Source organism: Nerophis ophidion, linkage group LG25 (genome assembly GCF_033978795.1).
Source record: "Nerophis ophidion isolate RoL-2023_Sa linkage group LG25, RoL_Noph_v1.0, whole genome shotgun sequence".
Taxonomy (NCBI): domain Eukaryota; kingdom Metazoa; phylum Chordata; class Actinopteri; order Syngnathiformes; family Syngnathidae; genus Nerophis; species Nerophis ophidion.
In genome coordinates this window covers 25,351,247-25,423,335 of record NC_084635.1, presented here as the reverse complement: position 1 = coordinate 25,423,335, position 72,089 = coordinate 25,351,247, and the positions used below count along the sequence as shown (strand labels likewise).

Below are 72,089 nucleotides of genomic sequence, written 5' to 3'. Positions count from 1 at the left end.
TCTGGAATTGTGTTCAGTACCTTTAAATAGGTGATGTTGTTACATCATAAACTGAGAAAACATACAAGCAGTATTCACATCAGACAAAAAAATATATATATACATATATGATTGAAATACAAAAAAACCTCATTGTACAGCATACAGAGTGTTACTCACAGGACACACGTGATAATTGACATAAAGGTATGAGGGGCCGTTGTTGGACATTATTCAGAATTACCTCCTACATACACTACTGAAATGCTCTCACATGAACAATTGAAATGTTTTTCTCTCACACACACTACTGAAACACTCTTATACACACTACTCTTATACGCACTATTGAAACACGTCCGACCGGTAGGAGGCCACGGGGAAGACCCAGGACACGTTGGGAAGACTATCTCTCCCGGCTGGCCTGGGAACGCCTCGGGATCCCCCGGGAGGAGCTGGACGAAGGGAAGTCTGGGCTTCCCTGGTTAGGCTGCTGCCCCCGCGACCCGACCTCGGATAAGTGGAAGAAGATTGATGGATGGATGGATGGACAATCGCTTTGTGCTCGCAGCTATCTGGTGTTCTTCCTGTTTCTAAGCTGTTGTGCCAGCATCCGTCCTTTACCAAGATGTATGGGCTGACTGGACAAACACATGCACTATTAATATCACATCATGCACGTTTCCACGATTATTAGGATGAGCAGCAGCAGAGAAAAGAACATATCAACCGACTGGCAGGAAACGTAACTTGACCCTTGTAGTTCTCTGAGTTCTACACAAGGAACTGGGCTCGAAGGCATTGCAAACTTTTTCCAAATAGCAAAAAATAATGAACCAATCAGGATCGCTGGGCTGGATTTCATAGACGTGACGAGACGGCACGCAGCGAGGCGTCGCATGCTGACATTGATTCTATTATTGTAACTGTTTTGTCGAATCTATCGACTATTAATTATTCAAAAGACAAACAGAGAATGGTTTAAAAGGCATTCATTGGTGGCAAGAATGTTTTGGCTATTCTTCTGACCGGGTTTGGATTTCCTAGGATCGCTCTCATCAGCGTCAGGGGTTGATTTCGATGTTAGTTGTTGACGTAGCACCTCATTCAAGATAACAGGCAAGATAACAGGCATTTTCTATCGCTTATTCCCTTCAGGGTCGCAGGGGATCGCTGAAGCCTATCTCAGCTGCATTCCGACGGAAGGCATTCACACACTAGGGCCACTTTAGTGTTGCCAATCAACCTATCATGTCTTTGGAGGTGGGAGGAAGCCGGAGTACCTGGAGGGAACCCACGCAGTCACAGGGAGAACATGCAAACTCCACACAGAAAGATCCCAAGCCCGGGATTGAACTCAGGACTGCTCAGGACTTTCCTATTGTGAGGCGAGAGTCAGGTTACAGGAATCACATCAACATGAGCAGTGTCTTCATGGTGAGAGCTATGCTTCTGATCTTCAGAGGTCTTCAGGTTTAGGTCATCTTCTCTGGCTTCCTTTTATGCTGAGGATCATTTGTCGTTGATTTTTTTTTGGTTCTGTTTGTTTCTTCCTCTTCTTTTTCAATGCCTTCTGCTTTCCATCTACCAAGAACATGTATTCTGATGAGAACCGTACAAAGAAGATAATGGAGGTTCCTGTTGTTGCTACTTTAGATGACAAGATGTTCCTGGAAAGGAATCAGAAACAAGCTTGTTAACTTTTTTCTCGGCACAGTAGGGAAAAAAACAACGCAGCCGAGAGAGAGACAGAGTACACAATTGCTAGACGAGGCTGAGCTGTTTGTGATTGGCAGCTATGAACACCAATCATTGCATTCCACCCATAAAATCGGAGGGCCCTGATTGGGTGGGTCCCCTGAGTGCCGGCCCAGGTAAGCACGAGCATTTAGGCACCCTAGTGGTGCTCAAGCACTTGCCCCTTGTCATGTTTTCTGATCATGTTTTGTTTAGTTATGTTCTGTTTGGTTAAAACTCCATGAGTTTCCTGTTTTTACGCATCCTTGTTTGTTTTGTCACCATGACGACATTTAGTTTCACCTGTCTCACGTTTTGGACTATTGCACCTGTTTTTAATCATCACATGACTATTTAAGTCTGTAGTTGCCAGGTAGTCGGCTGGCGTCATCACTCGTTCTATGCTCATTCCATGCCATAGTTCCATGCTCGTTCCATGCTTTTCCAAGTAAGTTTTTGTTTATTCATGGAACGTTTAGCGAGTCTGTTGTTTCTTGCCCATAGTCTACGCTAAGTGTAAGTTTTGCTCCTTAGCTAAGTTTTTTGTCTCCGCCTTTTGCGCGCCTTTTGTTTACACTTTTTATAGTAATAATTAAATCATGTATTTACCTTCACGCAATGTCTGGCCCAGTTCTGTTGCATCTCGGAAAAACAATCCACGCAGTAAACCGCATCCGAGTCCACACCCTGACACCCGTTTGCTCTGCGTGAGAAACATGCCCATTCTGCCAGAGCCCCTCACATTCTTCATCCATTTAGGGCTATATAAGTAAACATTGATTGACTGATTGATTGATTGATTTCAGAATGACAATTACTCTCTGTAATTATTTACCCTGTTGTGATATCTGACAAAGCACATATTTGAGTTCTTGTGAAAATGTCTACCCGAACTGTTCAACGGCTGTCCAAAGCCGTCTCGGCATAAGAGTGAGAAAGCCAATATGGAGCATCTCCACCTAGCAGGTTTAACATATGTTTGATAAGACATGTTTTTCTTTATTTTTCTCAAGCCACAGCACCTGAATTATCGTAGTCATGACACACTTTAAAAAGCCTACTGTCGGGATTCAAATGTGTCTTTCAGTCAGCCCTGGGCAAATATTTTGACTCGGGGGCCAAATTTAAAGAAAACAAATGTGTCTGGGGGCCAGTATATCTATTTTTAGAAACTCTATTACAAAACCTCACAATAATGTTTGATTGGATGCTAAAAACTTTATGACATGAGTTGACCACTAATTTACAACTATTTTGAAGAGGTCAAAAATACACTCAAAATTCACACAATATTCTTTCTCTTTGGTCTGAAAACAATGTCTGACTTACAGCAGAGGTCTTAGACACACGGTGCGCGGGCCAATTGCGGCCCGCGAGACATTATTTAGCGGCCCGCACCTTGATATGAAAATTTAATGTTAGTGTGGCCCGTAAGATTTATATGAATGAATTCCTTAAAAACAGAATGGAATTTTTTTTTTTTTTTTTACTGAATGAGTCACCAAGACTGTAAATGAACATAAAGAATGTGGGATTGACAATATCAACTATGAACGATAAAACATGGAATATTGACAACATATGAACATCACAAACCCTCTCGATCAACATATTTTACAATCAAGCAAAATCTTACAAAATTGCAACAAACACAGCAAAATATGAATGTGAAAGGTAAATTAAAAAACTACTTACATTCTGATATATCTGATAAAGGGCTATATAAGTAGACATTGATTGATTGATTGATATATCAGTAAGCTTTAGAACTTTGTTGTAAAAGTCCCCTTCCGTGTCTGTCCCTGACACCATTTCAGGCTGGCCGCTCTGGAAACACTCTGTGGAAACGCTCCCCACCCACACTGCTTGGTGCCTCGTCTGAGCTGCTGTGACTTGCATTACCATAGTACTCATTTGATGACCATAGTAACTAATTAGATTACCATAGCAACTAGTATATTATACTAAAGTGCAGATTCCAAAAATTGAAATACAAACCCTCTTTCCATAAGTTTGGAAATTGTGTTAGATGTAAATATAAACGGAATACAATGATTTGCAAATAATTTTCAACCCATAGGTACATACAGGTTTTGGAACAACATATTTTGCCATCCAAGCGCCGTCTTCTTCACTGACGCCTCTGCTTAGTTCTGCAAGACAATGCCAGCCACATTCAGCACGTTTTAGAACAGCGTGGCTTTGTAAAAAAAAGAGTGCGGGTACTTTCCTGACCCGCCTGCAGTCCAGACCTGTCACCCATCGAAAATGTGTGGCACATTATGAAGCGTAAAATACGACAGCAGAGACCCCGGACTGTTGAACGACTGAAGCTCTACATAAAACAATATTGGGAAATAATTATACTTTCAAAGCTTCAACAATTAGTTTCCTCAGTTCCCAAACGTTTATTGAGTGTTGTTAAAAGAAAAGGTGATGTAAAACAGTGGTGAACATGCCCTTTCCCAACTACTTTGGCACGTGTTGGAGCCATGAAATTGTAAGTTAATTATTATTTGCAAAAGAAAATTGTCACGCCTGTGAATCTGGTTTCATGTTTGATCATGTTTTGTTTTGTTTTTGGACTCTTGCTTCACGTTTTGCATTTCCTGGTTTTGTTTGTTTCCATGCCAACCCATTGATTTTCACCTTGCCATCCTAGTCACGCCCCGTCCCTCAGCTCTCACACCTGTTTCTCATTACCACTGTTACTATTTAAGGATTTTACTTTCTGTCCATCAGTCTGGGATTTTTGCATTCTCCTTCATGCGTTCACGCACCCTCACTTACCTTGCAATCCATGCCCCTTGTACATGTCACAGTAAGTTTTTTTGTGTTAGTTATTCATAGTTTTGCCACAGTGCAAGTTTAAGTTTAGTTCATTGTCTTTCATGCCATCGAGCAGTTGTTTTGTTTTCCTGATTGTATTTTTGTAGCCAAGTTTTATACCTCTTTGTGAGCGCCCTTAGTTTGTTTATTTTTGTATTTAGAATTCCAAATAAACAACATGTACCTTAATTCACGCCTGACTCGTCCTGTAATCCCTCTGCGTCGAAGGAGCACAAATAATCCATGTCCGGGTGTGACAAAAATAAAGTTTATGAGTTTGAACATCAAATATCTTGTCTTTGTAGTGCATTGAATTTAATTTGGGTTGAGTAGGATTTGCAAATCATTGTATTCCGTTTATATTTACATCCAACACAATTTACCAACTCATATGGAAACGGGGTTAGTACATGCAAGAGGATCCCTCTGCTGACCTAGGAGGTCTGCAGAGACTGTTACTTTAGTAAACTTGCCTACTTGGCATAATTTGCAACAGTCTCCCAGAAGGGGGGGGTTCCCCAGATCTGCAGTCCCTCCCAAGGTTTCTCATTGTTCCCATTGGGTTGAGGTCTTTCTTGCCTGGATGTGGAATCGGAATAGAGGATGTCGTTGTGGTATGTGAAGCTCTTTGACACATTTGTGATTAAGGGTTAAATAAATAAACTCTGATTTAATGTTGTTAGCCCAACAAGCAGAGGTGGAGGCCCTTTTTTCAATAAATACAGGGTTTAAGTGTTCTTTGTAACCGACATTTTGTATCGTTGTACATTCATCATCATCAAAGTTACAGAAATATGTCACACTTGTCTTGGTGTTCCTCATTTCTTTCTCAGAATTTAACACTCAAGTGGAAATATGTTAATCAAAGGGTTGCTGAGTCAACAGCCACACGGATGTGAAAAGAGGAAAAGAAAACGACAGTGTGTGACACTTTATTTGCAACACAACACAACATCTATCTCAGTACATCCATCCATCCATTTTCTACGGCTAGTCCCTTTCGGAGTCGTGGGGGGTTCTGGAGCCTATCCCAGCTGCGGGGTAGACACTAGACAAGTCGCCACATCATCGCAGGGCCAACACTGATAGACAACATTCACACAGTACAAGATTACCATTTCACACAATTGTTTTTATTCAATAAAAAGCAGGTTAAAGTTTGTAACTACAATGTCTATGGTAATAGTTTTTGCCAGTCTCAACTTTGGTTTCCTGCAGCTCATTTTTATTACTTTTAAGCATGCCTCAATTACATTGATTTATACTTTATTCCACTTTCTTTTAAGTTTCCTCAAACCGAGTAGTAATGTCGCAATTGTCAGGAAATGGTGGTGACGAACCCCAAGATGCAGTGATGTCAGGCTTTGGTGCAGGAAAACATGATTTTAATGTCCATAAAAATGCAAGGAAAACCAAGAAATAGGCAAACTTGAGACAGCAAACAGGAACCTGGAAACAGGAAGAACTGGAGACAGCAAACAGTCTAAAGCATTCAACATAAAAGAACAGCTCACAGACCACAGCATACAGCTAGTAATACTCCAGCACTGACTGAAGAGAGAGGCAGGTATAAATAGGGGACACTGATTCTGAATCTGGCACACCTAAATGGCAATTTCCACCAGGTGTGCCAGACTGCCAATCAGGTACAGGTGAGGGAAAAATCGGGAGGGTTGTCAAGCATGACGCTGTCATGCGCCATTCACATAAATCTTACGGGTCACACTAACATTAAATTTTCATATCAAGATGCGGGCCGCAAAATAATGTCTCGCGGGCCGCAATTGGCCCGCGGACCGTGTGTCTAAGACCCCTGCTGTAAGTCAGACATTGTTTTCAGACCAAAGAGATAGAATATTGTGTGAATTTTGAGTGTATTTTTGACCTTACCCGCCTCTTCAAAATAGTTGTAAAATAGTGGTCAACTCATGGCATTGTGTCTTCACGACCGTGATGGGCTGCTTCACTGACGAGTAAGCAAATAGTCAGATGTGGCTACCCTGGGTCGTCGCCTAAAAGAGCACCGGGTAGGAGGCTTTTGGTAAACATACGATGAAATCAGCGGTTGGAGGCCATTTGTAAAAAGTACAATAAAGATTCCAGGGTTGCGAGATCCTTGTGGCATTAACGTGCACACTAAAACTAATAATGAGAGACACAATGGACGGGAAGGTTGACAAAGATATATGGTATGGTGGGTGAGGTGTAAATGTGACGACTGGAGACCATTCAACGAAAGGAAGTGGGAAGTGTGAGGCAAAATGTGTGTCTGTATGCAAGTGTGTGTGTGCGTGCGTGCGTGCGTGTGTGTGTGCGTGGCGAGACTGTGATATGCACCTGTGAGATGTCTTTATGCACTGCAGAGCTTCATTGACCGGAATTTCTTTTGTTTTTTACCATGTTAAAAAAAAAAAATGAAGTGTGTATGCATAGTTTGTCTTTTTTCAGAGTCGGGACGCGGGGTGGACCGCTCGCCTGTGCATCAGTTGGGGACATCTCTGCGCGGCTGACCCGTCTCCGCTTGGGATGGTCTGCTGCTGGCCCCACTATGGACTGGACTCTCACTATTATGTTAGATCCACTATGGACTGGACTCTCACTACTATGTTAGATCCACTATGGACTGGACTCTCACTATTATGTTACATCCACTACGGACTGGAGTCTCACACTACTATTTTAGATCCACTATGGACTGGACTCTCACTATTTCAAACCCTGTTTCCATATGAGTTGGGAAATTGTGTTAAATGTAAATACTAACGGAATAAAATGATTTGCAAATCATTTTCAACCCATATTCAGTTGAATATGCTACAAGGACAACGTATTTGATGTTCAAACTGATAACCACTTTTTTGGGGGGGAAATAATCATTAACTTTAGAATTTGATGCCAGCAACACGTGACAAAAAAGTTGGGAAAGGTGGCAATAAATACTAATAAAGTTGAGAAATTCTCACCAAACACTTATTTGGAACATCCCACAGGTGTGGAGGCTAATTGGAAACAGGTGGGTGCCATGATTGGGTATAAAAACAGCTTCCATGAAATGCGAAGTACTTCACAAACAAGGATGGAGTGCGGGTCACCAATTTGTAAGCAAATTGTAGAACAGTTTTAGAACAACATTCCTCAACGAGCTATTGCAAGGAATTTAGGGATTTTACCATCTACGTTCCGTAAAATCATCAAAAGGTTCAGAGAATCTGGAGAAATCACTGCACGTAAGCGATGATATTACGGACCATTGATCCCTCAGGCGGTACTGCATCAAAAACCGACATCAGTGTGTAAAGGATATCACCACATGGGCTCAGGAACACTTCTTAAAACCACTGTCAGTAACTACAGTTGGTTGCTACATATGTAAGTGCAAGTTAAAACTCCGCTATGCAAAGCAAAACCCATTTATCAACAACATCAAGGAACACCAAAAATCGGGAGGGTTGTCAAGCATGACGCTGTCATGCGCCGGTGAGGTAGTTCGAAATCCAGGCAACCAGGCAGGGGTCCACTTGCATTTTGTAGAGCTTGTCCTGAAGGAGGCGGGGCTGGATGGTATTAAAGGCACTCGAGAAGTCCAGGAACAGGATCCTCACAGTGCCATTTCCCTTATCCAGGTGTGAGTGGGCTCGATGCAGCAGGTAAAGGATAGCATCCTCCACACCAACACCTTCCTGGTACGCAAACTGCAGGCTGTCCTGGGCATGTTGCACCTGTGGTCTGAGGAGGCTGAGAAATAGCCACTCCAATGTCTTCATTAGATGAGAGGTGAGCGCCACTGGTCTGTAGTCGTTCAGCTCACTGGGGCAGTTCTTTTTGGGAACTGGAACGATGCATGACGTCTTCTAGAGGGTGGGCACTCTTCCCAGCTGCAGGCTGAGGTTGAAGATCCTTTGAAGTGGTTCACCCAGTTCTGCAGCACAGGTCTTCAGGAGTCGGGGGCACAGCTTGTCTGGGCCTGCTGCTTTCCTTGGCTGTAGCTTCCTCAGTTGACCTTTGACCTGGTCCGCAGAGATGACTAATGTCTGCGTAGAGGTGGTGGAGGGGGGTGCTGCCATGGCTGGGGGGGAGGTGCGTTGAGGGGAGCAGAAGAGGCGTTGGCTGTGATGGGAAGTGGGGGACGGAGAGGACACGGGCTGGTTAAACCGGTTAAAGAAGTTATTCATCTCATTGGCCCTCTCTATTGTCCCCACAACAGCTCTGGTCTTTGTCTTGTGGCCTGTGATGGTTTTCACACCTTCCCAGACCTCCCTCATGTTGTTCTGCTGCAGCTTCTGCTCCAGCTTCTTCCTGTAGCTGTCCTTAGCCTCCCTCACGCGTCGTTTCACCTCACGCTGTGCTGCTCTCATTGCCTCCCTGTCTCCACTCCTGAAGGCAGCTTTCTTCTTGTTGAGGACAGCTTTAACTTCTTGTGTTACCCAGGGTTTGTTATTAGGGTAGCACCGAACAGTCTTAGCAGGGCAGATCACGTCCACGCAGAAGTTGAGGTAATCAATGCAGAATGATCAGTTGAAACAGGATGCCCCTGAGCTCACATTGGAGCTTCATGGCAGAGGCTGTGAATACTTATGTACATGTTATTTCTTAGTATTTATAATAAATGTGCACACATTTGTAAAGAAAATAAAAACATTTCCACATTTTATAACGGGGTATTGTTTGTAGAATTTTGAGGACAAAAATGAATGTTTATCATTTTAGAATAAGGCTGTGAATACTTTCCGGATGTACTGCATCTATGTTTCAAATTCAGAAGTACAGTAATTACTTGATGAGTTTTTGGACTGGTAAATTTGCCCATAAATATATTTAAAAAAGCAGTGCAATGTTTTTAAAAGAAAATAAAACATTCCGCTGATAGCGCTATTCAAACATTTTGCATTTACCAACATCAGGTCCACTTAAAATATCACATATGTCTTAGTAGTAGTAATGGAATACCTAAACGAGTTGCAAAAGTCTATTGTCATTGTGGGGGCAGTGTGGCCCAGATGGTAGAGCGATCATCCTGCTGCAGGACACATTCCAAAAAAGAAAAAATATGATATAGTACTTACAATTTTCTTCATCACACAAATTGTTAATACAAAACCATTGTTTTTACTTGAAACTGTAATTTGTGTAGAAAAAAATGTCTCTTTTTGAAGTCTTCAATGTCTCTTTTATTCCAGAAGTTGTTCATCCATCCATCTTCTTCTGCTTACCCGAGGTCGGGTCGCGGGGGCAGCAGCCTAAGCAGGGAAGCCCAGACTTTCCTCTCCCCAGCCACTTCGTCCAGCTCTTCCCGGGGAATCTCGAGGCGTTCCCATGCCAGCCGGGAGACATAGTCATAATAAAGTAGGGCACATAACTTATGTCACTGACATAAATTGTTTCTTTATGTTTTTGTAATTGGTCAATCCACAAAGTGATTGGAAGTCATACATTTACTCAATAACAAATACAAGAATGTTGAGATAACTATACCTCTGCATTGCACTCAACATTCTTAGTTATCTAGTTGAGTCTATTAGTCAAAACAAAGACATCACTAAGGTTGAGTTTAATTGCAATTTCAAGGCAGCTGGCGAACTTACCATTGTGGGTTGAGCAGACTAATATAAATGTGTTTTACTGTGTATGCACAAGCTATGAAATATAACATTTAACATATATTGGATCCCACTTTGCGGAAATTCATTTACCACGGTCAAGCCTAGACTTAATTGCCATCGATAAGTGAATGTTTACTGTATTTAACATTTGTTTATTTTACTGAATAAAAACTGCTGATATAATTCCAGACTTGACGTGTTTTCTATTTTACAGTGTAGTATTTGTCACGGCTCGGGCGCATTGTAATGCGCATTCATCTGAGCCCAACTGCACGCGCCACTCCAGCAGCAGCTGCACCGGTGCAATCAATCAGCTGTCACCTGCAGCTGTTGAGACGCCGGGCGTCTTAAGCCAGAGCAACCTACGTTAGGGGTCAGAACGTAGCGACCTGTTCCAGTACAGTAAGCCGACCTATCTAGCTCTATGCGCACTCTCTCTCTCTGTGTTTCTGCCCCTCCGTGTTCATTTGTTTTGTGTCCTTTGTCGCCATCGAGCAGCCTTCCTCCGTTTCCTCGTCACGAGCAGTGTGTCTCGTCCCCCCGTATTCCCCTCTGGTTCCCTGGCTGCCTCTTTTGGATCTGGACCTCCCGCCTGGACACAGACTTTTGACGCCTCGCTCTTGCCCCTCACCTCCTGCCTGTCTCTGGACCTTCGAGCCTGCCTTGCACTTTCTGGACTTCCGTCTCTCACTCAACACGCACTTTCAACATCCCCTGGTAACAATCCTCATTTACTTCCAACACATAGTCACTCCATACTTCTTTGGTTTAGTTACATACTTCATTTCATATAGTATAACATAATAAATAGAGCTAACATACGTCCTGCATTCTGTGCAGTCTTCTTCCCTCTATACCGTAACAGTATCGACACATAAATCAACTTACACAAAGATCTTGAAAAGAACAAGCACCTGGATTTAATTTGAATATATTTATTGGTTAGGTCATCCAGCTACCTTACCTTAAATTAAAATATTACAATTCTCATAAATATTTTCAAATAAGAAGTCATTCACACATACAAGCAGTAGGGAAGCTATTTCAAATCAATATAGCGGAGAAAATGAATGAAAGCAAACACAGCTAAATCTAAAAATCACTAGTGCGAAGTGGGTCAGCAGATACGTTTTCTTCAGCCTGGTAAGCGGTTAGTCCATCATTCTGTGGTGTTTACACGGGGGGTTTCCCACGGCCGCGTGAGGGCTATGATTAGATGGCAGCAGATAATGTGGGTCACTATCATGGCTTCTTGGTTCCGTTACAAGCCGAAGGTGTTTTCGCCGCTGTAAGCCACGTATAAAAAGCCATCTTCGTCTTTCTCATTGTCGTACAGCTGTCCCATCGTGATGCTGAAACATGAACCAGATACTAGATTAGCGACTTCAGCACCTGTTACATTCCCTGCATTTTCCACTCATGTGATTATTTCAAACAGTGACAACGGCTTTTCCTTCTCAATACACATTTTACAAAGTAGAGTTTCATTTGCAAAATGTATATGCAGATTAGAAATGTACATACTCATGTGTTTGAATGTTTCAGGTGGCTGTCAATGATTTTTTTTTAATGGTAGTTTGCCAGAGTGAAATAATTTTCCTGAAAGAACTCTCCTGAAGGAATCAATAAAGTACTATCTATCTATCTATCTATGACATATACACCTTTAAACAAAAATTGGCTAATGATTTTGATTATGGAATTTATTTAGGATTTTCTGTAATTTTCCACCATCAAAATGTGGTAAAATTTAAGTTCAAGTGCTTTAGTGACATCTGGTGGAAAAATGATGTATAGCAAATGTATTGCTAGGCATGGGTCTTGCGCTTGAAAATTGCAATATATTTTGACATGCAAGTTTAAAGGGAACTGCAAGTTTTTTTTGCAATTGTGCCTATCGCTCCCAATCATTATAAAAGATATGGTGACGGATGGATTTTTTAAAATGCATTCTAAATATTAAATAAATGCGATGAAAAGTCAACTTGCAATGTAGCCTAAGGGAGGCCTTCAATTCTGCCTATATAGCCTCTAATAAAGCATCCATACATCATAGAAAGTTAAAAAAAAACAACACTGATAGTCACACACACACACACACACACACACACACACACACACACACACACACACACACACACACACACACACACACACACACACACACACACACACACACAACATACAAACAAACAAACAAACACACACACAATTTGTGGTGAAATTACCCTCTGCATTTTGACCCATCCCCCTGGGAGGTAAGGGGAGCAGTGAGCAGCAGCAGCGGTAGCCAGGCTCAGGAATCATTTTGGTGATTTACCCCCCAATTCCAATCCTTGATATTTAGTGCCAAGCAGGTATGACTCGGCCGGGGTTTGAACTCACAATCTACCAATCTCAGGGCGGACACTCTAACCCAGGCCTGGGCAATTATTTAGACTCGGGGGCCACATTTAGAGAAAAAAAATGTGTCGGGGGGCCGGTATATCTATTTTTAGGAACACAAATACAAAACCTCACAATAATGTCTGATTGAATGCTAAAAACGTTATGACAGACCTCCTTAAAAAACGCAATGGAATTTAAAATTTTTTCTATGAACGATAAAACACTGAATATTGACAAAATATGAATGTCACACCCGCTTTCAATCTACATATTTAACAATCAAGTGAAACGCAACAAAAATGCAACAAACAGTGAAATATGAACGCGAAGGATACCAAATAAACCCACCTACAATCTCATATATCTGATATTTGCTGAATTCCCCCCAGGGATCAATAGTACTAAAAAAAAAGTACAAAAGTACTTTCTACCTACTCGGTGGCCTAGTGGTTAGAGTGTCCGCCCTGAGATCGGTAGGTTGGGAGTTCAAATCCCGGCCGAGTCATACCAAAGACTATATAAAAATGGGACCCATTGCCTCCCTGCTTGGCACAGCATCAAGGGTTGGAATTGGAAGTTGAATCACCATAAATGATTCCCGGGCACGGCACCGCTGCTGCCCACTGCTCCCTTCACTTCCCAGAGGGTGATCAAGGGGATAGGTCAAATGCAGAGGACAAATTTCACCACACTTAGTGTGTGTGTGACAATCATTGGTGCTTTAACTTTAACTTTATTCTATACATCACTAAGCTTTAGAACTTTGTTGAGAAAATCTCCTTCCGCGTCTCTGGAAACGCTTCCTGCCCACACTGCTTGGTGCCTCGTCTGAGCCGCTGTGATATAGATGACCATAGTAACTAATTAGATTACCATAGTAACTGGTATATCATCCATAAGCGCGGATTCCAAACATTGAAATACTTTGTATAGTTGAAGACTTACGGTCATTAGAAAACATGACTGCACATCTTTATGGCAACTACACTTTCCATCTTAAAGAGCTAAAAAAAATATTTGGGAATGTCCGGCGGGCCAGATTGAAATACTTATCGGACCGCATGTGGCCCCCGGGCCTTAATTTGCCCAGGTCAGCTCTAACCACAAGGCCACATTATGAACTGTAAGTATTTATGTAATGTAGTAACTAACACATTTAATATTTATGTATTTTGATCATTTTAAGCATACATTAATTTAAAAATTAATTAATTAATAATTAATACATTAATTTAAAAAACTTTCATGTTTGCTTTTTTTTTTTAATCACCGATTTCTGCTCACTGCAGATATTATGAGAGCCCATCCATCCATCCTTACATTTTCTACCGCTTATTCCCTTTCGGGGTCGCGGGGGGCGCCAACAAACATAAATAACATCACTTACTGTGCAAGGTCTGCTGTCACTAGGAAGCAGACTGCTGGGATGTTCAAATATTGCCATTTAGATGAAAAATGCGTTCTCGCCAGTTCCAAGTTCTATATGGCTGTAAGAGTGTCCCAACTTGTTGCATTACCTACCGAGACGCCTCATGTCCAGGTGAGATGCATGATAAAGTAGCAGAGCACTCGATGATGTAAACATAGGGAGACATGGAAGTGATCTTCGGCGACCGAGGTGAATCATGGCGCCGCTATGAATAGTTTGTCCGAGTTAGCGCTTATAAGAACAATATCGCTAATACTTGGTCAATATTTAAGTCACAAAATCTCAATTGAATATTGTTGGAGCTTTTTGAATGGTTATTTATCAGATTTTATGGTCGTAATATTGGTGCTCCCGAAGGCTCTGCTGTACGCAAACTTTTATTTCCATTGATTTAATATTTAGAATGCATTAAAGAAAAAAATCATAACGGTTATGAATGACAGGCAAAATTCCCCAAAAAGTGAAGTTCCCCTTAAAATATGACCTGCAATATTTTAAACAAACCTTGCTCGGTCCAAGTTACTTTCTATCGAGTAGATCTATCACATATCCTGTTCTGACCTGGACTGTGGGACGGTCTTGTCCACAAACAGGAAGATGGCCTTTTCTGAGGGCAGCTGAATGCGTTTCCTGATGATCCACATGAACTGAGCCACCGTGATGTCAGAGGGAACCAGGTACTTCCTTTTGTCGATGTCCACTATCTGAGATCCGGAGACTTTCTCAACAATCACCTAACACATTCAACCCAAAACACACAGTAGCAGCACAATCAGGAATAAGGTCGTTTTTGTATCCACCAGAAGTGACGGATTTTACTCACCGGGACCCTGTCAGGGTACTTGTTGCGGATTTTGGCCGATTCTATAAATCGATGTTCTACAAGACATCAAGAAAAATGTGTTTCAATGGGAAGGCATTTACAACAATAAAGTTGCTCCATAAAAAAATAATTAGACAAAATAGGACATTCATTAAAGGGAGGGCTATGATTACATACAGTCATCGAGGACGACATTGGGGACGGCGTGGCACATTTGGGAGAGTGGATGTGCCAGCAACCTGAGGGTTCCTGGTTCAATCCCCACCTTCTACCATCCTAACCTATCTCAGGTACAATCGGGCGGAAGGCGGGGTACACCCTGGACTAGTCGCCAATTCATCGCAGAATAATTAAATCACAGATTGATAAACTTTTGATCTAACTGAGTTGGGTCTTTGTTTTTGTAATTCATCACTTGTTTTTGTAGCAATCTATTCCATGTCGTAAATAAATCCATCCATCTATCCATCTTCTTCCGCTTATCCGAGGTCAGGTCGCGGGGGCAGCAGCCAAAGCAGGAAAACCCAGACTTTCCTCTCCCCAGCCACTTCGTCCAGCAACTCCCAGGGGATCCCGAGGCGTTCCGAGGCCAGCCGGGAGACATAGTCTTATAGACATAGACATATGTCCTGGGTCTACCCAGTCGCCTCCTACCGGTCGGACGTGCCCGAAACGGAGGCGTTCGGGTGGCATCCAGACTAGATGCCCGAACCACCTCATCTGGCTCCTCTCCATGTGGAGGAGCAGCGGCTTTACTCTGAGTTCCCCCCGGATGGCAGAGCTTCTCACCCTATGTCTAAAGGAGAGCCCCGCCACCTTCGGAGGAATCTCATTTCGGTCGCTTGTACCCATAATCTTGTCCTTTAGGTCATGACCCAAAGCTCATGACCATAGGTGAGAATAGGAACGTAGATCGACCGGTAAATTGAGAGCTTTGCCTGCCGAATCAGCTCCTTCACCACAACGGATTGATACAGGGTCCGCATTACTGAAGACGACGCACCCCTCCGCCTGTCGATCTCACGATCCACTCTTGCCTCACTCGTGAACAAGTTTGCGAGGTACTTGGACTCCTCCACTTGGGGCAGGGTCTCCTCCCCAACCCAGAGATGGCACTCCACCCTTTTCCGGGGAGAACCATGGACTCGGACTTGGAGGTGCTGATTCTCATACCAGTCGCTTGACACTCGGCTGCCAACCGATCCAGTGAGAGCTGAAGATCTTCGCCAGATTAAGCCATCAGGACCATATCATCTGCAAATAACAGAGACCTAATCCTGCAGCCACCAAACCAGATACCCTCAACGCCCTGACTGCGCCTAGAAATTCTGTCCATAAAAGTTATGAACAGAATCGGTGACACAGGGCAGCCTTCGCGGAGTCCAACCCTGACTGGAAACTGGTCCGACTTACTACCGGCAATGCGGACCAAGCTCTGACACTGATTATACAGGGAGCGGACCGCCACAATGAGACAGTCCGTTACCCCATACTCTCTGAGCACTCCCCACAGGACTTCCCGAGGGACACGGTCGAATGCCTTCTCCAAGTCCATAAAGCACATGTAGACCAGTTGAGCGAACTCCTATGCACCCTCAAGGACACTGCCAAGAGTATAGAGCTGGTCCACAGTTCCACGACCAGGATGAAAACCACACTGTTCCTCCTGAATCCGAGGTTCGACTATCCGGCGTAGCCTTTTCTCCAGTACACCTAAACAGATCTTACCGAGAAGGCTGAGGAGTGTGACCCCACGATAGTTGGAACACACCCTTTGGTTCCCCTTCTTAAAGAGAGGAACCACCACCCCGGTCTGCCAATCCAGAGGTACTGCCCCCGATGTCCACGCGATGAGTCTTGTCAACCAAGACAGCCCCACAGCATCCAGAGCCTTAAGGAACTCCTTGCCACCGAGGAGCTTTTTATCTACCTCGGAAACCTCAGCCCCAGAAATAGAAGAGCCCACCACAGATTCCCCAGGCACTGCTTCCTCATAGGAAGACGTGCTGGTAGGATTGAGGAGGTCTTCGAAGTATTCCCTCCACCGATCCACAACATCCGCAGTCAAGGTCAGCAGAACACCATCCCCACCAAACACGGCGTTGACATTGCACTGCTTCCCTTTCCTGAGGCGGCGGATGGTGGTCCAGAATTGCTTCAAAGCTGTCCGGAAGTCGTTTTTCATGGCTTCTTCCCAAATTCTTTTTGGACATGTTGTAAAGAGAAATGAAAACATGTAAAATATGTGATAATCATATTGAAACTGTATGCATGTTTGAATTCAAAATAAACTTTGACTTACAAACCAACCAACCAACATTTTAGGGTTCCTCACAAGGAAACGGTACAATGTGTTAACATCCATGGACTGCTATAAAAGTGATTCGCTTGCAAGTTATTGTGATGTAGAAAAATGCCAATTTTACCAATTTTTAGCAGATTTTCCATATTTTGAAATGCAAATGTTGATGCTTCCTTAAGCACATAAACTAAAGGTGATTGTGATATCCCCCGATGTTTTATGCTGCTAAATTAACGACAACAATAGCACCGCATAACAAATTATGTCGGTACTGGTCCGACGTGCCCCCCCAAAAATTGAAAAAAAACACCAACACTTAAAGCCATGTCCAACTGTTTACCGACATACACTATTCTTGTTTAACCAACATTTATTGCAAATTAATATCAGCTCTCGACCTCATTGACTACTAATAATGGGTATCGGCCTAAAAAAAACATGTCGTTCGATCTCTAGTAAGGACTCAAGATTTGATCCCAATTTGTTTTCCCACTCAAACCGCAAAAGTAGTTATTATGAATTTACACATTTCTGAAAAATAACAGAAACAATAACAACCAAAAACGAATCCCTCTTTTAAGTTTATTCAAACTCCTGTTACTTACTATTAGTACAATTTAGTTGTTAAGTTGTTGGCTTTCAAAAGAGCTTAAAGCCCTGCCTCTTGTCTAGGGCTGGGCGATATATAGTTTGTAAGATATATCCAGGGTTTCCCAATTTCCCACTCAAACCGCAAAAGTAGTTATTATGAATTTACACATTTCTGAAAAATAACAGAAACAATAACAACCAAAAACGAATCCCTCTTTTAAGTTTATTCAAACTCCTGTTACTTACTATTAGTACAACTTAGTTGTTAAGTTGTTGGCTTTCAAAAGAGCTTAAAGCCCTGCCTCTTGTCTAGGGCTGGGCGATATATAGTTTGTAAGATATATCCAGGGTTTCCCAAAGCGCTTTGTTGCTAAGGCGGCCGACTTTACAACAAAGAGCCTAAGCTAACGTCTTAACAAGCGGGTTCCGCTTCGTTCTGCCTCTGTCAGTGTACGTCTATGCAGCACCTAGCATTGTCCCACCCACACAACCATATGATTGGTTATACGCAGAGTGGTAACAGCCAATCAGCAGTGTGTATTCAGATCGGTAACAGCCAATCAGCGTAGCGTATTCAGAGCGCATGTATTCAGTTCCCCAGCGTCTTGATGAGCAGATAGGTGTTTAGCAGGTAAGGATCAGGCAGTGGACTCTCCCTAAATTATAATAAACACCTCCCAGTCAACTAATAGTAACATCACTATGATCCCGTTGACGTTCTAGAAACAAACTGCAGTTCACCTCGCTCGCAGTCCTTGAAGTGAAGGCTAATTAGCATTGAGCGAAACGTTAGCTCATTTTGCAGTGTGTGTGTGTGTGTGTGTGTGTGCGTGTGTTAAGCACAACAAAGCTCTGTCCATCTGTTATTTCACTTTACCTTTTTCTGTGTTGATTGCACTGTCCCCAAGCAGCAAAAAACGACATGTTAAATGAAGAGTTTCCTGAAGCTGTCTCTGATAGTTGATGTAATAATGTAAGTGAATCACAAAGCCTTAATGTACTCCATGGTGTTCAGGGATGAATAGTCTCTCTTATTGCTGTTGTACTATTTTTTCAGCTTTAGTTAAATTAACCATTAGTAATGCAGCAGCCTAGTTTTGAATGGCAGGGTCCCTGCTATCACATATTGATAAAAATATAACATTTACATAATAAAAATCAACTACAGGCTTCCCAAATGCTGTAATAAATTAAGCATGATGAGTTGAACATATGTTAGCATGTGGCATAATAATGACATACTTAGTATCTCAGGTAACTATGACTGTTTTGTTTTTACTTTATGGAAAAAATTTCGATATGTATATCGCATATCGTCATTCAGCAAATTGAGCGGAAAACACCACCAAAAATTGTAGGCTTCTTGAGGCGACGAAGCAAGCCTACTTTACCGCATTCTGTAGTCTATTGCCCCCCAGGCTGTGGTGGGAGCGACGAGGTGGAGACGTGATGGCGACAGGCCGAGTTACAGTGATCCTAACACCCACCTACCCCCAATGGAGAGACACCACCTTAACTAACACATTTTCTGGGGGAAACACTGATATCGATATATTTTTAAACATGAAACAAGAAAATATCGTAATACCGATATTATTTATTTCACGTTAAAATGACCAAACACCGCTTATTTGTTGAATTCCTTGCTCCCCCTCTATGGGCTACTAAACCCCTCCCCTTTCTCTTGCACGTATAAGAACAATCAATCAATTCCTTTATTGTGACAATAACACTCAAGTCATACATGTCAACAACATTTTGTTTGAGCTTCATTTAGCGGCATAGACACTGCATTAATGTGCAGGTTGCCAATAGTTTACATTTTAGCATTGTCAAGAAAATGGCGAATAGAGGGGCGTGTGGGTGGGAACAGTCAGATGTCTGATGGGTGTTGATGTTGCAGCAATGCAATGTCCAGATAGGGCTGGGCGATATATCGATATGGGCGATATATTGCAGGTTTGTCTCTGTGCGATATAGAAAATTACTATATCGTGATATTCGAGTATAAGTTCTCACACAGTTGCTTTTAGCTGTGGGCATTAAACTACAGGCTCTTCCCACTCCTTTTGTCTCCCTCTCACAGACAACAAGCACACATTCTTACATAAGTCACATGTTGTCACGTCATACGTCACATACGTATGTGCCCTCGCGGAGCAAAGAGGTAGCAGCGTGGGTAACGTTAGCTGTGATACCGGCAAAGCCGTGCGAATGATAATACGAGAGAAAGAAGGTGCGGATCTGGTAAGAAATGAAGGAAGAATTAATTCCCAAGAAAAACAGCAGAGGGTCCGTCGTCTGGCGGTGGTTCGGCTTCAAGCAGGAATATGACGAATAGACAACTTTAAATTGTCAATTGTGGGGCACAAGCGTTGCTACCAAAAGTAGCATTACTGCTAATATGTAGCATCATTTAAAAAGTCACCTGCTAAAAACTGTTTAATAAATACAGTTTTGGTCAATTGACTTAGTTGTGATTTCCTTCTATGTATGAAAATTTAAAATTAGTATATATTAATGCAGTATGAACAAGAATGTTTTAATGTAGACACATAGAATCATGATACTGTTTTGATTATATGTATCAAGTGTTAATTCAAGGACATGGCAAAATATCGACATATATATTGTGTATCGTGATATGGCCTAAAAATATTGAGATATTAAAAAAAGGCCATATCGCCCAGCCCTATGTCCAGAACACAATTATTGAGGTGGTGAAGAGTGAGGTAATCAGATGGTCGGGGGCAGTTAAGGGACAGGCTGTTCATTCAGCAATCTCTAAGCCTGGGGATACCGACTATGAGACATTCTGCTGGTCCTAGCGTGAATCGATCTATACCTCCTTCCAGAAGAAAGCAGGTTGAAGAGGCCATGTGCTGGGTGGCATCTGTCCTTCAGGATGTTGAGTACTTGCTCTAGGCCGCGAGCTGTGTGCATGGCACTCATCTCTGGGAGCATTGTCCTTGTCATTTCCTGCGCCGCTTTAACTATTCGCTGGAGGGCCTGTTGGTTTGCTTAAGTCAGGGATGTCCAAAGTGCGGCCTGGGGGCCATTTGCGGCCCGCAGGGAATTTTTTAACGACCCAACGGCACATTCTAAAAATACGATTAAAAAAATACAAAATATAAACAGTGGTATAATAGAGCAAACAGGTGAAAATTAACAAGAACATGTTGCAATTTTGACTCTCATAACACAAAGATGCCATGCAGGCTGTTTCTTTCTTTAAAAAAAATAATGAATCAAAATCCAGGTCCTTATGAATTATTGACCTATTCAAGGCTCCAATTACGTCACATTAAATATTCCACTTAGAGATATTTTTGTGTAAATTGTTGCATATTTTGTGTTTCTCACACGTTTTTGTTTTAAAACGAACAAACAAAAAACACAAACAACAATAAAACTTATAATTGACAGATAGATCTGAAATTGATCTTGAGATTATTGTGTTAAAAGTAAACAAAATAATTATAATTTATTTTTTAACACTGTAATGAGTAGGATCCTTTTGGATCCCCAATAATTTCAGTGTGATTTTTTTTTAAGTGTCATTGCTCAAAAAATAATAATGAATTAAAATCAATGTTGTTATGACTTATTGACCTTTTTAAAGCTACACTTATTATATAATCTAAAATATTCCACTTAAAAATGTTATTGGGTGAAAATATTGCATATTTTGTGGGGGGGGGGGGGGGGTTCTATAAAAAAATGGTTTTCTTTGACAAAAAGAACATACAACTTAATTTTTTTAAATGTTATATTGATCTAGAGATTTAAGCCTATTATTATAATAATAATAATACTAAATAATGACGCATTTTTAATATTTTTTGACCAAAACCCTGAGTGGAGGCATAAATGTATATTTTTTACAAATATATTGTAATGGTTTTTAAAATAAAAAATATCAAAATGGCCCCAGCTTGCTTTGATTTTTTCAGTGTGCGGCCCTCTGTGGAAAAAGTTTGGACACCCCTGGCTTAAGTGCAGCTAGCAAACCACACTAAAAAGCCGTAAGTTAGGACACTGCTGATGGCACAATTGTAAAAGTTTACCATTGATCTCAACATCCATGATTGGTTGTTTGTTTACAATGATGAGTCACGATTGGTTAGGGACAGGCCAATCAGAGGCAAGATAGGGCGGGTCATCAAACCAAGAAGGGAAATCACAAAGTGCCTGTCTGCAAATGAATGTTTTTATATTATTTGCACAGCTGTGTTATTTATTTATTTTACATAGAAATAATATATTTCTAAATTTTATTCATGTTATTTAATTCTGTATTACTTATACAGTTTATTTTCTGTGCTATTAATACCCATCTTGACCAAGTGGGTTGATAAAATTACCACTAATTGTTTACAGAACAGTTGTCATCTACTTCAATTTCACTGAATATCGCTCAAAAATGTACATCTTTATATGTATACCATCCATCCATCCATTTTCTACCGCTTATTCCCTTTGGGTGCCAGTGCCTATCTCAGCTACAATCGGGCGGAAGGCAGCATACACCCGGGACAAGTCGCCATCTCATCACAGCTTTATATGTATACTTTCACCGAAATATATTTCATTTCATTGAATTTTTAATTTATCTCCTTCATTGATGTGCATCTTTGATTGATAGACAATTGTACCTCAATTATTCAATTTTACATTTACACACCAATGCCTGAGGAGCAGGATGAAGAAAAATTTTACATTTTCCTGCCCCCTTCAACATAATGTCTTACTTCATGGATATCATAAAAACCAACAAACATATCAAATGTAATGAAAACAAACAAAAAACACAAGAAAAACACAACAAGCGCAAAACTTCATGAAGTACAAACCGAACAAAAAAAAATAATAATAATAATATACACCTCACGGAATGATACAAAACAAATACAAACCAGACAAAAAAATAAGTAAAATAATACATAAAAAGCAAAATGTAAACACTTATGGCTGTCCATATGATCTTATTGTTCTGTCTTTATATATTTTTTTTTCAATTGAAATATATATTTTACGGTCTTTTATCTCATTGTAAAGAGAATTGCATAGATGAATATTGAGATATATATTGAATTTAAGTAAAAATATATCGAGATATACTTTTTTGTCCATATCGCCCAGCCCTACTCTTGTCTAAATGTTTAGGTAACAGCTTTACATTTAATTTGTTCAACATTTTAGCCATAAAATGGGCTTAATGAGAATACTTTTATATACTGTACTAATTTGCTTTGTCATTGAAAGAACAAAGCTCATCTGTGGAGGTTCAGCTACCTTAGCCTATGCTGACCTACATTACATCGATTTTAGCCTCTGTGATGTACAAATATCTTTGATGTTTTTGTCAATTGTCAGAGCAAACTAGCCATGGGGAAAAAAATACATACAAGAAAGCCTCTGTCTGCCAAAACACATTTCACTCCCTGGTAGCAGTACACAGGCTTCGCCACAGGCAGAATAGACAAAGCAGCACATTTGATTTGCCTGATCGATTAACTAAACAGTTGAACACCATTTTCCCAGCGCATAGCACAGCATGCTCATAGACGAGTGGCGTCGTTTAAATAGATATTGCAAGACACGATGCATCATCTTATACCAATATTGTAGACAATTGCGTCATCTTCGCCATAACAGCTTTGTATGCATTATTTAGTGCATTAGGCCAAGCGACAGCCATAGTAGTGCTTTTAAGATACAGACGCTAGACCGACAGGCCTTTGTTATCGCCCGGCCTATTTTTATTTCCCACTTGGACACACTGGAAGGGTTTCATTTTCTCAATTTAACTGCATGACTGTTTCGACAACATATTTGTCGTGATAAAAGAATAATAACACCCCTTCTCGCTTACCCAAGGAATGATCCTCTTTGAACATCCATTTCATCTTTGCCGTTACCGGGATCTTTTTAGCTGGGTGTGGTTGATTGTAAGCGGCACTTTGTAAGGTCAATTTGTGGAGTAAAATCTTGCTCTTGAGCGAGTATTATTACAGTTTCAGCAGTAAAACAGACGCGCCACAGCTAATCTGCTCTTTATAGTCGACACTTCAGCAAAACAACAAGCAAGCTCCGCCTCTTCATGTCAGCCAATAGGGAGCCGCATTGCCAATGGCCTCTTTCATTGTGCCTTATTTGAGGGGGTCAGCTGTAAGGAAATGGCATCTACTGTCTCTTTGGTTACCTGATCATTGAATAAACGATTAATATTTTGAATGATTATATATAAATATTATTCAATAAACACATTTAATACTTTTATTGTTGTAAATTAGGTTTTAACACAAAATACACTGGGCAAGAAATGCCCTACTACCTTTAAAGTGTTTCAAACCGTGTACTGACGTCATCATTCCGTCTTGGTAAACTCCTGACTGATTCGCTTCTTACTAAAAATTATTCTTACATTAAATTGTTAAATTATCATATATATATATATATATATATATATATATATATATATATATACATCCATCCATTTTCTACCGCTTATTCCCTTTTTGGGGTCGCGGAGGGCGCTGGCGCCTATCTCAGCATATATATATATATATATATATATATATATATATATATATATATATATATATATATATATATATATATATATGTACATACATATATATATATATACATATATACAAAAAATACATATATTTGTATATATATATATATATATATATATATATATATATATATATATATATATGATACCTAGTGCTTGTCAGAGGTATCACCGTTTTCAAAGTTATGATACTCCCGTATACTAACGTAATGTCGGATCATTAACTTATAAAATTCGAAGTTCAGACTCATGTTCGGCAAGCTAATAATAATAATAACTGCTATAGCAGCCGCAACATTAATACGGCCACAATGACGACTCTTGCTGGCCTACTGCCCTCGGTAATGGCACCATTCCCAAAGTATGTGGGCTCTATTGATAACCTCACTAACAACTTTAACTACACCCTGCGCGAAATAGTATAGCGTATAGTATAGCACCGCTGAAGTTAAAAAAAAAGGCTCCAAAAAGGCATAGCCCATGGTTTACAGAATAAACTAGAGCTCATAAATTATTATGCAGAAAGCTGTAACGTAAATGGCGCATGACTAAACATGAGGTTTTCCATCAAGCGTGGAGTGAGAGTTTAATAACTTATAAATGCATGCTTACCTTAGCTAAAGCTAAATATTACTCAAATCTCATCCACCCTAATAAAAACGATCCTAAATTTTAGTTTAGTACAGTAGCATCGCTAACCCAAAAGGGACTCCTTCCAGTAGCTCCACCCTCTCGGCAGATGACTTTATGAATTTCTTTAATAAGAAAATTGAACTCATTAGAAAGGAGATTAAAGACAATGTGTGCCAGTTACAACTGGGTTCTATTAACACAGATACGACTGTATACACGGCGCATACTGCCCTCCAAAATAGTTTCTCTCTTTTTGATGAAATAACATTAGAAGAATTGTTACAACGTGTAAATGGAAAAAAAAAAAAAAAACATGTTTACTTGACCCACTTCCTGGGAATCTTATGAAGGAGCTCTTTGTATTATTAGGTCCATTAGTGCTAAATATTATAAAATTATCACGTTCCTCGGGCATTGTTCCCCTAGCATTCAAAAAAGTGGTTAATCATCCTTTCCCTTAAAAGACCTAACCTCGATCCTGACCTCATGGTAAACTACCGACTCACCTTCCCTTTATTTCGAAAATCCTCGAAAAAATTGTTGGAGAGCAGCTAAATGAACACTTAACGTCTAACAATCTATGTGAAACCTTTCAATCCGGTTTCAGGGCAAATCACTCTACGGAGACAGCCCTCGCAAAAATGACTAATGATCTATTGCTAACGATAGATTCTGATGCGTCATCTATGTTGCTGATCCTCGATCTTAGCACTGCTTTCGATACCGTCGATCATAATATTTTATCAGAGCATATCAAAACACGAATTGGTATGTCAGACTTAACCCTGTCTTGGTTCAACTCTTATCTTACTGACAGGATGCAGTGCGTCTCCCATAACAATGTGACCTCGGACTATGTTAAGGTAACGTGTGGAGTTCCCCAGTGTTCGGTCCTTGGCCCTGCACTCTTCAGCATCTACATCAGGGGTGTCAAACGTACGGCCCGCGGGCCGGATCAGGCCTGCGAACAGGCTTTATCCGGCCCGCGGGATGAGTTTGCTAAGTATACAAATTAACCTGAAATTTTTGAGTGAAAGAAACAGCTCTTCTACATTTGTCTACTGGATGTTGCAATAGCAATTCTTTGTATCTCTGTAGATCAGGGGTCGGCAACCCGCAGCTCCGGAGCCGCATGCGGCTCTTGGATCACTCTGATGTGGCTCAGCTGCATACTTGCCGACCCCCCCATTTGAACGTGAGATTTTCCAAATTTCATTGCCTCTCCCAGAAATCTCCCCAGGATAACATTCTCTGATTTTCACCTAGACAACAATATTGAGGCCATGCCGTGATGGCAATGCCTTGAACGTCCTCTCGACCATGTCGTAGCGTCCGCTTCAATACTATGCTATCTGAGTGCCGGCTGGCCACATATAGTGTGTGGCTGCTGACTCAACGCACGAGCGACTGCAAGCCATAGTTGTTCAACAACCAAACGCCACCCCCCAACCCTTCTGTGCATCAGTTGAGGTGGGAGGGGTTGGGGGGTGGGGTTTGGTGCTAGCGGGGGTGTATAATGGAGCCCGGAATAGTTGCCGATTGTATTGTACAATATGTCCCGGCAAGAAATCTGCTTTCAAAGGACTCCGGCTTATTAGTGATTCCCAGAGCCCAAAACAAGTCTGGGATGGTTTCCTGCTGGCTCCATTTTGGACAAGACTCTAGCTACTACATCGGATCCACTTTGGACTGGACTTTCACGGTTATGTTAGATCCACTATGGATTGGACTTTCACAATGTCATGTTAGATCCGCTCGACATCCATTGCTATATATATATAAATATAAATATAAATATATATATATATATAAATATATATATATATATATATATATATATATATATATATATATATATATATATATATATATATATATATATATACAGTACATACTAGTGATTTAGGGCTATATAAGTAAACATTGATTGATTGATATACTGTATATACATACATTCATATATATATATATATATATATATATATATATATATATATATATATATATATATATAACACAACTGATGGTTCCAACCCCATTGATAAAGCAAGACATTTCACTAATCAACTCTGATAGGGCACACCTGTGAAATGAAAAAAAATATTTCAGGTGACTACCTCTTGAATCGAGAAAATAACAAGAGTGTGCAAAGCAGCAAGCAGAGCTAAGAGTGACTATTTTGAAGAAACTAAAACATTTTTTCAGTTATTTCACCTTTTTTGTTAAGTTTATAACTCCACGTGTTCATTCAAAGTTTTGATGCCTTCAGTGATATTTTACAATGTAAATAGTCATGAAAATAAAGAAAATGCATTGAATGAGAAGGTGTGTGCAAACTTTTGGCCTGTACTGTATATATACATATATATATATATATATATATATATATATATATATATATATATATATATATATACATATATATATATATATATATATATATACATATATATATATATATATTGTAGCTGAGATAGGCGCCAGCGCCCCTCGCGACCCCAAAAAGGGAATAAGCGGTAGAAAATGGATGGATGGATGGATATACAAAACCCAAAACCAGTGATTGTGTAATTCTTAAATAAAAACAGAAAACAACGATTTGTAAATCCTTTTCAACCTTATATACATACATATAATACATAAACATACGCAATTGAGGACAGAATTATCAGCCCCGACCCCTGCTTTCATTTTGGATGCTTCCATTATTTTTATTTGCACACAAGAACAAAGTTAACAGCATTTCCAGGTGTCAAGAACTGGAGTGAGGAACATCATCAATAAATTAAAATACAGCCACATGGTACAAAACAAGCCCGGCAGAAGTACGAAACAAAATATTTCAGAGACTCTAAAAAGAAAGGTTGTGAGAGATGTGTCTCAAGACCCCAGAACAGAACCCCTAGTGAATGACTTGACCATGTCTGGAATTGTAGTCTCAAAGAAGACAATCTTTGAAATTATATATATATATATATATATATATATATATATATATATATATATATATATATATATATATATATATATATATATATATATATATATATATATATATATATATGTATATACAGTGAAGAAAATATGTATTTGAACACCCTGCTATTTTGCAAGTTCTCCCACTTAGAAATCATGGAGAGGTCAAAAATGATTACGGTAGGTGCATGTCTACTGTATGAGAGATAACCTAAGAAGAAAAATCAGAGGTCAAACATTTCCTATAGTTCTTCACCAGGTTTGCACAGACTGCAGGAGCGATTTTCGCCCACTCCTCCACACAGATCTTCTCTAGATCAGTCAGGTTTCTGGGCTGTCGCTGAGTAACACAGACTTTCAGCTCCCTCCAAAGATTTTCAATTGGATTTAGGTCTGGAGACTGTCTGGGCCACTCCAGAACCTTGATATGGTTCTTATGAAGCCACTTCTTTGTTTTCCTGGCTGTGTGCTTTTGGTCATTGCCATGTTGGAAGATCCAGCCACGACTCATCTTCAATGATCTGACGGAGGGAAGGAGGTTTTCGGCCAAAATCTCACAATACATGGCTGCAGTCATCCTCTCCTTAATACAGTACCGTCGTCCTGTCCCATGAGCAGAAAAACACCCCCAAGGCATGATGCTACCACCCCCATGCTTCATGGTAGGGATGGTGTTCATGGGATGGTACGCATCATTCTTCTTCCTCCAAACACACATAGTGGAATTATGACCAAAAAGGTCAATGTTGGTCTCATCTGTCCACAAAACTTTCTCCCATGACTCCTCTGGATCATCCAAATGGTCATTGGCAAACTTAAGACGGGCCTTAACATATGATGGTTTAAGCAGGGTAACCTTCCGTGCCATGCATGATTTCAAACCATGACATCTTAGTGTATTACCAACAGTGACCATGGAAACAGTGGTCCCAGCTCTTTTCAGGTCATTGACAAAGTCCTGCTGTGTTGTCCTGGGCTGATTCCTCACCTTTCTTAGCATCATTGAGACCCCACCAGGTGATATCTGGCATGGGGCTCCACTCCGATTGAGATTGACCGTCATGTTTAGCTTCTTCCATTTTCTAATGATTGCTCCAACAGTGGACCTTTTTTCACAAAGCCACTTGGCAATTTCTCCATCGCCCTTTCCATACAATTTTGTCTCTGGTGTCTTTGGACAGCTCTTCGCTCTTAGCCATGCTGAATGTTTGGGTCTTATGGGGGGGACAGGTGTCTTTATGCAGCTAACGACCTCACACAGGTGCACCTTAGCAGAACTAAGTTAAAATGTTAAAAGGAGGACTTTTAAAGGCGAACTAACAGGTCTTTGAGGGTCAGGATTCTAGCTGATAAGACAGGTGTTCAAATACTTATTTTCAGCTGTATCACACGAATAAATTGTTAAAAAATCATAGATCCTGATTTCTGGATTTTTCATTTTAGGTTATCTCTCATACAGTAGACATGCACCTACCGTGAACATTTCAGACCCCTCCATGATTTCTATGTGGAAGAACTAGCAGGGTGTTCAAATACTTATTTTCTAGACTGTATATACTTACATATATATATATATATATATATATATATATATATATATATATATATATACATATATGTTGAATATTCAATAACATGGCAAATTCTTGCATCCAGCACACCTTACAACAGTGGTAATAAAAGATGCAACCTATGCTTAAAAGAGAAACTGTTTATTTTATATCATCCAGATCTATCATCCCTCAACAAGCGCAGTGAAATCATTTCAACATGCCGCCACAGACGGAAACACCTCCTAGGTAGTAACACATGAGCCAATCACCACACCCTACGCCTGCTTGTACCCACCCACTCTGTGCCCTATATAAACCATTGTATGTGAGTGCTTCCATTAAAATCTCCTGATGATTGAGGGAACCCCTCATGAAACAGTTCTGTAGAGATGAAGTAGTCTTGTGATTTTTTTTCCCACACCTACATATATATATATATATATATATATATATATATATATATATATATATATATATATATATACATACATCAGTCCCCTTGGACGTATCCTCGCTCATCCATGCAGACTGGACACTGGCCGAGAGTGGAGTCAGCTGTGTTGGTTGCTGTGTTGGGTCTGCTCCTCTCTCTGGCCATGCTCCCTCCACCCCAGCGGACGATGGCGTGGAACACCGCAGAGGCCACCACAGTGTATATGTTTATTTTACTTTTTATTCATAGCTGAATGTATAAGTGTCTGGTTGTATCTGCCGCTTTAATGTCTTTAATGTCCTCTGTGTTCTTTGATGTTTGATGTTTCCCTCTTACACACATGTAAGAGGGATGTGTACTATGGCTATGAGTTGTTTTTTTCCCTTGGCCTCAGTCTGCACCCCCTCTCCAGGGCCCAGGCTAAGACCGATTTTTTAAATTTTATTTTAATCTTCTATTTTTTTCTCCCATTACCCCCCCTTGTTTACCTGTGTATCATCTTTTTTGTAATGGGAAGCCGGCAGACCCGTCAGCGATCCTGTTCTGTCTCCCTGTAATGTTTGTCTGATCTTGAATGGGATTATGCTGAACATTTTTATTTTCCTGAAGGAACTCTCCTGACGGAATAAATAAAGTACTATCTATCTATCTATCTATCTATCTATCTATCTATCTATCTATCTATCTATCTATCCATCTATCTATCTATATATGTAAGTATATATATATATATATATATATATATATATATATATATATATATGTGTATTTATATATATATATATTTATATATATATATACATACACATATACATACATATACATGTATATATATATATATATATATATATATATATATATATATTGCTTATGTTTGTGTGTATATACTGTATATATACACGTACATACGTACATAAGCAATATAATTACTCACATGAAAAAAAAATAATCATAATGTCAATCCATCCATCCATCCATTTTCGACAGCTTGTCCCCTGTCAATCCCACAATCCAATTAACTAATTAACTCATTTCGGAGTTAATTAGTTTAAATGCAGAAAACAACGTTTAATACATATGAATAAGAAATGGACAAATTTAAATTTAACATCACTTTTAACTTTATTGAAGACTCTTGTTGGAAAACACAGCGATGAGTGGGGGTAAAGGAGGGGCGGGGGGCAGTCACACGGAAGCCAATTTCACATTTTACGAAATCTTATTTCTCAAATTCCCTGGTGTTTCTCATCTTCTGTATTTCTTTGTAGGCCCCATAGTGACTTATTGTGCAAATAGAAACAAAAGCACAGAGACTGGTGTGCTGTAATTGTGTTAGTTAGCCAAAAAACAAAAAAAGTCAAGAAGTTATGACAGCATACGTGGGTGACACAGCTGCCCGGAACGACGACTTCCTAGTGGGAACTAGAAAGCACGCTATTGTTCTGCAAGCAGAACTAAGTTAACCTGTTTGAACGAGGCACCTGTTTCAGGAAGTAAACTACTAGTTGGAATGTACTCTATATCTCTGTCTCGTTATTCTATATCGTGATCCCACCACAGAGAGGAAACTATAAGACAAGAAGATTCTTGACTCTTATTAATTCTTAGAACAGGGGTCACCAACGCGGTGCCCACGGGCACCAGGTAGCCCGTAAGGACCAGATGAGTAGCCCGCTGGCCTGTGCTAAAAATAGCTCAAATAGCAGCACTTACGGGCAGCACTGCGTCTATTTTTTAAATTTTATTTATTTACTGGCAAGCTGTGGTCTCGCTTTGCTCGACATTTTTAATTCTAAGAGAGACAAAACTCAAATAGAATTTGAAAATCCGAGAAAAAATTTTAAAGACCTGGTCTTCACTTGTTTAAATAAATTCATTTTTTTTTTTTTACTTTGCTTCTTATAACTTTCAGAAAGACAATTTTAGAGGAAAAAATACAACCTTAAAAATGATTTTAGGATTTTTAAACACATATACCTTTTTACCTTTTAAATTCCTTCCTCTTCTTTCCTGACCATTTAAATCAATGTTCAAGTAAAAAATAATTTTTATTGTAAAGAGTAATAAATACATTTTAAATTATTTCTTCATTTTAGCTTCTGTTTTTTGGACAAAGAATATTTGTGAAATATTTCTTCAAACTTATTATGATTAAAATTCAAAAAAATTATTCTAGCAAATGTAGAAAATCTGTAGAATCAAATTTAAATGTTATTTCGAAGTCTTTTGAATTTCTTTTAAGATTTTCGTTCTGGAAAATCTAGAAGAAATAATGATTTGTCTTTGTTAGAAATATAGCTTGGTCCAATTTGTTATATATTCTAACAAAGTGCAGATTGGATTTTAACCTATATAAAACAGGTCATCAAAATTCTAAAATTAATCTTAATCAGGAAAAATTACCAATGATGTTCCATAAATTCTTTTTTAATTTTTTTCCAAAATATTTGAATTAGCTAGTTTTTCTCTTCATATTTTTGGGTTGAATTTTGAATTTTAAAGAGTCGAAATTGAAGATAAACTATGTTTCAAAATGTAATTTTCATTTTTTTCATGTTTTCTCCTCTTTTAAACCGTTCAATCAAGTGTTTTTTCATCATTTATCCTCTTCAAAAAACCTTCCGTATAAGGAAAAAAAAATGTACGACAGACAGAAATACCCATTTTTTTATGTATATAGATTTATTTATTAAAGGTAAATTGAGCAAATTGGCTATTTCTGGCAATTTATCTAAGTGTGTATCAAATTGGTTGGTCGCATTAATCAGTACCCAACAAGTGGCTCTTAGTTTCAAAAAGGTTGGTGACCCCTGTCTTAGAATGTGCTGCAGGTCACCTCTGAACACCTGTAAAACAAAGACATACACTTGATTAAATATTATTTTCATGAAAATTTAATCCACAAAAAAGTAATAACTGAATACACTTTGTTTATTAATATGAAATACATGAAGAAATAACAATATCAGGCAAAATTAACATTTTCGTGACAGTGATTTTGCTGGTCTCTTTCACATACATTTTGTATGGTGTCACAGTGATTATGTAACTTATGTGTAAAGGCCCGTACTTCAGTCAAGGGAAAATTTCTGTTCTTGCTCCACTCACATGTTTAGTTTGTGTATTCGTCTGACAACTGTGCTTTGGTCTGGTTGTCGGGTGGAAGTGGTTTGCCAAGATGGTGTCCTACAGTGATCCCATAGGTGTTTGATTCATGCGCCTCCTTTACTTTGGGCAGGAGCAAAAACCCCTTTTTGGGGCTGAGGTTAAAAAATTCACACGGTGCAAAAGTCAGGGGCTTTTCCTCAAGCAGGCCCTTGAGTCGACCTCGCCAGCCTTCTAGCATTGCAGTTCTGGCTTCACGGAGGCAGTAAGCTGGACTCCAGAAAATTTGTGGTGCAAGAACCTGAAAGCCACAGAAGTGCAGAGTGCCATTCTGAAGAAAAAAAAAAAAGCAAAGACATTGAGTGGAGCACAATTCCTTTAAACATATTAATACTTTGAAAATAATGCTTAGAAAGCAAAACCAAATAAATAAGTAACAAATAAATACGTCAGATTATTATTTTTCATTTCCATGCTGAGCCATTATAACATGGATGCACAACTTCTCGTCCATCTGGTCTTAACTCAAAAGTGCATTTTTGATACTAATGTATACTCCACTACAAAAAACCCCATTTCCATATGAGTTGGGAAATTGTGTTTGATGTAAATATAAACGTAATACAATGATTTGCAAATCATTATCAACCCATACATATTCAGTTGAATATGCTACAAAGACAACTAATTTGATGTTCAAACTGATAAACATTTGTTTTATGCAAATAATCATTAACTTTAGAATTTGATGCCAGCAACACATGACAAAGAAGTTGGGAAAGGTGGCAATTAATACTGATAAAGTTGAGGAATGCTCATCAAACACTTATTTGGAACATCCCACAGGTGTGCAGGCTAATTAGGAACAGGTGGATGCCATGATTGGTATGAAAACAGCTTCCCAAAAAATGCTCAGTCTTTCACAAGAAAGGATGGGGCGAGGTACACCCCTTTGTCCACAACTGCGTGAGCAAATAGTCAAACAGTTTAAGAACAACGTTTCTCAAAGTGCAATTGCAAGACATTTAGGGATTTCAACATATACGGTCCATAATATCATCAAAAGGTTCAGAGAATCTGGAAAAATCACTCCACGTAAGCGTCATGGCTGGAAACCAACATTGAATGACCGTGACCTTCGATCCCTCGGACGGCACTATATCAAAAACCGACATCCATCCCTAAAGGATATCACCACATGGGCTCAGGAACACTTCAGAAAACCACTGTCACTAAATACAGTTTGTCACTACATCTGTAAGTGTAGGTTAAAGCTCTACTATGCAACAACATCCAGAAACGGCGCCGGTTTCTCTGGGCCCGAGATCATCTAAGATGGACTGATGCAAAGTGGAAAGTGTTCTGTGGTCTGACGAGTCCACGTTTCAAATTGTTTTTGGAAATAATCAACATCGTGTCATCCGGACCAAAGGGGAAGCGAACCATCCAGACTGTTAACGACGCAAAGTTCAAAAGCTAGCATCTGTGATGGTATGGGGGTGCATTAGTGCCCAAGGCATGGGTAACTTACACATCTGTGAAAGCACCATTAATGCTGAAAGGTACATACAGCTTTTGGAACAACATATGCTGCCATCCAAGCGCCGTCTTTCTAATGGACGCCCCTGCTTATTTCAGCAAGACAATGCCAAGCCACATTCAGCACATGTAGCAACAGCGTGATTACATAAAAAAAGAATGCAGGTACTTTCCTGGCCCGCCTGCTGTCCAGACCTGTCTCCCATCGAAAATGCGTGGTGCATTATGAAGCGTAAAATACGACAAAAAAACAAGAATGGGAAAGAATTCCACTTTCAAAGCTTCAAAGTTTCCTCAGTTCCCAAACGTTTATTGAGTGTTGTTAAAAGAAAAGGTGATGTAACATCATGTGCCAACTACTTTGGCACATGCTGCAGCCATGAAATTCTAAGTTAATTATTATTTGCCAAAAAAAAAAAAAGTTTATGAGTTTGAACATCAAATATCTTGTCTTTGAGGTGCATTCAATTGAATATGGGTTGAAAATGATTTGCAAAACATTGTATTCCGTTTATATTAACATCCAACACAATTTCCCAACTCATATGGAAACGGGGTTGGTACATCAGCACATTTATTGTACCACAAATTAAAACTCCCTGTTTTACCCGTTTTATCTGTCAAGTTTTACATACTTGCTGAGGAAAAATAGCTTTTTGCAATCTCGGTCTTTAAGGAAAAATGTGTAAGAATGTGGACACGAGGCCGAAATGCATAGAAAAATATGCCTTTTTGCAAGGACGTGGTCTTAGACATTGTAAAATGCTCAGCAAGTGGAGAAATGTGAACCAACATGACAAATGCCACAACCATCATCAAGGATGAAGATGGTATTGTTGAACATGTGAAAGGTTCTGCTCCAACAAAATTGACTGTGATAACTATGCAGCATAGTGGTTTCATTACTGATACTTCCTTCTTCCTCCAACATGCATTTCTCTCCCTACCTTCAGTGTGCAAGACCACCGCGGGGATGCAGTGCATCTAGAAAGTATTCACAGTGCTTCATTTTTTCCACACTTTTATATGTTACACCCTTATTCCAAAATGAAATATTTTGATTGATTGACTGATACTTTTATTAGTAAATTGCACAGTTTAGTACATATTCCGTACAATTGACCACTAAATGGTAACACCCGAATACGTTTTTCAACTTGTTTAAGTTAATCAATTCATGGTACAAATATATACTATCAGCATAATACAGTCATCACACAGGTTAATCACCATAGTATATACATTGAATTATTTACATTATTTACAATCCGGGGGGTGGGATGAGGAGCTTTCGTTGATATCAGTACTTCAGTCATCAACAATTACATCAACAGAGAAATGGACATTGAAACAGTGTAGGTCTTACTTAGCAGGATATGTACAGCGAGCAGAGAACATAGTGAGTTCAGATAGCATAAAAGCAAGTAAATACATTAGAAGTACATTTGATTATTTACATTAGGTTATTTATAATCCGGGGAGATGGGATGTGAATGGAGGAGGGTATTAGTATGGAGTTGAAGTTGCCTGGAGGTGTTGTTTTAGAGCAGTTTTGAAGGAACTTACTTTTACACCTGTTGGGAGTGCATTCCACATTGATGTGGCAATAAAAGAGAATGAGTTAAGACCTTTGTTAGATCGGAATCTGAGTTTAACGTGGTTTGTGGAGCTCCCCCCAGTGTTGTGGTTATGGCGATCATTTACGTTAAGGAAGTAGTTTGACATGTACTTCGGCATCAGGGAGGTGTAGCGAATTTTATAGACTAGGCTGAGTGCAAGTTGTTTTACTCTGTCCTCCACCCTGAGCCAGCCCACTTTGGAGAAGTGGGTTGGAGTGAGGTGTGATTAGAGGTGGAGGTCTAAAAGTAACAGGACTAGCTTATTCTGGGATGTTTGGAGTCTAGATTTGAGGCATTTGGAGGTGCTGGGATACCAGGAGGTGCAAGAATAATCAAAAAAGGGTTGAATGAGAGTTCCCGCTAGAATCTTCAAGGTGCTTTTGTTGACCAGAGAGGAGATTCTGTAGAGGAATCTTGTTCTTTGGTTGGCCTTTTTGATTACCTTGGTTGCCATTTTATGACAGGAAAGATTAGCCTTTAGAATGGAACCTAAGTCGGTGATCTCATCTTTCCTGGTGATAACAATGTCATCCACTTTTATAGTGAAGTCACTGACTTTCTTAAGGTGGATATGGGACCCAAATAGGATGGATTCCGTTTTACCTAAGTGTATGGATAGTTTGTTGTCAGCGAGCCAGGTGCAAATATTAAGGAGTTCAGCACTGAGGATTTGTTTCACCTGTGACTTGTCCTTGCCGGATACCAGCAGGGCTGAGTCATCGCAAACAGGAACAATTCACAGTCGCATGCTGATGGCATGTCATTTACGTATATTAGGAACAGTAAAGGTCGTAGTATACTGCCTTGGGGGACTCCACAGCTTACTGAGAGGGTAGGGGACACGGTGCCGTTCACCTCTACCACCTGATTTCTCCCTTCCAAGTAAGATTGCATCCAGTTCGATGAGGTTTTATCGAATCCGATTGCTCTGGGCTTATCCAACAGTATAGCGTGGTTAACGGTGTCAAAGGCCTTCTGAATGTCCAGCATGACCATGCCGCAGTATTTGCCCGCGTCCACCTCATGTTTGATGTGGTCGGTCAGATAGAGAAGGCATGTGTCAGTGGAGTGGTTAGTTCTGAAGCCGGATTGTAATTTGTACATTAGTTTATTAGTAGCAAGGTATCTATCAACCTGTTCATAAACAATTTTTTCCATTACTTTGGAAATGGAACTGAGAATAGAAACAGGTCGATAGTTACCAGGTTCTAATTTGCTTCCTTTTTTATAAAGGGGGGTTACTCTTGCTATCTTGAAATCCCTGGGTACCTGGCCTTGTTTGATTGAGAGGTTTATTATATGTGTGATTATTGGGGCAATGGTGGGCAGAGTCCATGAGGAATCTGGACGGGATATTATCAAGGCCGGTGGCCTTGTTTGGGTGGAGCGCGCTAAATTTATTAAGCACCTCGTTAACTGAGACCATTTCTAATTTGAAATTGTTGTTGATTACTCCTAGCTTTCTGTAGAAAGTTTGAATGTTTTCTACACCAAAGCGACCAGAGTGATGTGACAGCTTGTTAACGAGAGTTGTGGCTATGCTGGTGAAAAAGGTGTTAAGTCTGCTTGCTACCTCCATTTTGTCTGTTATGAGGGAGTCACCCTACTTGATGTTGATGTTGGTGAGTCTGGTTTTAAGTTTCTGGCTGCATCCAGGAAGCTTGTTGTTGAGAATTTTCCAGAGCTCACGTGGCTTATTTGTGATTTCCTCTATTTTGTTGTCGATATAATTTTTTTTTTAAGGATTTAGTCAGGTTGTTTGTCTTATTTCTTGATTTACTGCATTGCTTTTTGAGCATTGAAAGGAGTGATTTGAGGTTATTAATATTGTTTTTTTTTATTGATTTCGGTTATACACTTTTGGTATTCAAAGTATTTTCTGTCTCTGTCTTTTATGGCAGCTAATAGGTCTGGATTGATCCATGGTTCAGAGCGGGCTTTGATCCTGACTGTTCCTACAAACCCCGTTTCCATATGAGTTGGGAAATTGTGTTAGATGTAAATATGAACGGAATACAATGATTTGCAAATCCTTTTCAACCAATATCCAATCGAATATGGTGCAAAGACAAGATATTTGATGGTTAAACTCATAAACTTTTTTTCTTTTTTTTTTGCATAAAATAATTAACTTAGAATTTCATGGCTGCAACACGTGCTAAAGTAGTTCGGAAAGGCCATGTTCACCACTGTGTTACATCAACTTTTCTTTTAACAACACTCAAACGTTTGGGAACTGAGGAAACTAATTGTGAAGCTTTGAAAGTGGATTTCTTAGTCGTTAAACAGTACGGGTTCTCCACTGTCGTATTTTACGCTTCATAATATGCCACACATTTTTGATGGGAGACAGGTCTGGACTGCAGGCAGGCCAGGAAAGTAACCACACTCTCTTTTTTTACGAAGCCACGCATTTGTAACACGTGCTGAATGTGGCTTGGTATTGTCGTACTGAAATAAGCAGGGGCGTCCATGAAAAAGACGGCGCTTAGATGGCAGCATATGTTGTTCCAAAAGCTGTATGTACCTTTCAGCATAAATGGTGCCTTCACAGATGTGTAAGTTACCCATGCCTTGGGCACTAATGCACCCCCATGCCATCACAAATGCTGGCTTTTCAACTTTGCGTCGATAACAGTCTGGATGGTTCGCCTCCTCTTTGGTCCGGATGACACGATGTCGAATATTTCCAAAAACAATTTGAAATGTGGACTCGTCAGACCACAGAACACTTTTTCACTTTGCATCAGTCCATCTTAGATGATCTCGGGCCCAGAGAAGCCGGGGGCGTTTCTGGATGTTGTTGATAAATAGCTTTCGCTTTGCATACTAGAGCTTTAACTTGCACTTACAGATGGAGTGACGAACTGTATTTAGTGACAGTGGTTTTTTGAAGTGTTCCTGAGCCCATGTGGTGATATCCTTTAAAGATTGATGTCGGTTTTTGATACAGTGACGTCTGAGGGATCGAAGGTCACGGTCATTCAATGTTGGTATCCGGCCATGCCGCTTACGTGGAGCGATTTCTCCAAATTCTCTGAACCTTTTGATGGTATTATGGACCGGAGATGTTGAAATCCCTAAATTTCTTGCAATTGCACTTTGAGAAACGTTGTTCTTAAACTGTTTGACTATTTGCTCACGCAGTTGTGGACAAAGGGGTGTAGCTCGCCCCATCTTTTGTTGTGAAAGAATGAGCATTTTTTGGGAAGCTGTTTTTATACCCAATCATGGCACCTACCTGTACCCAATCAGCCTGCACACCTGTGGGATGTTCCAAATAAGTGTTTGATGAGCATTCCTCAACTTTATCAGTATTTATTGCCACTTTTCCCATTTTCTTTGTCATGTGTTGCTGGCATCAATTTCTAAAGTTAAAGATTATTTTCAAAAAAATATATAATTATCAGTTTGAACATCAAATATGTTGTATTTGTAGTATATTCAACTGAATATGTGTTTAAAATGATTTGCAAATAATTGTATTCCTTTTATATTTTCATCAAACACAATTTCCCAACTCATATGGAAACGGGGTTTGTATTTTACGTACTCAAAATTCTACATACAATATCCCTTAATGGCAATGTGATTTTTTTTTTTTATGTTTGCAAATATATTAAAACAAAACAACAAAAAAACAATCACAATTACAGCCAAAAGTATTTTTGATAATGATGCCACAAGTTTCACCCATTCCACTTTTCCCATTCCTCTTTGTAGCACCTCTCAAGCTCCATCAGATTGGATGAGAAGTGTAGGTTTCCCACCAGGACGTCTCTGTACATTGCTGAATGTATGTTAGTCTTGTCAGGGAGGAAACCAAGAACCCTATGGTCACTGTAAGTGGAGAGAGGGAAACCTTCAATGGAAGTATTGTTGTGGCAAAACTATTTGCAAATGTCTATCTCAGTCTGTGCGTGTGAAATCCAATACACTAATTTGTGTATCTGTATATCAATTTGAGTGTTTGTATTAAGAGTTGTCTGTCTGTCCCTATTTAGAAAGAACCCCTCAATGGGCTGTCTGCTTACACGTGACTTTTGCGGACGCTTTTGCCGTGTAAGATTTGAGCGCGTGTATCCAAATTCGTAATGTGTAATACAATGTGTGCCAGCACATTCAGAAGAGTGTGCGTGTAATACAATCTGTGCGTGCCTACCCTAACCAACCACTGAAAACATCACACAATTTAAACCAATCAGAAACTACGTACAGTGGTGGTGTGTCAAAGAGAGACGGCAAAAAACGCCTTATGTTGTTTCTGATTGGTTTAAATTGCGTGGTGTCTTCTGTGGTTGGTTAAACGTATGCACAGTGGATTAATGGCTTGGTCTGGGATTGGTTATTGCGATCAATCAATCAGAGATATTCGAACTACGGCAAAGTGCGAACACCAAAGTTTATCAGACCCCGCCCCCCTCTACATCAACGGCGAGGAGGTGGAGAGAGTCAGCTCCTTCAAGTTCCTTGGCACCCTCATATCTGCTGACCTCTCCTGGACCCAAAATACAACTGCGGTCATCCGGAAAGCCCAGCGGAGACTCCACTTCCTGAGGGCGCTGAGGAAGAACAGACTGAAGAGACAGCTGATGGTGACCTTCTATCGCTCGGCTATCGAGAGCCTGCTGACGTACTGCATAAGAGTGTGGTACGCCAGCTGCACTGAAGCAGACAAACAGGCGATTCAGAGGGTCATAAAGTCTGCACAAAAATAAGTCTGCACAAAAAATCATCGGCTGCCCCTGCCCTCCCTGAAGGATCTCCACAACTCCCAATGCCTCAACAAAGCAAAAAGCATCACCAAGGAAAGCACACACCTTGGCTTACACCTGTTTGACCTGCTACCATCTGGCATGCGCAACAGGTGCATCAGAGCCAGAACAAACAGGTTTAGAGACAGCTTCTTTCCCAGAGCGGTCACCATGTTGAACTCTAACTTATAATAATAATCCACCCCTATACAATGTATTACCCTAAAACCCTATAGTGCAATACTACCCTTTGAGTGCAATACGTCTGTGACTGATTGTTATTTATTACTCCGGTACTCTTGTCTTTTTTTGTATATTGCATAGTATTTTGTATTTCTATAGTGTTTTGTATATTGTACAGAATTGCTTATTATTTTTATTGGATAGTAGTCTGTTTATTTCAATTGTTAGTTTTTCCTTTATTACGTCTTGTGTTATTTATTTTTACCACATATTTGTTCCCACTACTGCACATTACGCTGGAGTCCTTAATCTCATTATATGCAAATATAATGACAATAAAGTCCATTCTATTGTATTCTATTATTATGAAAAAAATATATAGTAGTGAATGGGGAATATAAGCCTGAGTAATGTCAAGTGTGGTGTGTAGTGATAGAAAGGGGTAAATTGCTTGACTGTCACGTTGAAAGCATGAAGCTTGGCAACTCTGAGCAAATGTACGAGCGTGGTCCATCGTTGTTGACGTCAAGGCAGAATAAGATGATCAGTGGCTGCAAGGCCTCGACTAGTGGCAAGTATAAGTAAAGGCATGGGGGAGCTACAGTTAGACAACTTTTTTTACATGTTCGATGTGCATCCAGATCAAAATAACCAATCCCAGACCAAGCCATCAATTCACTGTGCATACATTTAACCAACCATAGAAGACACTACGCAATTCAAACCAATCAGAAACAACGTAAGGCGGGTCTTGGCATCTCTGTTTCTTCGCACTGTATGTTGCTGTACGTTGTTTCTGATTGGTTCAAATTGCGTGGTGTTTTTCGTGGTTGGTTAAATGAGGCAACATGCACACGCAGATTGTATTACGCGCAGGCTAGGCGTCAGGTTTGAAGGAAACCAGGCACCGTTCATCACCAGGCCAATACCAACCCTACAGTGAAGCATAGTGGCGGCAATCATGTTGTGGGGATGTTTTTCATCGGCTGGAACTGGGAGACTAGTCAGGATAGAGGGAAAGATGAATGCAGCAATGTACAGAAACCTCCAGGATGAAAACCAACGTTTCCTATGCAACCCGATGAAGCTTGAGGGGTGCTGCAAAGAGGAATTGACAAAGAGGAATGGGTGAAACTGCCCAAAGATAGGTGTGCCAAGATTGTGGTGTCGTATTCAAAAATACTTGAGGCTGTAATTGCTGCCAAAAGTGCATCAACAAAGTTTTGATCAAAAGCTGTGAATACTTATGTACATGTGATTTTAAGTTTTTTAGTTGTAATAAGTTTGCAAATTCTTAAAAAAAAAAAAACATTTTCATGTTGCTATTATTAAATAGTACTGTATTTGATATGATCTTCATTTCCTTTGCAGTGTCAGTGACTTGGGTGTTAACTTGTTAACTTACCGGTAATTGTAATTTAGGTAGAAGTTGGTATAGGTACCGAATTCAGTACTTTAATAAGTACCAACGGAATTCCGTCAGTACCACCGGGTACCAATTAACATTAAATCAAACGGTACCATAGTTCTATATCTTTATTAAACGCGACGTTACATCTAATTGCAGACTCGGCACCGGCTCAAGCACTTAGCGGGCAAGCTGTTACGGCTCGGACTCCTGCGCTCCTCGGGACACGTCCTTGGGCGCGCAGACCCAGGGACGCGCCGCGCGCGCCTCCGCCCTGCTGCAGCCACCAGGTGCAATAGTTTTCCAGCAATCTACACACCTGTCCTTGATGAGCGATCTGTCTTCTTAAACCTGGACAACCTGCCATCACTAGCTGGAGTATAGTCTTCTGTTCGAGTACAGTAAGCCACGTCCTTCTTCATGTTATCCTGTTCTTGCTGTGTTTGCCCATCAGTGTTTTCTTGTGTCGTCCCCGCAGTACCCTCAGTCCTCTTTAGAGTGAGCTGTGCGTCTCACCTTTTTCCGTGGATCTCCCTCTGGACTCTGACCGACTCCCTAAATCCTTGACTCCCCCCGCTTTGACACGGATCTTGCCTCTTCGCTCCTGTCCTACGGACTTCCGTGTTATTTCGCTCTCCACAACATTTGGTAACACACACCTCAGCTAATCACACACATAGCCTCACACCACATACACTTTTGGATCTGGTACACACTCCATTTCCTTAGTTTACTTTATATTGCTTGATTATATATATATATATATATATATATATATATATAAATAAATCTTTGGACATTACTGCCACCTGGTGTCAGTCTGCTGTCATCTCCCCATTAGTTAAACATAACACAAGCAGGTGTATTCGTAGTGAACAGGTTTTAGGTAATGTTGCAATATTGTATGGCAACAAAGAAAGCTTGCCTGATGGAAATCACACAAAAGTACGGCTCCATTTTTCAAAATGCACTTGCGTTGGATATCTCATACACTGTACATGCTACTGATTAGCATTAGCTATTTTACAGTACATGGCGATTACAAAACCTCCAAATTCGGTTATCAAAAATTCAACTAAAATGCACATTACAATCAAACAGGCGGTGTGTAATAAATACAATACTTGCAGTACAAACACTTTATAGGGCTCAACAAAAGAAAAAACTGGTATAGTCAATGTAATGGCAAAGACTACTTTCTAACTACAGCAACACACATACACATGGAAACATAATGAATGCATACTTGAAAACCAGGCTCACAACAATGATCATTATCAGCTGAGAATTTACTTTTTTTCGATGAGTGTTGATTTTATCATCAATCAAATTCTCACTTTCTACTACCACTTATAAAGAAAGTTGATACCGCAGAGTACCGTTATCGATTCCCAGGTTCAGGGGTTTGGTACCGATCAGTTCAAATGTAAATGATACACATACCTAGGTATAGGTATAGATCCACATAAAAACTGAACTGTTACGTGGAAATTGTTCAAGTGGGCACCAAATTGAGGCAAGGCATCAATTATAAAGGTGGTCTGTATTTCTGCAAGGTTTTGAACTACAGCATGAAAAACTATTTAATTTCATGTGCTGTACACTTGTGAATAGTTCTAGAGGTTGTCCATCCTTACCTGTAGAGGCCACAGTGTGACGTTAATGTCTCCATTGATGCCATCAGGGCAAAACATTGATTCTGTTGCTCCAGTTGTAAAAGATAACATTGCTTTTTTGTCCTTAAAAGAAAAATACAAAATCAAATTAATAATAAAAAAAATTGCTTTTGTTATTATTTTAAACACATCCATTATACTGAATTGTAGACACACATTGTCCGTCTAAATTATTAATGATGCTTGCAAACATAAAGCTATTACCTAAAACCGCTATTGCTATTACGTATTAAATAGTTAGTTTTTCAAATGAAGACAGACACTTTTTGTTGGCAATGCCAAAGTGAGCCATGGGACAATGGAAGTGAAAAACTTCCCCAAAATATTTTCAACTCAAAAATCTAATCAAAGATTTGTATTTCCAACAATTTCCTTAAAAGAGGTTGCATAACTGAGGCGATATGTTCAATAGAGTACAAAAGTAGACAGACCTTAAAAATTCCGTGATTGTACATCTTTTCCATGGAGAAAGCAAATCCCTGAGTCAGCACTCGGTCCATCCAGCCCTTCATGATGGCAGGAACACTGAACCAGTACAAAGGGAACTGCGGATTCACATGAAAATGTATATTTTACACATGAAAGTTGTGTAAACAAAAGTCACTGATAATCAGCCTGCAGAGGGCTGATCTGACCTGATCAGCAAACGAGCCCTGAAAATATGAACGTTTTCCTCCCTCATCCTTCGCAAGAATGAATGACAAACTAATACTTTTTTAAAGAGTTTTTAACACTGTCATGTTTTGTGGTCACGTTCTGTTTGGTTTTGGACTCATTGTGCACTCTTGTTTGTTTTTGTCACCATGACAACTCATTACTTTTCACCTGTCATGTCGAGCACCTGATTCACTTATGCACCACAGCACTATTTAAGCCTGCAGTTGCCAGGCAGTCAGCCTGGCGACATCACCCTCTACACACCCTTGTTTTCCATGCCGATGATCCATGCTCCTTTCTCGTTCCAAGTAAGATTTTGTTATTCATTCCATAGTTTGCAAGTTTTGTTTTATGTCCATAGTTTACGTAGTAGTAATAGTTTTGTTTTCATAGCCAAGTTTTGTACCTCCGCTGAGAGCGCCTTTTGATTATATCCTTTCTTTTTTGTAATATTTTCGAGTTAATAATAAAAGATGTCATTAGCACCACGGGAAAACAAACCGCACCAAAGTCCAAGTCTTGACAACACATTATGTTAACATTAACATTGATATGATATTGTTTTGTTGTGTTCAATGATAAAGTTAAAGTCCCAATGATTGTCACACACACACTCAGTGTGGTGAATTTTTTCCTCTGCATTTGACCCACCCCTATGTTCATCCCCTGGAAGGTGAGGGGAGCAGTGAGCAGCGGCGCTGGCCACGCTCGGTAATCATTTGGTGATTTAACCCCCAATTCCAACCGTTGATACTTTTGTATAGTCTTTGGTATGACTCTGCCGGGGATTGAACTCAGAACCTTCAGGGCGGACACTCTAACCACAAGGCCGTCTATGTGTATTTGTGTTTGACTTTCTCTTATACTGTTACCATCCATCCATCCATCCATTTCCTACCGCTTGTCCCATTCGGGTTCGCTGAAGCCTATCTCAGCAGCATTCTGGCGGAAGGCGGGGTACACCCTGGACAAGTCGCCACCTCATCACCATGGAGTTTACTGTTAAGGTAGCACAATTAGCCCCGAACAGGCTAACATTACGACTACCGTCTTACATGTCCGATTGGCCCAGCGACTCTGTTGGAGTATCAGCGCTGGGCATGGGAGTAAGTTTGATTTTGAGATCGGTGGGGACACAAAAGTGCTCCAAGGCAGCACTCTGAAAATTAACTTCTTTTTTTTTACATTAGCAATCATAATTTCACGTCTTGCAGATGTTATAGGGTAAAGCAACTAAAATGAAAGCAAAGGAGACAACTTCAAAGAGTTCTCATCTTTTCTCTTTAGTGTAGGGCCGTAGTGCAACTGGGCATCATACTGTCAATTAACATAGCCTACTGTCCATCAACAACATCAGAAATACATTCATGCAATACAACATTGTAAATAAACATAAATGAACTGTAATAATCTCCAGCCTCTCCTTCTCTACTTCCTCCTGCCTCTCTTCCTCTAACTTCTCTGGCCTCTCCTCCTCCATCTCCTCCAACCTCTCTGCTGCCTGTCACCTTACAAAAAAATATGTTGATGCATAACAGATACATTAAGGACAATGACCATAGAGCTTGATGGTACAGTTACTGCCTGAGCAAAAAGGCTTTTACTAAATATGAATATTACTTAATATTAATTAATTATATTTTATAATTGTAAAATCACATGATCATCTAGTGAAGATTTATTGTAATTCCACCACAAAGTTTTGTTCATTGGTATTTTCAAACCGTTGCTCACTTCTACACAAATACATGAAACTAAAAAATAATTAAAAAAAATAAAACGGAAAGGTGAAATCCGGCCATCTGATTGGCTGTTAACCGTGGTTTAAATATTCTAAAGCCTTATCACAGCGTAGGCTATCACTCCGCCTCAGGCACGCATGACTGGTATGAATGGAAGTTGTTGTCATGTATCCATGACAACGGACTGTTGCAGTCCGTAGTAAAAGACAGCTGATGTTTTTACAATGTTAAAAAACGGAGACTAAAGTAGTTGAATTCACATGTTTAAGGTTAACTTTCACCTCCGGGGAGGGTTAACAATGGTAGAGGGGACTGAGCATTGACTTTCACCTGACAAAAAGCGGAGGAAAAGATGAGATGCAGTGCTAATTTTGAGCTAACGTCTGGATAGGTGGGACTATTTTTTCCACAGTGAGGCTATTTTATTGGATAATATGTATTTTTGGTTGAATAAAACTACATTAAATTGATTGAGTATTCCTATTTCATAATGCCTTTATTTGTAAACGTTTTATAAAAGCAATATTTCACTCCAGTCCATGGTATATGCTCATTATAGCACTCTAAGGGGCATGACTGGAGTGATATATTGTTGAATTATTCAATATTGTTGAGCCTCTATACACCCTTGAAGTAACTTACAGTTTGACTTCTAAAGAACTGTTTTATATCCAGTTTTCTTTTCATTGACATCCTTCAAAACCTATAGTACACAAGCACGCAAACAGACACAAACACAATGTAAATCACAGCACTAATATATTAAAATCCATCTAGCTACCGTGTGCCAGGAACAACAAATGCCGAACATGTTGACAACTTACACTTACTTACAACTTACACTTACTTACAACTTACACTTACTTACAACTTACAAGTTACAACTTACACTGACAGTTGCACCACTTCTCGTCAGCTCGCTGGCAACTAGCATGTAGGCTAGCTTTTACAAGCAGAAGGAGTGACAGCGGGGACAGCCAATCCCACGTACGTTAGCATGAAACCGGCAACCAATCAGGGAGCGATATTTAGGTTAGAGGCGGGACTTCTAGCAGAGACCAACATTTAACCCTTTCTGTGCCATAATCATTGACTAAACATTACGGGCAGCGCTTGTATTGATAGTGACTACACAGTAGCGGCTGGATATTGGTAGGGACGTGTCCCTAGCGTCCCTACCCAATTCTACCCCCTTGGCGCTGGGGTCCAGTGCACCACAGTTTTTTATTGTCGCTCAGTCCTTCGGCGGAGTGCTTCGGAAGCTACCGGTGCTCTTGTCTCCCCGGCCTGGACTGTTTACAGCGGCGCCGGGGGAGGGAGGGAGCAATAGAGGGAGCGAGAGAATACAAACAGGCGGGCGAGCGAAGGAGGGAGGGAGAAAGAGTGCGTGCGGGTCTGGAGGAAAAGGGCAAAACGTTTCTCTGCTTGCATCCCGCAAGTGACGTCAATGTTTGGCCCTGGAGAGCATTATACCACACTGTGATTGGTAGATTCCTTCAGCTCCGCACACAACGCTGTCAAGCGGCGTTCATATAAAACTTGCGGGCCGCACTAACATTAAACTTTCATATTAAGGTGGGCGCCGCAAAATAACATCTCAATGGCCGCAATTGGCCCGCGGGCCGCTTGTCTGGGTCCCCTGGTTAATAAAGATACAATGTTATGTAACTGTTTATAGTTATAACAATTTTTTAGACAAATTTATAGTCACGGTGATGAATGGTGGTGGAAGAGCAAGAAATATTTTCATCTTCCTGGAGGGGCCGATAACAGAAAATAATTGAGAAATACTGGTTTACAGTAGGACATTTCCAATGATTGGCAGTGACAAGCTACATGTAGCTACACTGTGTAGCTTAACTACATTTCCCAGTAGCTTGGCGGTAGTTTTACTACTTTTTTAACGAGTAGCTTTTCCTGTAGCTTAGCTACTTTTGGACCCATGTAGCTCACATCAAAGCTACATGGTACAAGGACAGAAAACCAGACTGCAATAAAAGAGAACCTCCACACATACGCAGGAAATCCATGATAATTGGTTGGTGTTTGTATGATTAGTCATTATTGGCTAAGGTTAGGGCGAAACATTACCGATTGACCAATCAGAGGCAAGAAAAGGCGGGTCATCGAAACGAGGAAGCAAAATCATAACAGTCACGCAATTATGCAACATTCTCTCTGGCACTCTCCGAGGGTGGACGCTCCCCTTTCCTCTCCCTTATCTCTCCTGCTTGCTTCTTTGTTTTGTCTTGTCTTTAACTTTCTTGTTGCCTCTTTTTGCAATGCTCTCCAAATCTAAACATTGGAACTATTTAACTGGCCTCAACAAAATGGACAAGATCTTGGGTTTGGGGGAACCTGCTGTCGTGACGAAGCGGTTGTTGCTGGACACACGACGGACTCTTGGGAGAAGAAGGAGGCCCGCGTGCCTGGTGACCCTTTTCTGTCGACGATGTGAAGATATCCATCTATTTGGAATTATGACAACAGGACATCTGCTGATTGGAGTAAGCGTTGCTCTGGTTTGTCGACAAATTGGAAGTTGCTGGCAGTCTTCAAAGTACCCCAAAGCTGCCACAAATGATTGGAGGATGCGGGAAGAACTGTGGATTACATCGGACTGTCTACATCGCAGTTTTTGAGGACCAGTCATAGACAATTTTAGAGTGAAAAGCAAATTTTATTTTCACTCGCATACAAATCTTTTTAACTTAAATTGTTTCCCTGGCTTCGAGACTCTCCCGAAGATCACTGCAAGCGAAGACACAACAAACTCCCTTTTTTGTCTCTCATGGACACGCATGTTTTTGTGAACTTTGGACTAGCGACGGCAAATACATCAAGGCCGCGGAACAGAGACACACTATGGGCTTATATATACACACACACACACACACACACACACACATTCACAAAAAAAATATACGCCACACATACACCCCCTTGCCCCCCAATCAAACGCCCTCGACGCAAATCCTGTAGGGGTGATGAATAGATGGTCAGCACCTTTGAGCTGCGACCTACCACCATGACCTTGAACTACCTTCCCTCTGTTGCTAGATATCTCGAGATGTATGTTGTAATATGTATATGTGCTTTGCTATGGAGGTTTTTTCTCACTCCGAACTGGGCCCCCTTAGGAGCCCAGTCTGGATTGTATTTTTTTACTCATCCTTCCCCAGAGTTTACCTTTTTCCCATCTGTTACGGGGCGCCTTATGGCGACCCATCAGCGTTCTTTTTTTGTAACCCTGTACACTGTTTGTGTGTCTAATCTTGAACAGGTTTGTGCTGAAAGCAAAGTTTTGTTGTACTTGTTGCAATGACAATAAAGACCTACCTACCGACAGATGGACGCTTCAAGCTGACCACTCAGAGAATATGAATACCTTTATAGGGGTGGGCCAAAGAAAAGGCAAACTAAATAAAATTAAAGTTAAAGTTAAAGTACCAATGATTGTCACACACCCCAGGTGTGGCGAAATTATTCTCTGCATTTGAACCATCACCCTTGATCAACCCCTGAAAGGTGAGGGGAGCAGTGGGCTGCAGCGGGAACCACGCCCGGCAATCACTTTTGGTGATTTAACCCCCAATTCCAACCTTCGGTCCTTAGTGCCAAGCAGGGAGGTAAGTGGGTCCCATTTTTAATGTCTTTGGTATGACTTGGCCGGGGTTTGAACTCACAACCGAACCGATCTCAGGGCGGACATTCTATCCACTAGGCCACTGAGTAGGTCTATAAATACATGCAGTGAGGTGTGGGGACCCCCAGATGTAGTTGTAGGTTGTCTCCAGCTAAATGACAGATAGTTAACAGTAATGGACCCTTATTGGGTCCATTTCTACACCCTCAGTTGATATTATACATTGTGGGCCAATAGATATAAATGCAGTTAAATGTACTGTATCTTTGACATAGCAAGCTACTTTTGTCGTGTAGTTTGTAGTGTAGCTTGCTACAATTCTCCGGGGATAGCTTCCCCTGTAGCTTAGCAACATTTAATTGTGAGAAACTTGTAGCTTAGCTTACTGCATTTTCCAAGGAGCTTGCCGATCACTGGACATTTCATTCATTCAGTGCTTTGATAAGTCGATAAGTCGCTTTGGTCAACTATACCCCCAGACCCACCCACACGTACACACTTTTTGTTTACACACATGCGATTACTATCCAACAAGGACCTGGAAGATGATGAGTTCTGCCGCTTCTACTTTGTGTTGTTCAGCCATGATGTCCTCACTCAGGCGACGGTTCTTCCAGGCATGCATTGTCTCTTCTCCATACTGAAACAGCTTTGGATTCTTCAGATCACCTGGAAAATGCCAATATTGTCAAAAGTGACCTTTTAAATGACAGCAATTATGTCTTCAATTATGTCTTGACGTGTACGGTATGGGAAAAAATAGTACTCAATACCCTGCTGGTTCTGTAAGTTGACCTTGTTATAAAGATATGGAGTTCATCATTGATATGGTAGGTTAGGCTGACCATATTGTGAAATCCCAAAAAGAGGACACATATATGCGTGCCAAGGCGGGCAGCACGCCAAGGCCGGGACTAGGTGAACATTTGCCAATGATACTTGAACTATATTGTAGACATGTGTTTGCCTATCATCACGTATTTCTTCCGGTTAGTTAAGTCAGTGGTTCTCAACCTTTTTTCAGTGATGTACCCCCGTGAACATTTTTTTAATTCAAGTACCCCCTAATCAGATCAAAGCATTTTTGGTTGAAAAAAAAGAGATAAAGAAGTAAAATACAGCACTATGTCATCAGTTTCAGATTTTTTAAAATTGTAGGACGGTGCAAAATATTGCTCATTTGTATCTTTCTTGAACTATTTGGAAAAAAGACATAAAAATAACTAAAAACTTGTTGAAAAATAAACAAGTGATTCAATTATAAATAAAGATTTCTACACATAGAAGTAATAATCAACTTAAAGTTCCCTCTTTGGGGATTGTAATAGAGATCCATCTGGATTCATGAACTTAATTCTAAACATTTCTTCACAAAAAAAAGAAATCTGTAACAATATTTATGTAACATGTCCACAAAAAATCTAGCTGTCAACACTGAATATTGCATTGTTGCATTTCTTTTCACAGTTTATTACATTCATATTTTGTTGAAGTATTATTCAATAAATATATTTATAAGGGATTTTTGAATTATTGCTATTTTTGGAATATTTAAAAAAAAAAAAATCTCAAGTACCCATTGGCATACCTTCAAGTACCCCCAGGAGTACACGTACCCCCATTTGAGAACCACTGGCTTAAGTGACTTAAGTTAAAGTCAAAGTTAAGTTAAAGTACCAATGATTATCTCACACACACACTAAGTGTGGTGACATTTTTCCTCTGCATTTGACCCACCCCCTTGTTCACCCCCTGGGAGGTGACGGGAGCAGTGGGCAGCAGCGGTGGCCTCGCCCGGGAATATTTTTTGGTGATTATAACCCCCAATTACAACCATTGATGCTGAGTGCCAAGTAGTGAGGTAATGGGTCCCATTTTTATAGTCTTTGGTATGACTTGGCCGGGGAGCTCACAACCTACCGATCTCAGGGCGGACATTCTAACCACTAGGTCATTGAGTAGGTGGCTCAACTGGGTAATTTTTTTATTTAGATATTATCAATGATTGTGTCGAATGCTTTTGTTAAATCCATAAACACTGCCGCTGCGCACTGTTTACTGTCTATTGCAGGGGTAGGAACCTATGGATCTAGAGCCAGATGTAGCTCTTTTGATGACTGCATCTGGCTCTCAGATAAATCTTAGCTGACATTGCTTAACATGATAAGTAATGAATAAATCCGCTGGTAATCACACTGTTAAAAATAACGTTCAAAATATAAAACATTCTCATACAATTTAATCCATCATCTTTTTTCTACTGCACTCGTTCAAGAAGTCGCAATAATGGTAAGAAGTATTTTATTTATCATCGGTGAGCTTCCGAATAAAAAAGTTAGTAAAAACAATAACAGACTTAGACAAGATTTGTCACTTAATTTCTGTTTGTGCTTCTTTGTTTTGTATTTACTTTCCATCAGTGCTCTAATTTTGTTTCCATTTCCTGCTTGTCCCACTGGGCGCTGTGTTTTTTCCCCTCCCCTGCTGTTGATCTGCAGCTGGTCCATTCATGCTTGTCTCACGCGCTTATCAAGGCCCAAAGATTGACTATTGTCTAGAACTGTACATGCAAGACTGCTTTCTTCTCCTCTGTTGATGACATACTTGCCAACCCTCCCAGAAACCTCCAGGAAGAAATTTTCTCCCGAAAATCTTCTGAAATTCAGGCGGAGCTGGAGGCCACGCCCCCTCCAGCTCCTTGCGGACATGAGTGGGGACAACCTGTTTTCACGTCCGCTTTTCTGTTATATAAACAGCTTGCCTGCCCAATCATGTTACAACATCTACAGATTTTAATAAAAAACTGCACACACAAGGAGACGGAAGCAGAAGGACGAGGAAGTTACAGCCATGGCGACGCCGTCTGTAATAGAGTGATCTATGTTGTCTGTTGCCATCTCCTGGTGAATGTTGGCTATAGCGTTATGGGGTTGCTTTTTGATTGGCCAACGATTTACGTGGTGTTGCGCACCTGACGGCAAGTGAGGGAGTCTGTTCTGATTCCAGAATGATAAAACAAATATACATAGCTACAATTCACTGAAAGTCAAGTATAAAATAGGATGTTTCATGGATACAAAGGATTCTGGGTATTTGTTGTGTTGTGTTACTGTGAGGATGTCCTCCCGAAATATGTTTGTCAATCTTGAATGGTGTGTCTTCACAGCGTGGCGCATATTACTAAGAGTGTTAAAATTGTTTATATCACAACCATTAGTTTACTCTGTGTCACCCAGTATGCCTTGCAGTCGTATGCGTGTTGCAGCGGAAGTCACACACAACATGATGCTGGACTGTCAAGCAGATCGCACATACTGTAGAGGGCAACAAAGTCAATGACTTCATAGCACACCCTAATACTTATTATCTGGATGACTGCCGGCAGTCATTCTAGAGAATATTAGCGTCTCCTATTGTCTTCTTCGCTTTGTGACACAGGTCTTAAATGGCTCTTTGAATGGCAAAGGATACCGATCCCAGAACCATGTATATTAAATATTTCCGGATTGTTCAACCGCCACCCGCCCGAATCTAATTAAAATCTATTTTTTCGTCATGTCGCCCGCCCGACCCGCGTTTTATCCGCGGACTCCACGGATGAGACCGCAAACCGTGCATCTCTAATGTATATATATATATATATATATATATATATATATATATATATATATATATATATGAAATATATATGCACTGGTGAATTGGCTGTAAATATACTCCTCCCCTCTTAACCACGCCCCCGCCCCAACCACGCCTCCGCCCCACCCCTATCCACGCCTCCTCACCCCCCACCTCCCGAAATCGGAGGTCTCAGGGTTGGCAAGTATGGTTGATGATATTAAAAGCATCTTACCTACTCTTCGCTCTCCTGGTTCCTGCTTCTTGGGGTCGCCACTACGGCTGCCATGCGAGTTTTTAACATATTATACTCTATAAATGTTGGTCTTACTTAAAAATGCAGACATTTAGTTGTATTCAGTGTTAAAAAAATATGATATGGCTCTGACGGAAATATATTTTAAAACATTTGGCTTAAATGGCTCTCTCAGCCAAAAATTTTCCCAGCCCCTGGTCTATTGCATTGGTATTGATTGATTGATTGAAACAGTACATATTCCGTACGATTGACCACTAAATGGTAACGCCCGAATAAGTTTTTCAGCTTGTTTAAGTTGGGGGGTCCACATTGATCAATTCATGGTACATATATATACTATCAGCATAATACAGTCATCACACAAGTTAATCGTTAGAGTATATACATTGGATTATTCACATTATTTACAATCAAATCTATTCCGTTATTTTGATTAATGCCACTGACGTTGAAATGTTGGCTATTTTAATAATGCTATTTAAGATACTCCATGTTGCTCCTATATTGCTTTTGTTCCGGTCCAATGATTGACTGTAGTATTATTTCCTACGTGTTCGTAGTATGCTCGTTAAGCTTGTTCTTATACGTTTTGTGCTGGTTTTCTGCCTCTATGGCTCTTTGTGTTATAAATGTTCTATATATTGTATTTTTCTTGTTGCAAGCATTTTTCCGTCCTTTTGTCGTCCATGGTTGATTGTTTTTCTTTTGTTTCTTACTAAATTGTTTTAAAGGACAGTGTTTGTCATAGACCCAAGTAGTGAAAGTTTTACAAAAAAATTCCATATGCATGCATCATCCACATAATTTTCACTGTTAATTGTTCTAACTTTGATACCTCAGATCATTCTGCAAAGCAGTCATATGCACAAGCTGTCATGACTGTGTGGTCATGTTTTGTTTTAGTCATGTTCGGTTTTGTTTTTTGGACACTCAGCTCCTGTTTTTGCACTTCCTGGTTTGTTTTGTTACCATAGCAACTCATTCGTTTTCACCTTGTCCTCATGTCACGCCCCTGTCCTCATGTCTCACACCTGTTTTCACTAATCACCACGGTATTATTTAAGCCTGTCTGTTTCTGTTGTTCATCCTGGCAACATCACCTCCTTCCCACATCTACCACCTGCAATGCCTTCCATGCCAATGATCCATACCCCTTGTCGCTTTCCAAGTAAGTTTTTTGTTATTCATGCCATTGTGCAAGTGTTTTGTTTTATGTTCATAGTCTTGTTTCATAGCCAAGTTTGTTCTCCGCCATCGTGCGGGCCTTTTGTTTGCTTCCTTTTTGTGGTTTGTTAGTTTAATAAATAAAATATGTACTTACATTTAGTCTTGCCTGTGCCAACTTTCCTTTACCTCGGAAAAAAACACACCAAGCCCAAGTCGTGACACAAGCAGTCTGTTCATATTCGTCTAAATGTATTTTTGTCATAAATGTTCCTCTTCTTTCAGTTTCCATCATAGATTGTGAAAACTGGCAGATGATCACTTATGCTGGATGTTAGCAGACCTTTTGTGGTGTTATTATCAAAATCATTAGTAAAAATATAATCAATAAGTGTTGTGCATTGTCCTGTGATTCTGCTTAGCCTTGAGATTTTTGGATACAAACTCAGGCTGTACGTTGTGTCTATGAAGTCATCAATGAACTTTTGTTTGCTAAGGTTCAAGAGGTCAATGGTGAAGTCTCCACATAAGAAAGTTTTTTTTCAATTTCAGTAAAAGTTGCCTTAATCCAGTTTTTAAACATATCAATGTTTAACTGAAGTCAAGGGTCTCAGACACACAGCCCGCGGGCCAATTGCGGCCAGCGAGACATTATTTTGTGGCCCCCACCTTTATATGGAAGTTTAATGTTAGTGCGGCCCGCGAGTTTTATATGAATAGCGCTTGACAGCGTTGTGTTGTTTGGGTCCAAAATGGGTCTTTCAACGTTCTGGGTTGCCTACCCTTGCGTTAGTGGAAAAGCGGAAAATGAGTGAAATCAACAGAGACGTTGCCATGGAGACGAGGGTTTTCTTACATGCCTGGCTGCAGTCGCACCGCGACACCTGTCCGTCAGTAATAACAGTCCCAGATAACCTGGACCAATTCAAACTGTTATTTTTTTATTATTATTATTGTTTGATTTGCATTGCCTCTCACGATGAACACTACATATATTGCTGTATAACGGCGGATAACACTCCGGGGGCCGTCACTTCTTTGCGCTTGCTATCCCGGTACTATTATCCGCCGACCGCCGTGTTGGTGTAGGGAGGAAAAGCGGAACGCCACACATTGCGGAAATAACATTCTCCGTGCATCGGCTAAATACAAATATATTCCACAACCTCAAACATGTCTTTTTCAAAGCTTGCAGTGAAGAGAAAGGTTTGTGAGTAGCAAAGACAATTCCAGGAGAAGTGGCAGAAGTAATATTTCTATGTTGAGCACAGCGGCACCCCGACGTGTCTTATTTGCACAAGGAAAGTAAATATTTTCTCGCGGCCCAGCCTCACCGAGATTCTGCATCCAGTGGCCCCCAGGTAAATTGAGTTTGAGACCCCTGACTTGGGTGATCTATATATACAGCTAATTATTATGTTCTTGTAGTATTTTTCATGACATATTTCAATGCTTATACATTCTAAGATATTATCAATCGATAATGACATATTTTTACCACTTAGTAGGTAATGTTCTTCATCACGTACACAGCTACTCCCCCTCCGTTCTTGTTGGTTTTGTCGATATAATTCAGTTCATATCCTTACAGGTCAAAACTCATTCCTTTTTTTTTAGCAACTACATAAATAGATAGATAGTATATTATTGATTCCTTCAGGAGAGATTCATGTTTCTGAGATAGCGATCACTTTGAAGGGTTCATTGAACCATTCCAAAAAATGCTTCACTTTCTTGTATATTGCACACAAACTTCTGCTTTAGAAATAGATAATTGACAGTTTATTGTCGATTTTATTGTTTCCTCCATATTGTTTGTCTGTAGAATAAAAACAATTATTTCTGGTATGAAAGAAAAAAATGTGTATCTGGATCTATATCCTTATTTAATTGAACTTTCCGGATCAATACTGCTGAAGGTTTTCAGTTCCATATATTCCTGTCCGGGCAGCAGGGGTTAGTGCATCTGCCTCACAATACGAAGATCCTGAGAAGTCCTAAGTTCAAACCCAGGCTCTGGATCTTTAAGTGTAGGGTTTGCATGTCCTCCCCGTGGCTGCGTGGGTTCCCTCCGGGTACTCCGGCTTACTACCACCTCCAAAAACATGCACCTGGTTATAGGTTGATTGGCAACACTAATTCGGCCCTAGTGTGTGAATGTTGTCTGTCTATCTGTGTTGGCCCTGTGATGAGGGGGCGACTTGTCCAGGGTGTACACCGCCTTCCGCCCGAATGCAGCTGAGATAGGCTCCAGCGACCCCAAAAGGGACAAGCGGTAGGAAATGGATGGATGGATATTCCTGTCCGGCAATCTTTTGTGTTGCCCTATGATTGTCGTTAAAGGAATTTTATAGTTATCGTGTTATCATGTTAACTTTGACAACCCTAATTGGAATACATCGTCTTTTAGTGACACTACTCTTGTCCTCCACTTGAAATCGATACGCAGCTGTACCAAACCAAAGGCTACGTACTGAAAAATCTGAATACATATATATGTGCTGTATAAGATGACATGTAGTTTATCTACAGACCCCGTTTCCATATGAGTTGGTAAATTGTCTTAGATTTAAATATAAATGGAATACAATGATTTGCAAATAATTTTCAACCCATATTCAGTTGAATATGCTACAAAGACAACATATTTGATGTTCAAACTTTAGAATTTGATTCCAGCAACATGTGACAAAGAAGTTTGGAAAAGTGGCAATAATTACTGATAAAGTTAAAGAATGCTCATCAAACACTTATTTGGAACATCCCACAGGTGTGCAGGCTAATTGGGAACAGGTGGGTGCCATGATTGGGTATAAAATCAGCTTCCATGAAATGCTAAGTAATTCACAAACAAGGATGGGGCGAGGGTCACCACATTGTAAGCAAATTGTCGAACAGCTTTAGAACAACATTTCTCAACGAGCTATTGCAAGGAATTTAGTGATTTTACTATCTACGGTCCGTAAAATCATCAAAAGGTTCAGAGAATCTGGAGAAATCACTGCACGTAAGCGATGATATTACGGACCTTTGATCCCTCAGGTGGTACTGCATCAAAAACTGACATCAGTGTGTAGAGGATATCACCACATGGGCTCAGGAACTTTTCATAAAACCATTGTCATTAACTACAGTTGGTCGCTATATCTGTAAGTGCAAGTTAAAACTCTACTATGCAAAGCAAAACCCATTTATCAACAATACTCAGAAACACCGCTGACTTCGCTGGGCCCGAGATTATCTATGATTAACTGATGCAAAGTGGAAAATTGTTCTGTGATCTGACGAGTCCACATTTCAAATTATATTTGGAAACTGTGGATGTGGTGTCCTCCGGAACAAAGAAGAAAATAACCATCCGGATTGTTATATGCGCAAAGTTGGAAAGCCAGCATCTGTGATGGTATGGGGGTGTATTAGTGCCCAAGGCATGGGTAACTTACACATCTGTGAAGGCACCATTAATGCTGAATGGTCCACACAGGTTTTGGAGAAACATATGTTGTCATCCAAGCAACGTTATCATTGCTTGGATGCTGTTTATTTCAGCAAGACAATGCCGAGCCGCGTGTTACAACAGAGTGGCTTCGTAGTAAAAGAGTGCGGGTACTTTCCTGGCCCGCCTGCAGTTCAGACCTGTCCCCCATCGAAAATGTGTGGCGCATTATGAAGCGTAAAATACAACAGCGTAGACCCCGGACTGTTGAACGACTGAAGCTCTACATAAAACAAGAATGGGAAAGAATTTAACTTTCAAAGCTTCAACAATTAGTTTCCTCAGTTCCCAAACGTTTATTGAGTGTTGTTAAAAGAAAAGGTGATGTAACACAGTGGTGAACATGCCCTTTCCCAATTACTTTGGCACGTGTTACAGCCATGAAATTCTAAGTTAATTATATATATTTTTTTAAAATAAAGTTTATGAGTTTGAACATCAAATATCTTGTCTTTGTAGTGCATTCAATTGAATATGGGTTGAAAAGGATTTGCAAATCATTGTATTCCGTTTATATTTACATCGAACACAATTTCCCAACTCATATGGAAACGGGGTTTGTATAACTACAGAGATCTTAGCGCCGGTAGTAATTCAATTGACAAAGCATGACAAAGCAACTCACCAATTATGTCTTCCTGCGTGGAGTTGGCCTTGAAGTTCATGGCATAAAGGTCTGACACGATGACCCGGTAACCCTGATCTGACAGCTCCTGAGCGGCCACGTCCCGTACAGCAGCGTTGAATGAACCCAAGCTCTGGTGGGCGTACACAATCAACACTGTCTTCTGAGCTGTGAGACACAAAGGATCACGACATGGATTACAAAATGGATACAAGTTAAAAAAAATGGGATTCTCATTTAAAAAAAGCTCCTTTTCTTCTCATACTCACCCAGCACATGCTGGTTTCAACATTGCAGGAATTTTGAAAGTGGTTTACTTTCTATTATTGTGAATTCCTACAAATCATTTCTAAATACTATATTGATCTGAATTTAAGTCAGCACTGAATCTAATACGACAAAATTTAATAAAATTCCTGATAAAACAAATACCCATTACACCAGTGGTCCCCAACCTTCTTTGCACCAGGGACCGGTTTAATGTAGGCGTTATTTTCCACATGTGGCAGCAAAATTAAGTGCATTAAAAATACAACTCACCATATTGCTGAATTACTGGGATCCTTCGCCTTTTTTCCTTTGCAAAAAAGCTCTCCAATGACTTTTATTTTTACTAATTTTTCACCAGCTTGTAGGTAAATTTTTGGCTAATGTATCTGATGGATTCTACGTGATAAGGGCATAGATATATAATAAAAATAGATTTATATGCCAATATTTCCAATGGATTTCTACAGTATTGCTCTCTAAATGTATGGCTTTTTATTTTTATTACAAACATTATGTGTTCATATATTGTGCACTATTTCACACATACTGTAGTTATGTAAGCTTTTTCTGTTCAATGTTTTCATGTGTAAACAAACAAATATGTTAATGTTAACTACTTGTGCAATAATACCAGCCCTTTAACTTCCTAGGCCAAGGGAAGTGTGTATTTTTTACCGTTAACACGTTTATTATATGCAACAATTTAGCACACTTGCACATTAGCACTATATTACTTATCCGTCTGTCTAACGCATGTGTGTCAAACTCAAATACAGAGTGGGCCAAAATTTTAAACTGAACAAAGCCGCGGGCCAAGGTTGAACAAATTAACCTTTTAATAGGGACTTAAACAAGTTATGCATTGAATATTGAACAAGCAAGGCTTACATAACGTTATAATGACATGCAAAATCGAGTTTCAAATAATAATAATAATTAAAAAATATCAATGGCATATCAAAGTAAATTTTAGTAAACATTGAATGCCTATTTTCTATTTGCAACCTTCTGAGGTAAATATCAAAATAAACTTTTTCCACAGGTTAATAATACATTTGAAAATAAAATAACAATAATGAATGAATAAAACATTCAAGCCTTCAAGTAACAAGAGAGAGTGCATGAATAAAACGTTAATTATTGCTCAGTTTGCTACACTGATTTGCTTTAACACTGAATATGGAACAAGCAACGCTTAAATAACTTAATAGTGCAAAATCAACTTTCAAAAAACAAACGAAAAAACATCAATGGTATATTGAATACAATTTAAATAAAAAATGTAATGCATCTTTTGAATTTGCAGCCTTCTGAGGTAAATATCAACATTAACTTTTTCCACAGGCTAATAAATTTGAAAATAAAAAAACAATGAGGGGGGCGTGGTTTGGTGGTAGCGGGGGTGTATATTGTAGCGTCCCGGAAGAGTTAGTGCTGCAAGGGGTTCTGGGTATTTCTTCTGTTGTGTTTATGTTGTGTTACGGTGCGGATGTTCTCCAGAAATGTGTTTGTCGTTCTTGTTTGGTGTGGGTTCAGTGTGGCGCATATCTTATTATTTTTTTTTTTTGTCTTGTCCAGCTTCTCAGGCAAATCATATAGTTAATGTAGATGCCCATATCGGCTGTTAAGATTTACTTTACAAAAGAAAAGTGTAGGATAATTCTCTTTTTGCGAGAGACAAAAACAACAACAGCAAACACAACAATAAGAACAAAAACAACAACAATAGAACAACACCAGCACATCCGATATGTACAAATATGATCGTAAAAGTGATAGCAAAGAAGCAGTTAGCGAAATCAACAATAATATAGAAATGACAATGAGCATTTTTACACTACAACTGGCGCATATTTGTAACAGTGTTAAAGTTGTTCATACGGCCACCTTCAGTGTCACCTGTATGGCTGTTGACCAAGTATGCATTGCATTCACTTGTGTGTGTGAAAAGCCCTAATATCATGTGGCTGGGCCGGCACGCAGTTTGTATGGAGGAACAGCAAAAGTGACGACAGGTTGTAGAGGACGCTAAAGGCAGTGCCTTTAAGGCACGCCCCCAATATTGTTGTCCGGGTGGATATCGGGAGATATTCAGGAGAATGGTTGCCCCAGGAGCTTTTCGGGAGGGGCATTGAACTTCGGGAGTCTCCCGGGAAAATCGGGAGGTTTGGCAAGTATGAGTATTAGCGGTGAATGCGGTGTTACAGCGGAACCGCCACTGTATAATACAGGCGGGCAAGTTCCAATGTTAATTTGATATTTCCTCAAGGGCCAAATGAAATTACAACTTTGGCCCGCAGGCCAGAGTTGGACACCCATGGTCTAACGCATTTCAGCTACTATGGTGACGTTTTCTTGATCAGGCAGCAACATACTGTTTTACATGGGTCTTTTATCATATATCCATCCATCCATCCATTTTCTACCTGTTTATTCCCTTTGGGTAAATATTAGGGCTCCGGATCTTTTGGTGTCCCACGATTCGATTCAATATCGATTCTTGGGATCGCGATACGATTATATATTGATTTTTTCGATTCTACACGATTCTCGATTCAAAAACGATATTTTTCCAATTCAAAACGATTCTGTATTCATTCAATACATAGGATTTCAGCAGGATCTACCCCAGTCTGCTGACAAGCTAGCAGAGTAGTAAATTATTTTAAAAAGCTTTTATAATTATAAATGACAATGTTTTATCAACTGATTGCAATAATGTAAATGTGTTTTAACTATTAAACAAACCAAAAATATGATTTATTTTATCTTTGTGAAAACATTGGACACAGTGTGTAGTCAAGCTTATGAGATACCATGCAAATGTAAACCACTGTGACACCATTGTTCTTTTTTTATTTTTTATTTTTATAAATGTCAAATGATAATGTCAATGAGGGATTTTTAATCACTGCTATGCTGAAATTATAACTAATATTGATACTGTTGTTGATGATATTCATTTTTGTGTCACTACTTTTGGTTTGTTCTGTGTCGTGTTTGTGTCTCTTCTCAATTGCTCTGTTTATTGCAGTTCTGAGTGTTTCTGGGTCATGTTTGGTTTTGGAATTGGATTGCATTGTTATGGTATTACTGTGTATTGGTTCGTTGAATTGATTAAAAATAAATAAATAAATTAAATAAATATTAAAAAAAAGAAAAAAAAAATGATTAAAAAAAAATATATATATATATATATAGCTCGGTTGGTAGAGCGGCTGTGCCAGCAACTTGAGGGTTGCAGGTTCGATTCCCGCTTCCGCCATCCTAGTCACTGCCGTTGTGTCCTTGGGCAAGACACTTTACCCACCTGCTCCCAGTGCCACCCACACTGGTTTAAATGTAACTTAGATATTGGGTTTCACTATGTAAAGCGCTTTGAGTCACTAGAGAAAAGCGCTATATAAATATAATTCACTTCACTTCATATATATATATATATATATATATATATATATATCATTTTTTTACCGCTTATCCCCTTTCGGGTCGCGGGGGATGCTGGGTCCTATCTTAGCTGCAATCTGGCGGAAGGTGGGGTACACCCTGGACAAGTTGCTATCTCATCACAGGGCCAACACAGATAGACAGACAACATTCACACTCACATTCACACACTAGGACCAATTTAGTGTTGCCAATCAACCTATCCTCAGGTGCACACACAGGTGTGTGTGTGGGTACTTTAACTTAAACTTTAAAATATATTCAACTATATGTTTATGTTAGATGTTGGTGCTGTCTAACTTAATTTTTATGGACCTTGTTGTGTATACCATCAACCTACTGCAGTTGGAAATTAGCCGTTGGTAAAACATGGCCCATTTACATTTTATATGTTAATCAATATGCATTGTCCCGTGTAACAAAAATAACAAATGGTAAATCATAATCAGAAATATTACTATACATCTATGAACAAGCTATAAGTGTGTCTAGTGGGACAGGCAAAAATTAAGCCGGACAAAATATTTATTGTATCTGTGTGGCCTGGTAGCAAATGCATCAGGCACCTGTACCGGTCCTTAGAGTCAACCTGAGGAATACATCTAAGTAAACCACTATATACAATCACATCAGCAATGCGACTTGTACCAGCTGTGAGGCAAACATGTCAAGCATGTGCACTTTATATTCGGTGTGTTCAAATATTGCCAAAAAAAAACAACACAATTTACAATTCCAATTAATTATTGTTAACTCACGTGAAAAGTGTTCCACTCCTGGTTTTAGTCCATTGCATACTATAATCACTATAAAAACTCTTGTTTCATTCTGTCTAATGTTATTTTGGGAGTCGTTTCATGTTTTACAAGAATGACCACTGATTGTAACCCCCTTCCAAAATTGGTATTACAAACACTTTTGGCCAATTGTGAGAATTATTTTCTCCCCCAGCAGTTAAACCGGAAAGTAAAAAGAAGGACATTCCTCTGTGGTTGGAACAAATGGGATCAGATCACACAGTGTAACTGGTCAGACGCATACATTAATTTGTTCACATATTTTGATTCTATATATTGTACTTTTGTAGGATTGAATCTGCGATGAAAATTCCTCCCGAAAGTTTGCTCAGGTTTTTTTTTTTTGTCCCGGCTCGGTTCAATATCCTTACTTTGTAACTATTCTTTTTCCTTGTGTAGCATTCTGTGGAATCTGGTGTCCAAACAAAGAATCACACAATGGTAACTCAGTCTGTGGGCTTTAAAAAAAACAATTACCTAGACTGCAACATAAGCCACTATTGCATGGCTGTCAAACTCTGGCCTGCAGGCCAAATTTGGCCCGCCGTGTAATTTCATTTGGCCCTTGAGGCAATATCAAATTAATATTAGAGCTGGCCCGCCGTTATTATACAGCGGCGGTGCCGCAGTAACACTGCATTCACCGCTAATACACATCCTTGCCAACTTTCCCGATTTTCCCGGGAGACTCACGAAGTTCAGTGCCCCTCTCGAAAATCTCCCGGGACAACCATTCTCCTGAATTACTCCCGATATCCACCCTGACAAGTATATTGGGGGCGTGCCTTAAAGGCACTGCCTTTAGCATTCTCTACAACCTGTCGTCACTTCTGCTTTTCCTCCATACAAACTGCGTGCCGGCCCAGCCACAAAATATTTGGGCTTTTCACACACACAAGTGAATGCAATGCATACTTTACCATGAATTGATTAACATGGACCCCGACTTAGACAAGTTGAAAAACTTATTCGGGTGTTACCATTTAGTGGTCAATTGTGCGGAATATGTACTGAACTGTGCAATATACTAATAAAAGTATCAATCAATAAAAAAAAAAAACAACTTAGTCAACAGCTATACAGGTCACACTGAGGGTGGCCTTGTAAACAACTTTAACACTGTTACAAATATGCCTCACACTGTGAACCCACACCAATCAAGAATGGCAAACATATTTCGGGAGAACATCCGCATCGTAACACAACATAAACACAACAGAACAAATACCCAGAACCTCTGCAGCACTAACTCTTCCGGGATGCTACAATATACACCCCCGCTACCACCATCATTGTGTTTTTATTTTCAAATTTATTGGCCTGTGGAAAAAGTTAATGTTGATATTTACCTCAGAAGGCTGCAACCAGAATAGAGGCAATACATTTTGTATTTAAATTGTATTTGATATGCCATTGATGTTTTTTCGTTTGTTATTTGAAAGTTGATTTTGCACTATTAAGTTATATAAGCATTGAATGTTTCATATTCAGTGTTAAAGTAAATCAGTGTAGCAAACTGAGCAATAATTAACCTTTTATTCATGCATTTTCTCTTGCTACTTCAAGGCTTGAATGTTTGATTGATTCATTGTTGTTATTTTATTTTCAATGTATTATTAGCCGGTGGAAAACATTTATTTTGATATTTACCTCAGAAGGTTGCAAATAGAAAAGAGGCCTTCAATTTTTATTTAAATATTATTTGATACGGGGACGGCGTGGCAAAGTTGGTAGAGAGGCTGTGCCAGCAATCTGAGGGTTGCTGGTTCAATCCCCACCTTCTACCATCCTACTCACGTCCGTTGTGTCCTTGGGCAAGATACTTCACCCTTGCTCCTGATGGGTCCGTGTCCACGCCTTGCATGGCAGCTCCCACCGTCAGTGTGTGAATGTGTGTGTGAATGGGTGAATGTGGAAATATTGTCAAAGCGCTTTGGGCTCATTAAAAAGGGGTAGAAAAGTGTTATACAAGTACAACCCATTTACCATTTACCATTGATATGCCATTGATATTTTTTAATTATTATTTGAAACCCTATTTTGCATGTCACTATAAAGTTATGTAAGCCTTGCTTGTTCAATATTCAAAGCAAAACTGTTTTGGGTCCCTATTAAAAGGTTAATTTGTTCAACCTTGGCCCGCAGATTTGTTCAGTTTTAAATTTTGGCCCACTCTTTATGTGAGTTTGACACCCATGCACTATTGGGCAAAAGAAAGTGGCATGTGTCAGCACTATGCAAAAAGAAAGTGAGAATCAAAATTGAATCCAAGCAAGAAGTTGTTGCAAAGTACAAATTTGGCATCTGTGTGCCTCCCCCTTTTATACTGGCTCATCAATCATTACCGTATTCTCCAACAAAACTCGTCAATAAAGTTAAAAGTGATGTTTAATGTTAATTTATCCATTTCATTCGTCATTTGTCATGTTGTTAAACATAAAATAATCACAATATCCCCAGACAACGTAGAACAAAACAGACCAAGGCTACTGTTTATGCTGCATAAAGTCCACCAGGTATATTCAACACACACAATTTATTCCAGTAAATTAATCATACATATACTGGACATGTTATGTGTAAAAATTTCAAATGTTTCGTCAGGCATTGTGTATATAATACAGTAAGTACTATGAAGCAAGTAGCTGGAGCTAAAATAACTTAAGACTAAGTGGAGTAAAAGTGACATCAGAATGGTCTCAATAGACGAAAGTGAAAGTCAATCTCGCCTCTTAAATCCCACTAAATGTAAGGTCGATTTACTTACCCATGTTGTGTGTCTGCTTGAAAAGGTCTGGATGCTTGGTCAGTGCATTGTGACTTTTATACACTCTACCGCTGTCTTTGCGTGAGAAACATGATTAGATTGGATAAGAAATGGAGTGCTGTTAAACTGCAGGACCGGTTTAGTTGAGTGTTGAAAGGGAGGAGGCTAAGTGTGTGCATGTGTGTGTGTGTGTGTGTGTGTGTGTGCGTGTATGTGTGTGTGCGGGCGCGCCGTTTAGTCAGTCTGTGGAGTCACTGGTGCAGGTGAAAGAGATTGCTTTCACTTGGTGTGGAAAAGAATGTTTGGTCACTTTTAAGGGATTATCCCACAGGGGTCATGTGGCCAAAAACACTTCAATCCGACTTAATTTGACTTTGTTCGAAGAAAAAAGTGAAGAGGGGGTCCCTTGCTAAAGCTGGAGTAATTCAATCACGTCCTCGATCTGTAATCGTACCTGTCACCAGTTTCTGTGTGAACACGCAGGGGCTAATGAACGGCTGCGTTTTGTTCGTTGGTTTTCTATCATGATTGGATTCAGTCATTAAAAAGAGTGATGTAAGATTTTTATCGGCACAAACCTTATTTGAACAAACACCAAAAGATATATGAAAATAACTAAAAAAGCACACGGAGAGCACCAGGCCCTGTTCCCCAAAGGGGACGAAAAATCCTGAATCTTAAGTGGAATGAAAGAAATGGAGCGAACCCTCTCGTCAGTCATCTAGTCTCTTTGTCTCTGTGGGTGGAGGCAGCTGGCATACACACACAGAGAAGTTCATCCTTGTTACAGCACGTAAATGTAAGATCACATTAAAAAAAAGACCCTGATTCCACACGAAATCTGATAAGAATCAAAATCTGACATAATCTGGCAGCCCTGCTGACACCAGGACCGTAACTAGGATTTGACAAATATCGAGGTCAACAAATGGTGGTCCAAGAGGAGCTTTGAAAGGCGGTGTGTCATGTTCCGTGGTCCAGATCATGTTTTGTTTAGTTATGTTCTGTTAGTTTTAGACTCATTTAGTTCCTGTTTTGTGCACTTTGGGTGTTTGTTTTGGTTATCATGGGTGCTAATTGGTTTCACCTGCCTCTGATTAGTGCTCGGCATATTCACCTGCTGTCGAGCACTAATCAGAGAGCTATTTATTCACGTTGCTCACCACAGTCAGTGTACGTGGGTACATTTATGATTTATCAGAAATAAATCATCTCCTACCTCATGCTGTCGTCCGGAGCCATCTGTTCTGCATTCCGGGAGAATAAACCCCAACCTCGCGCCACACGTGACAGGCGGAAACCATATAAATAATATTACCTTGGGCAAAAAAATTAACAATTCACTTATTCATTTACTATGCTGAAATTAAGAATGTTAAACAGTTTTAAGATTATTAACACTTTCTGCTTTGAAGTTCATGGCCGAGGCAGGTGCACCACCAGGCCCACAGGGAGTAAAGAAATACATTTATTTTGATACTCTTATCAGTGACAGAGCATGACATGTCCAGGAATTAGTTCCAGAGTTATTTTACAGCGCTCCTCAGAGTGATATCCTGAGGGAAGAAACTGTTCTTATGACGGCTTGTTTTGGCATACTGTGATTTGTCACGCTTGCCGGAGGGGAGGAGTTTGAACGGTTTGCGACCAGGGTCTGAAGGGTCTGCAGTGATGCTACCTGCCCGGTGGCTGTCTCTGGACGAGTATACAGTAAGTCCTGGATGGGGAGATGGTCGAGCCCCATGATATTTTCTGCAGTCCTAATTTTCCGTTGCAGTCTGTGTCTGTCCACCTTGGTTGCAGATCCAAACCAGACAGTGATGGGGGTGCACAGGACAGACTGAATGTGGATGTGTACAATATGATCAGCATTTCCTGGGGCAGGTTAAACTTCTTGAGCTGACGTAGGATGTACACCCTCTGCTGTGTCTTTTTTCAAATTGTGTTTCAGGTCCCGTGAGGTTGTGGATACCAGGATCCTAAAAGAGTCCACAGTAAAGACTGTGCTGTTCAGAATGGTGAGGGGGGTTTCTCCTAAAGTCCACTTTCATCTCCACAGTCTTTAGTGGGTTCGGCTCTGCATGGTTCTGACTGCACCAGGGAGCCTGCTGTTCCACCTCCCGCCTGTAGGCAGACTCGTCGGCGTCCTGTATAAGACCGATAGCGGCGTCTAAAAGAGTCCACAGTAAAGATTGTGCTGTTCAGAATGGTGAGGGGGACTTCTCCTAAAGTCCACTTTCATCTCTTCGATCTTTAGTTGGCTTGGCTCCAGATGGTTCTGACTGCACCATGGAGCCTGCTGTTCCACCTCGCGTCTGTAGGCAGACTCGTCGGCGTCCTGTATAAGACTGAAAACGGCGGTACTTGCGGCCCTCTAACCTTGGTTTTCCACCTTTTTTGGAGTTTTTCCGACTTTTCTTAAATTTCTCTCCCACTTTTGGTGGGCCTTTGCTTGGTGCGTTTTGGACATGCCATGGTGACATTTGCGAACTTCAAGAGTTTCACAGAAGGATCCCCTGAGTTGCAGTCACTGGTGTAGGGGAGCAATGGGGAGAGAACCACTGACAAGCCGAGGCTGGCACTGTGAGCTCGGTGAGTTTAATACGATATCCGGGATGGTTGTGTTGAATTTCTGACATCTTCTGAGAGTTTCATCAAAATCCCTTGATAACTATTTGACCTATGTTACTAACTAACTAACTAAATAAACAACCAACCACAGTGGATACATAACATTCTGTAGATCTCTGCTATTACGTTCTGAGACCACCATCAGTCCCTCTCCCCAGCCACCTGGTTCAGCTCCTCCTGGGGGATCCCGAGGTATTCATAGTCATCATTGTCACTGTCACCGACGTCCAATTGGGGTGAGTTTTTCCTTGCCCTTGTGATTTAGGGCTATATAAATAAACATTGATTGATTGATTGATTGATTCACAGGACAGCTGGGAATCATAGTCTACCCAACATGAGCTGGGTCTTCCTTGTGGCCTCCGACCGGAAGGACGTCCCCTAAACACTTCTCCAGGGAGGCGTCAGGGGTGCATCATGACCAGATGCCTGAAGTACCTCATCTGGCTCAGAGCTCCTCCAGAATGAGAGCTGCTTCTCGCCCTATCTCTAAAGGAGAGCCCGGCACCCAGCGGAGGAAACACATTTCGTCGCTTGTAATTGTGATCGTGTCCTTTTGGTCACAACCCAAAGCTCATCACCATAGATATGGATATGAACGTAGAGTGTCTGGTAAATTGAGAGTTTGGCTTTCTAGTTTAGCTCCTTCTTCACAGATCAATAAAGGGTCTGCATAACTGCTGCAGACTCCGCACAGATACGCCTGTCGATCTCACGATCCCCACCTCCCTCACCCGTGAACAATACTGTGAGATACTTGAACTCTTCTACATTGGGCAAAATCTGGAGATGGCACCCCAACCTTTTCCGGGCGAGAACCATGGACTCAGACTTAGAGGTGCTGATTTTTATCCCAGAAAATATTTGGGCTGCGTTTTATTCTGGTTAAATCATGATTAGCTTTTTTTTTTTTTAAATCATTCAATAATTTGGAAAATAATGGTATGCCAAGGCTGCCCTTTGTCACCGATTGTGTTCATAACTTTTGAGAACTGAATTTCTAGGCGCAGTCAGGGCGTTGAGGGTATCTGGTTTGGTGGCTGCAGGATTAGGTCTCTGCTATTTGCAGATGATGTGGTCCTGATGGGTTCATCTGGCCAAGATATTCAGCTCTCACTGTAAAGGTTCGCAGCCGAGTGTGAAGCGACTGCAATGAGAATTAGCACATCCAAGTCCGAGTCCACGGTTCTCGCATTGAAAAGGGTGGAGTTGGGAAGGAGATCTTTCCCCAAGTGGAAGAGTCAAGTACCTCGGAGTCTTGTTCACGATTGAGGAAAGAGTGGATCGTGAGATCGGACACTGTATCGATCCGTTGTGGTGAAAAAGGAGCTGAGCCGGAAGGCAAATCTCTCAATTTACCGGTAGATCTACATTCCCATCCTCACCTATAGTCATGAGCTTTGGGTTATGACTGAAAGGATAAGATCACGCGTACAAGCGGCTGATATGTGTTTCCTCCGCCGGCTGGCAGGGCCCTCCCTTAGAGATAGGGTGAGAAGCTCTGCCATCCGGGAGGAGTTCAAAGTAAAGCCGCTGCTCCTCCACATCAAGAGGAGCCAGATGAGGTGGTTCGGCATCTGGTCAGGATGCCACCCGAACGCCTCCCTAGGGAGGTGTTTAGGGCACGTCCGACCGGTAGGAGGCCACGGGGAAGACCCAGGACACGTTGGGAAGACTATCTCTCCCGGCTGGCCTGGGAACGCCTCGGGATCCCCTGGGAGGAGCTGGACAAAGTGGCTGGGGAGAGGGAAGCCTGGGCTTCCCTGCTTAGGCTGCTGCCCCAGCGACCCGACCTCAGATAAGCGGAAGAAGATGGATAGATGGATGAGTATCAGTATTGGCACTGCTAGCCATGTATTTAAATGATATCAGATTGATACCAAAAACAGCTGCAATGAGTTTGAGTTTGCGTTTATTTGGAACATGCGTGCATACAACATGATACATCACAATTTCCCGTTTCTCTTTTCCACATGTTCAAAAAGGAGTAGGAAGAAGCAGAGCTTATTTAATCCTACCCCTTTACTTTTACATAAAAGTTGCTAAAACTTTTGTTCACTTCCTGTTCTCAATGTATTCACAATATACTCCATAAGTATCAGAATCAAAATAAATAAATAAATAATTGTTGAAGTAAGTTATGTTCCATACGATGAGATAAGTAAGGTTATTTTGAGAATGGATGGATGAATAAATTCAGAATGTTTTTCATGATTCTTCTTCTTTGTACTTTGTAAACACTTTAAGTTTGAAAAGTACATTGTTTGATTGCTTTGCTTGATCCATTCCATAATTTAATTCCAGATACAGACATACTGAAGGTCTTATGTGTTGTACGTGTGTACAAATGTTTTAAATTACATTTTTCTCCAAGATTATATTACTCCTCTTTTGATGAGAAGAATTGTTGTATATTCTTGGGTAGCAGGTTATAGCTTGCTTTGTGTATCATTTTAGCTGTTTGCAAATTCACTATGTCCTGGAATTTCAGTATCTTTGATTCAATAAATGAAGGGTTTGTATGTTCTCTATATCCAACATTATATATTATTCTAACTGATCTTTTTTGTAATACTGTTAGTGAATGAAGTGTACTTTTGTAATTATTTCCCAATATTTCTACACAGTAACTCAGTATATGGTAACACTAGTGAGCAGAAGAAAATACAAAGTTATTTTTGGTCTAGAACATACTTGGCTTTATTTATTATTGACGTGTTTCTTGCTACTTTATCTTGTATATTTTTTATAGGAGATTTCCAGTTCAATTGATCATCAATCATTATACCTAGAAATTTGGTTTCATTTACTCTTTCAATTTCTATTCCGT

The 72,089-nt window shown here is 40.2% G+C and overlaps 2 protein-coding genes across 2 annotated transcripts; both read right to left on the bottom strand.

Annotated features, from left to right (window-relative positions):
- Positions 1–11,064: 11,064 nt before the first annotated feature.
- On the bottom strand, positions 11,065–23,769 carry LOC133542804 (gamma-aminobutyric acid receptor-associated protein-like 2). Its single transcript, XM_061886975.1, has 4 exons — positions 23,554–23,769; positions 14,786–14,841; positions 14,524–14,696; positions 11,065–11,497 (listed from the first exon to the last, which is right to left on the bottom strand). Exons 1-4 carry the CDS (start codon positions 23,585–23,587, stop codon positions 11,407–11,409), a joined length of 354 nt encoding a protein of 117 aa, XP_061742959.1. The 5' UTR covers positions 23,588–23,769; the 3' UTR covers positions 11,065–11,406.
- A 7,184-nt stretch (positions 23,770–30,953) lies between these two features.
- nqo1 (NAD(P)H dehydrogenase, quinone 1) lies at positions 30,954–66,789 on the bottom strand. Its single transcript, XM_061887608.1, has 7 exons — positions 66,629–66,789; positions 59,348–59,515; positions 50,724–50,854; positions 44,572–44,685; positions 44,102–44,203; positions 32,965–33,292; positions 30,954–32,702 (listed from the first exon to the last, which is right to left on the bottom strand). The coding sequence occupies exons 1-6, from the start codon at positions 66,630–66,632 to the stop codon at positions 32,969–32,971; spliced, it is 843 nt and encodes a 280-aa protein (XP_061743592.1). The 5' UTR covers positions 66,633–66,789; the 3' UTR covers positions 30,954–32,702; positions 32,965–32,968.
- Between the last annotated feature and the right edge of the window lie 5,300 nt (positions 66,790–72,089).

Coding starts and splice junctions, on each gene's coding strand:
- LOC133542804 (XM_061886975.1), bottom strand. CDS start 23,587: ATGAAATGGATGTTCAAAGAGGATCATTCCTTGG. Junction 14,842..23,553: donor CAAAGAGGATCATTCCTTGG/GTAAGCGAGAAG, acceptor GATGTCTTGTAG/AACATCGATTTATAGAATCG. Junction 14,697..14,785: donor AGTACCCTGACAGGGTCCCG/GTGAGTAAAATC, acceptor TGAATGTGTTAG/GTGATTGTTGAGAAAGTCTC.
- nqo1 (XM_061887608.1), bottom strand. Junction 44,686..50,723: donor CAGAACTCATCATCTTCCAG/GTCCTTGTTGGA, acceptor GTGAATCCGCAG/TTCCCTTTGTACTGGTTCAG. Junction 33,293..44,101: donor TCACACTGTGGCCTCTACAG/GTAAGGATGGAC, acceptor TTTTTTCTTCAG/AATGGCACTCTGCACTTCTG.